Source organism: Lagopus leucura, unplaced genomic scaffold (genome assembly GCF_019238085.1).
Source record: "Lagopus leucura isolate 7727_CA_CO unplaced genomic scaffold, USGS_WTPT01 Super-Scaffold_100002, whole genome shotgun sequence".
Classification (NCBI taxonomy): domain Eukaryota; kingdom Metazoa; phylum Chordata; class Aves; order Galliformes; family Phasianidae; genus Lagopus; species Lagopus leucura.
The window spans coordinates 65,847,226-65,919,314 of NW_024962263.1; the positions used below are offsets into that span (position 1 = coordinate 65,847,226).

Below are 72,089 nucleotides of genomic sequence, written 5' to 3' on the forward strand. Positions count from 1 at the left end.
AATTTAGTGTATTTATTCAGTGTAAAGCTGGTTCTCAAGACAGTGAAGCACACTGTTGATGGGTTTTCAATGATGTCCATACTTATAACACTGATCACACAGTGTTTTTCAGAAGTGGGCTCAGTGTAATGTCCTGTAGAAGATGCAACACCTCATTCATTACTTTGCTGTAGTCTTTTCAAGATCCAAAATAAATGCTACCACTGTCTTTTAACTATTTTATGTAAAATTTCATAATTATGTAAAATTTGTAAGTCATCTCAGCCCCAAGACTCTTGTTTCCTTTATCTATATGTCAGTGCTTGAAACTTGCTGAGAAAAGGGCAAATGAGTTCAGGAAAGGAACCTGAGTCTAGAAAATTCTTAGTGATTATTAAGATGACCAGCAGCACCTTGTAGATTTTTAAAAAGGGAGATGTTACTTGTATTCCTTGTGCAAGGAGTGTGTAAGTATTTTACATTTCAGCATAAAGTAAAAATAGATTAGCTTAAACCACTGATGAAATCCTGTTTTTAGTTCTGTTTTAGTTCATTGACTGCCCGAGCCTGGGGCCTTTTGGACAACACCCAAGCTTCTCAGGTAGGCCTGATACACTACATGTATCTAATTCTTCCAAAGAAGTAAAAATATCCATAGCTAGCCCCAGGTTGCATTTCTCGTGTGCTATACAGTAAGACAATAGTACGTTCTGAAAGTATACAACTCATATTGCTGGACTGCAGGTTGAGGGAGGTGATTTTGCTCCTCTACTCTGCTCTCATGAGATCCCTCCTGGAGAACTGTGCCCAGTTCCAGGGCTCTCAATACAAGAAGGACATGGAGTTATTGGAGCAAGTCCAGAGGAGGGCCACAAAGATGATCAGAGGGCTGGAGCACCTCCCTTATCAGGAGGCTGTGAGAGCTGGGGCTTTTCAGCCTTGAGAAGAGAAGGTTCCAGGGAGACATTAGGGCAGACTTCCATAGGGAAGGGACCTACAGGAAAGCTGAGGAGCGACTTTTTATAAGGGCATGTAGTGACAGGACAAGGGGAAATGGTTTTAAACTGGGGGGGGGGTAGATTTAGTGTATGTATTAGAAAGAAATTCTTTACTATGAGGGTGGTGAGACACTGGAACAGGTTGCCCAGCGAGGCTGCGGATGACCTCTGTCTGGAAGCATTCAAGGACAGGCTGGATGGGGCTTTGAGCAACCCAGTTTAGAGTGAGGTGTTCCTGCCTATAGCAAGGGAGTTGGAACTAAAGGTCCCTTCCAACCCAAATCACTGGTTCTATGATTCTGATTCTATGATTCTATGACCGTTGATAGGAAGTGACTACATAGGCTGAGTCTTTTTAATTTGGACATATACTCTGCAGTGCCATCTACAGTATTTTAGTGAAGACTGAACCACTTAATTGGAAATCTTGCATTTTACTCCATAAAGGAAGGATAAAGTAGAAAGTGAGTACATATCAATATTGAACAAATTTTACAAAGTTGATTAATAAATTAGCTGGAGATTTACTAGATTATTATTTTATTTCCAAATGTTCTTCCCCAATGATTTAAATATATTTTAAAAGACAGGATTTTAGTTTCTTAACATCTCAACATAATCAGCAAAGTCAAAATCCCATGATACTAGAGGGAAAAAAAGGATTTATTACATTTTGTAGGCATATGGAATCATCATGGAAATTACAAGCTAATCTGTTATGTCTTTTAAAATAGACCTATCCAGGTTGTCTTCCTTTGCCTCCTGACTTCAGTCCTTACCATACCTGTGTTACTTTTTCACAGTTTTCACCATGTCTGTTAGAACTAGAAATGAAAAATAATACATAAAAGTAAATTTCAACAAATCATGGCAGGAGTCGTGATTTGAAGGAGATGATTTCTCTTAAAAGACTGTCATCAAAATCATGAAAATTGTCAGTGCACTTCTGAATGTTGAAAAAAAGATAACTGTTTAGGTTACAAAGTAACATTCAACTGTTTTGATTGAAATCTGACCTCGTGTTATATCCTTTTTTTTTTTTTTTTTCCATATACTGTGTAGATAATTTTTCAGGCATATTTTCATGATTCGCTAATTGTAAACATTGTAGTCATGACACATTCTTTTTTTTTTACATTCTTTTTTTTTCTCTTTCTGAAGTCCTACTCTGTAAATACAATCCAAGCTATTCTCCATATAGTGTGTATTCAGATGAAAAAGTTTTAATAATTAAAGTAGTTTAATTAGATCTCTAAAAATCAGTTGTGAACAAAATAAGCAGTTGTGGCCATTATGAATTAAGTCATTTTTTTTTTATCTTTACTACTAATGTAATGCTCTACTGACAACAGAGCTTTGAAATGAAATCAGTTTGAAAATATGTTTTTAAAATTATTTAATCAGTAATGTGTAGAACATAACCATTACATATTCACTTACCTGCTTACTATTTTGGAAAAAGTTTCACAAAAGCATGTATGCAAGAACTTGTTTTCCATGTAATTACTCAAATAAAAAAACAATAGAAAAATAGTTGCATGTGGAAATGAGCCCATACTTGTTGTGGGGTTTGTTGTTTACTGCTCTCTAAATATTGTTAGACACGACATTATTTGCAAGGTTTGAGTGAGAAGAATTTTTCCTGTCTCTGTTGTACATACTACCAAAATAGTGAGAAGACAGGGTCCCTCTGCAAGGTCATAGAAATTATAATATTCTTCAGTGATGATACACGAAAACTTGAAATTAGAACTTGCACTATCGTGCAACTTCAATACAACAGATAAAGTGAACATTTTGTATGGTACATACATCAGCACATAACTCCATCCGTTTACATCAGACAGAAAATTCCTGAACATACTGATGTGTATAAGCACACTCACAGAATGTACAAGGGCCTGGATACAAAAGTCTGTCTCTATTAGGGAAACTTTGAACAGAACTGGGTTTACTACATATCACCCACTAAGAGAGAGGCTGGCGTACAGCTCTACAAAGAACTGAGATGAAGGATCAACTAGGATTGAATAGGCAAAACTTGCTGTTATTTTTGTGCTAAGTCACAAGTGATAAAAATAATAATATATGTAAAATTTATATGTACTGTACTAACCAAAGTCCTCAAGTGAAATAAAATATTTGATACAGATATTTGTCACTATTTTAAACTATATATTAGCAAACTCATCACCTTCTTTTCATTGTTTTATATCTGGTTTATGGTTCAATGAACTCAAAGTGATTTAAATAAGGCTAAAACATAGTACAACCTTTTAAATTTGTATTTGAGCGTTGGGGGGAAAAAAACCAACAAAAACAGGGCTTGCACTTTTTTGTTTTTGTCTTTTTATTTTATCTGTCTCTTTCATGAGCCTTAAAATGATGAGAGCGGTGTTTTTCTTGCATGGTCTCACTGAGACAGCCAAAACCACATAATAGTGGAAACCACACAAAAAAGCCTATTCTTGCAAAAAATAAAAATAAAAAAAATAATAAAATATTCTGCTTGTCCACAATGTTTTTCCTTAGCCTGTTATTTCAGGGAAGGGGTGGGAACAAGGATGTTGTTCTTTGGGTTATGTGTGGGTAGTGATTACTATTGCAAAAACTTACAGCTGGACAGCTTAGCTGACAGAAAGAGGGAACAGACAACTGCAAGGGGACAAAAAGACAGGGAAACAACACAAAACCTCTTTATTTTTTTAAAGAATCAGGAACAATAGCCAGTTAGGCTGTCAGCAAGTATATAGCCTGGGAAAAATGCCATGTACCCACATCTTGAATGCAGGGTGGGCACAGCCTCTAGCTAAATGGGTCTGTGTGCTGTGAGACTCTGCCACATGACATGAATAATATTCAGGAGGCCTTAACTGTTCTGTTCTCAATCTTTAAGTTACATTCAAAAGCAGAATGACCTCTGAAGTCAAAAAACAATTCCTGAAAAGCAAATAAACTCTATGATGGAATTTCTTTATCACATTTGCATGTGAATGAATGCTGCTGCTCTTTTTCATGTCACTGCTTATCATTCTATTAGCTCCCTAATGTACCTAGCTGTCCAGCTGCAGATGGCTCTGAAAATATTGGTTTTCAGAAAAATGTTTTGATGTGACTATTTTATTCAAGATTTAAAACCCGTAAAAAAAATACTTAGACCTTTATTCAGGAACACCAGGTGAAAGCTCTAAGTAAGGCTGGACTTACCCGAAGCGCTTCTATCCCTATAGAAATGGAGAGTGGGAGTACTGCTTGGAGTGCATTTGGAAGATAGATCATAAGCACAAATGTCAAAAAAGGCAGCTAGGCAAGCAACAACAACTGCATTCCATCAGAGCACATCAGAGACAGGCCATCCATAATTAGAGAATATTCAAGGAATTATGAGGAATAAAATAAGACCATGTAAGTAGAAAGACTTTGCTGCTTCACTTTGCTCTCTATATTGTCTCCTATCTAGATGGACTGAATGCTGGCTCCCATTACTGTGGCAACTAAAATACAGATGGGCCTTCAACTCGTCATAAGTTTGATCTCGCCAAACAAGAAACATGACATATTTCCATCAAGGAACTCTGGTTTTGATGTTATGCTACAACTCTACCAAGCTCAGTTTATGGTCTTTCTGTGTCTGGTGCAAATTAGTTTTTTGTTTTGTTTTGTTTTTTCCCATGTTTGAAATGCATAATTCCTATCCTATATGTATTCATTTTCATTAAATTTACTCGTTATCTCTTCAGAAAAACAACAGCTGGACTGTGATTCCTTACTGCTCAAGTCATACTGTCCCTAAAGCATTTACTAAGAATCTAGAGCTGGCAGCAATAAACTAAGAATAATCGAAGTACTGGATTATCTCTGAAGCAGTGAAATAAGTTTAACCTCTGTAAAAAAGTAAGAATATATAAAACATTAGCATTATACCTAGAGGTGACTACCTAAAACTAAGAAGAGGGAAAATGCAAAATAAGAGACAGGTGAAAGGACCAGGAAGGGCTAATTTAATAAGCAAGTAGAAATTACTTATCAAACTTCTCAATAACCAAGATTTGTGTGTTCTATGTTAAAAACCCTTTATTCTGAGGCTGTTGGCAGGAAAATATAAAAAACAAAACAAAACAAAAAAACCCAAACACATTATTGAACTAGCCTTGAGCAAGCTGGACTGAGTTTGAGGAGAAAATTTCATACTCTGATTTCAGATCTGAATTAGCTGAACTTAAGCTGGCAAAACTGGAACAAAGGAATCTTAAACAGTAAATTATCAGTCACAGGCACAATAACATAGAATGGTAGAAGAAAATATGGCTGGAAGGGACTATGGGATATTATCTGGTCCAACCTCCTGCCTCAGGGTAAGATCAAGAATACATACGTCTTAACAGAAGTTTGGTTAACATGCTGAGAGGTCTCCAGTGAAGCTCAGCGATGCATTTCCCCAGGAAATCTATCTCAAAGCCTCACAGTCTTCAATGTTAAAAGATGTTAGTCCTCTCTATAACATGCTGCTTTCCTTAGCATCTTTGTTTAAAATTTTGAGTTATATAAATAATAAGATCATAACCGTACACTTAAGAAAATCTTAGCACAGGCGATTTGGGAATGATGCTGGTGATGATGAGCTTCTGAACAAGAAGACTAATTTTTGCATAAATGCAATTATTATTAATTCAAATGTTTTAAAACAATTCATCATAAATTGTTAGAAATTACACATTACTAGAATGGTTTGTGTTGATTGCAAAATGTAAATATAGGATGCGGGAAAGATTCTGCATATCATCTGTGGGGTGAGCAGTCTGAGTCCGTGTTATAAGTCGCTGTAGGAGTTGAATCCTGACTGTAGGATTCAACAGTAGGACACTAACGCATAAGAATCTTGCCTAGAATTGTATGTACATAGTTAATTTCATGGACAGCACTAGTGTTGAACTGATGGTATAGAACTGATAAAAAACCTATTTAATCTATTTAAAAGAATAACCTTTCAGCTCAAATTTAAGTACACTGTTCCTTTTTCACTATATTTACTATGATAGATACAAATGTAATCAGTATTCTTAAAACAAGAAATTTATTTTCTAAAAATCTCAGAAATTTGTGTTTTACCTTTTTGAGTAAACATACAAATACGAAATATTTGTGAAGAATTAATCAGAAACACAAAGTCATTCTGGCAATCAACACAGAACTTACATGTTCCAAAATTTTGCCACGATCCACCATAGCAGGAAATATTAGCTTACTCTCCTGCTCTGCTACATGGGAAATTTAAATAAAGAAATGATAGAGATATAATTAAAATCTTGCAATTTAAGTATATCCCATGAATTATTAAAATCTTGCTCCTTCATATCTTGCTGTAATTATTCTGCTATTCTCCTCCAGTTCTTGCAATTATTCTTCACAGGGCCAGGCTGACACCTAAAAGGGCCATCTGCAAACCTCAGATAAGGGCTGTGGCTCACAAGCAGCTCAAGGGTGGATGGGAGAGGGGAAGGCTGGATCTCCAGGTCTCAGAACATCTTGGCACTCTGAAGTGCCTCCTGGTAACATGCAGGAGAGCAGATAGATTTCATTATTTGGGCTTAATATATGGGCGTGTATCCTAATCAAATTCAGAAAAATGAAAACTTCCTGAGAAATAGGAGATGCCAATGTTGAAATGTGATAAATGCCTCAGTCTTGGACCTTGTTAACTTCTACCCACTTGTAAAAGTGCTTTGCTTGCTTTTAGGAATAAAACAAGAGCTGTAATCTGTGGAAAATTTTCAATTCTTCCGTAGAAAGCCATGGAAATTCAAAAGTGCTCCTCAATCTGATGGTAATGTCGGGGCTACATGCAGTCTCAGCATCTGGAGTCAAGAGCACTGGGGGCTCCCCATGGAGGCCATGTGTCAGAGTCTGACTGCCTGTCTCATCCCACTGCCCCAGCCAGGAGCCAGGCAACTGGGGCATAGTGGCAGCCCCAGCCCTGGGCATCAGGCATCTCCCTGCAGACAGGGACAGGCTGAGGCCAATGGATGGCCCTGGTTTGGCAGGGCCCAAGGCAAGGCAAGGCAGAGCTGTGGAGAGCTGGAGACCGCCCTGCTGCGGCTTTGCTGGTTGGGGCTGCCAGCTCCAGGGCTGATGGAGTCCTGGGCCCTGAGCAGGGTGGGGGATCCCACGGGTTTGGCAGGGAAGGCTGGCAGCACCTTCATTAGTTTTGTCCTTTCATCTCTCATATGGGAGAAAAACTTGCCCCATTGCCAGTTCTCTAAACACTCCATGGTTTGTAACATCAGCTGCAGTGTCAGTAAGAAAATGTTCAAAATACAAAATAACATAAAAGCCGGGCTCAGCCTCAAGTGTTTTCAATTTTACAGGACACTTGGATTTCCTCAGAGCACAGTTCTTTCTAGGGAAGCTCAGCATTAAATGTGTTACTAACAGTAATTGTAGCAGCACTAATGCTGAATTTTAAGCATGTTAAGTAGCCTCAATAAGTTCAGTAAGGTCAGTGTCTTGATAAATGTGCACTAAACATCAAAGCGCTTAGGAGAGCAATGTCATCAAAAAAGCATGTGCTCCATGAAGGGAGGACTGTCCCTTAACACTAAGATCCTGCTTTGTGTTAGTCCTACTGGAGACCACAGTAAGACTTTGACTCCTTTCTTTCACAGCATTCAGCTTTGCTTTAATAAGACAAAGCATTCACACCTGCCAGCTCTGAGCATGTACTTCATTTTCCTTCATCAGAAATGTGAAGAAGTTTTGGGTAAGACTGGTAACTCAGAATATTCATAAGTTTTGAATTTCTCTCTGGAAAAGCTTTTATCTCCTTGCCACTTCTTAAATTAGACAGCAAAGCTAGGAGCTTAACACATGAGAAAGAGTAACTATTCCCCTACCTACTTACTCAGATCTGATCTGAGAGAAGGGACTTTCACTGGCAGGACCTGTGGAGAGAGCAGAAGAGCTGTTAGGTTTTATCTGCAGCAAATTACTTTTCTGTCTGGGGAGCAAAGAAGAGCTGGGGAGAGAGCTGTACTTTGAGTCTCTCCAGACTAAAACTTGATAACAATATCTTATGTTCATTTTGAGAAGAAGTGCTGACAAGAGACGTTCATGTACAGAGAATAATGGCAATCTTTGTGTAATATTACAGACTTAAAAAAAAATAATAAAAAAAACCCTTATTTTGTGATTGGACTAACATACTTTGCCTGTGTAAACTGTATCATTTCTAGGATGTTATTACTGGTTTAGCTTCGTAGCCAAAACTTTTAAACACTGCCTAATATAAGACATATGAATCTTTTGCTGTGGTATATTTTACTGGTTGCTTATAATTCTTTCTTGTAGCTCTTTCTAAAAGTTTCAGGACAGCCCTCTAATATTTTTCTGTGACAGATTTAGTAATGGGAGTGGTACATGGAATGTGTTTAAGTCTACATGGACATTTCTACATATAAACAGCTGACGAAGCAGAAGTATTCAGAGGTATACAGTGTTGTGGAGAAAAGAGAAGAATAGAAGAGAGGAAAGGAGATGAAAATGGACTTGATAATCTAGTCCATTGAGTCAGGGCAAAAAGATATAGCTCTCCCATGATTACATAAGAAAAAAATAATGCTTTTACAGCTCAGAACATTAATAAGCAAGAATATAAAACAGAAGCAAAAGTCAGAACCCAGAATATTTTTAACTGTATGGCACTGATGTTTTAGTTACATAAAACATTCTAAAAGATAGATGCATTCATTCTCTTAATTTGTTCTGATATTATACAAAGTTTTTGTTCAGTATCTTCTTTTACAGTTTCCTGCAACTGAAAATGCTACTATCCTAAGTTTTCTTTGTTGTTTCTTTTGAACAACTTCTTAATTATTTAAAATAACACACATCTGGAATTTATAAACAAAAATCCAGCAGAAATCTGTGTGTGCAGCCCTTGATAACCTCTAACAAAAATCTGGGTTGTTTAATTCTTCTCTCTTCTCCCAAACTGAAGTTTAATAGAAAAGGATACTCAAAGTTGAAACAGAAGTACTATTCATATTAACTGTTCTTGAAACAGTGCATCAGCTGTGCTGAAATGTTCCACATCATCATATAAATAGTACCACTGCAGTTTTAATTTAACTGGCTTTCTTATTCAAACTTTCACCAGTTCTAGTTTCCAATTTTCTGTTCCCCCTTAACGTACTCTGCAAATTCCATATAACTTTTTAGGGTTTGACACAAAATTCTGGAAGAATAAGTAAAACGAATCACTACTTCTAAGCAAACACTTCTTGGTTGAAGCAGTCAGCTTAAATGTGAGGTCCTATTTTACTTTTTTACTCTATGTAAAATAATTTAAATTTTTACTTACCTACTGAGGGAGCATTCAAGATTCAAAGCATTTGCAGTGTAGCTCCTTCCATTTTTACTTGTGAGTCTATTTCACTTAGCATGAAATACTGAAGTAGAGATGGAAGTTTAACTTTAGATGTCTTTAAAAAAAATTCTTCCCTTTGGCTTTAGGAATATTTATTGTTGTCTGTGAAGTGAGGTAGTTTCAATAAAGGCATGTAGGAGAACACATAGGATAGTGTGAGACTATTCCACAACCAGAGCACTTGTTGGTAAGACCTGAGTGTGTAGGTCCTTAGTGTCTTCCTCAGACATAGAAGACAGTAGAGATGACTTGTCTGGTGAAGCAGTCCTAGCCATCATAATGCCTTTTAAAAACCATTCAGATGTGGGACTCACAGACATGATTTCTCTGAGGAATAGCCCCGATCAAGTCGAGAGTTTGTGGGTAAAAATCAAGGATCAGTCCAGCAAAGGGCATTTAGTTGTTGGGTCTGCTACAGGCCACCTGACCAGGAGGAGGCTATTGATGAGGCCTTCTTGCTTCAGCTGTGGGAGGCATCGCACTCGTGGGCTCTTGTCCTGATAGGGATTTCAACCACCTGGATATCTGCTGGGATAGTGATGTGGTGGATGGTGGACAATCCAGGAGATTCCTGGAGTCTGTTGAGGACAACTTCCTGGTCCAGGTAGTAGATGGACCAACCCGAGGTGAAGCTTTACTGGACCTGGTGCTCAGTAATGCAGAGGAGAGCATTAGAGAGATTAAGATTGGAGGCAGCCTGGGCTGTAGTGACCATGCCTTGGTGGAGTTTGTGATCTTGAAGAATGCAGGCCTAGCAAAAAGCTTGGAGAAGAGAAGGCTCTGGGGAGACTTCATTGTGGCTTTCCAGTATTTCAAGGAAACATATAAACAGGAGGAGGAACAGCTGTTTAAAAGGGTGGACTGTGATAGGACAAGGGGGAATGGTTTTAAATTAAGATGGGGGAGGTTTAGGTTAGGTATTAGAAGGAAGTTTTTCACACAGAGGGTGGTGAAGCATTGGAACAGGTTGCCCAAGGAGGTTGTGGATGCCCCATCCCTAGAGGCATTCAAGGTCAGGCTGGATGTGACTCTGGGCAGCCTGGTCTAGTGGTTGGTGATCCTGCATATAGCAGGGGGGTTGAAACTCGATGATCATTGTCATCCTTTTCAACCCAGGCTATTCTATGACTCTATGATTCTATGATTTAGCAGTGGGTTGTTAGAGCTAGGGTAGTATGGTCAGGTTGTGGTTGGACTTAATGATCTTTAAAGCTTTTCTGAGCCCAGCAATTCTATGATTCTGTGATTCTCCTCTGAAATCCTGAATGAGGTTTTTCACAAGCAACCTCAAGCAAATACAAGAATCTGTTTCCTGCTCACTAGGATATTTCTTTTTTAGGGAGAGGGAGATCAAGCCTCTTGTTTTTCTTTGGCATTTCCTACTAACTGGTAGAAGTATTAGCAAGCTGTTTTTTATGGATCCTCAGCTTTTATGAATTCGTGACTTAAGATTTAACTTTGTGCATGTATAGATCTGTTTTACTTGGTTTATCGGGATGTCTCCCTTGAAACAGCAGAGCACAAGAAAATGCGATGTAGTATCGCATTATTTTTAAATCTTTCACGGCAGCAGTACTCATACCTTTCATTCATATTTGCACAGCCTGGGATGGACTCCAACAGCTCAATGCTCTAGCATAATTTGGCCGACAAAAATAAATTGCAGGAGCTGTGCTCCAAGGGACACCTCCTGCCCAGAAAACCATCGCCATAGATTCAGTTCTGTAACAGCTGCATAGCTGTTTTTCCCTGCAATTTCCAAGACAGCAGTCTTCCGGGAGTCTCACCATTACACACCTCAGGGGAAAACCCCACATTAATGCAATGCATTAATTAATGCACATGCAATTAATTATATAATAAAATTATGGTTTGTTACACAGAAATAAGTAGGATTGTGTTCCATTAATATATAGTGTAAGTAATAATCAGGTGCATCACACTGCTCATGAGCTGAAATGTGTGACGTCAATGTATTTAGACTCAGTTATTTTGAACTGTTTCTTCAGGCACAGTCACTAAGTGCTCTTTGACCAAATATTTGTTCTACTGAAACTCAAACCTGCTTTGAAACACTTTCTGCTGATTTATTTCTGCTAATTTTTCAAACATTAGCTGCCAAATGAAATTAAACACGCTAAAAGCTACAAAAGACTTCAAAGAAGACAAATCTTAAATAATATGCAGTTTTAGATTCTCCTTAAGTTTAACTACTTTCTAACTTTTTTTTTAGTCATACTTTGCCCATATTTAATTGACCATTCCCTTTCTTCCGCGTATTTTCATGTTATTTTCCTATTGCTTTTATAAATGCTCCATGCACTCTCTTAGTTATCTAATCAGCACTAACAAAGAATTCTTCTTTGAACTGCATTGTTGGTTCAAGATTTTGAATCACCTTACTAAAAATGTGCTAAAATCTTGACAGTTACAGATCAACCTCAATGTTCAGTTCTCCACCCCTCCCAACCCTGGCCTATAAAATTGCATGAGAGAGGATGTAGACACATCTTCCTGTTTCATACCATCTCTACTCTGAACTATCTGGAATAACCTATTATCTTATTTCTCCCAGTAAAATCTATATATTATACAAAATGTCAATATACTGTGTCAACGGTTTATGGGCTGGTCCGGCCCAGTTCCGTGACCAGCAGGGCGGAGGGATCTGCGGATCCGCGCTTCTGGGAAAGGGGAAGCAGGGGACCCCAAAATACTTGAAAACAACAGCACTGATCTGAGGTGGAACAAATGATTTTACTAAATATAGTATCAGTAAAATACAATGAGAGAGAGAGAGAGAAAGAGATAGAGTCTGTTTGAATTGTATAGACCTCACCACAATGCTGGGGTGAGAAGTGCAGTCCAGTTGAGAGACTGAAGTGCAGACGGCGAAGTGCAGATGGCGAAGCGCAGGCAGCGAAGCGCAGATAGCGAAGCGCAGACAGCGAAGAGCAGGCGAAGAAGAAGGATCAGGTGACCTTGCTTGGAGTTATATCCCCTTGCTGACCGCAAAGTCTCCTGGGGAAATGTAGTTCTTCTCCGACAGACGAACATTCGGCAGATATCAAACCCCACCCCCAATGCATTACATGATGTCATGGTGTGGAATACTGATGACCAAAAATCATAAAACCATGACATACTGTCAGAAAGAGAGGTGGAAATCACAGACTTCTAAACTGTTACCTGTATTCGTGCCATTTCAACAATTCTTTTCTGAAATATGCACAGCCAACTACATTCTAACATCATATATGTGCATCTATTTATTTCTAGGTAACCAACACTTAAACATACATACAGAACATTGAGCGGTTTAATCGATGGATCAATATTAATTCCTGTGATTTCTGTGCTCAGAAGACAGGAAAAAAATTATTCTGTGGTATAGTTATTATTATATTCTAATGACTAACATTTGTGTATAACTGAGAGGCACGTGCAAGATTGGAAATAGAATGAACACAAAACAACAAATAAAATGAGTCAACCAAGCGCATCTTATTTTGTGCAACTGTACATTTATTGGTTCTACCATACACTCTGCAGCTGACCAGATGTGTTGCTGTCTAACATACAAAACAAAATTTAAAGTATACAAATATTCATTAACAAATAAATGAGCGATTATAGGCTTATTTTGATATATGAATTAGATAAAAGCAATTTTAAAAGAATGTTGCACTCATGATTTTAAGTACATCACAAAGAAAAGTTACAAAATGTAATGGTTGAATTTCTCCATTAAAAATAAAATTCTTTTTAAAAATTGGAGCTGTTAGATATTTCATAAAGAAATACATATACTCAAAATTCAGAAATTGGATTTATGATGCTGTGCATACATTTTGAAGGCACTCTTCACTGAAGCAAGCCATAATAAAGATGCCCTGTATAAGTTGTTTTATTTCTTTGATGATCTGCTGTAGTTTTGTGCATTCAAAGTCAGTGGGTCTGCTGTTCTTTGTTTAGACACTAAAACTGTTTTTAACCAGGAAAAATCCAGAGCCAATTGCCTATCAGTACTTTTGAAAATCCAAGACTGTATGCTATTACCTAATTTATTATTATTTTTACAATTCATGTTATTGCTTTGATTTAAAGCCACTCCTCTTTATAGTTCAGATTGAGACAAAGCTTCATATTTGTCCAGTCCTTTATAACTCACTTGTTTTTGAGTCACTCATTATATTTCAATTATATTTTAGCCCCTAAAGTATTTTTGAGGTATCTCTGAGTCTGATGAGTCCTTTTGATCATTTGATAAATAATCTTCTAGTACTGGGATAAGAAGTACAAAAAACGCATGAGAAAAAAATAATTTTTTTCTTGGCAGTAAGAGCATCCGAAAATATCTGAAGGTTTTCAGTGTCTCATTCATGCAGTGTAGCAAAATTAAATTGTTTTTAAAGGTTGGACATGACTTTGCCCTTGAAGCTCACAATCTACCTGCTTTTTAGTGTGCTTTGAGCTGAACTATTTTGTGTTACATTCAGTAAAAAGACCCCAGGTTCCTAATGTGTTTCTCCTTACGTGTTACTTGTAAGTCACATGTTTTTTTCTCCCTCTGTTTTCCTTATTAATGTATTTAAAATGTTATTCTCAGCAATAGAATATTCAGGATCTCATAAATATCCTTTTCCCAGTGCTAAGAATCCAAATATGTGTGATTTTATTTAAATACTGGAAAGAGTACAGCTTCTAACTAGTACAATATAAAAGGGATTAGGTAGGGTATTCCATGAAATCCTAGCCTATATTTAGTGTTTGCCTATGCATTCAAGCTGCATTAACTGCCATGATAGGCTTTGCTCCTTTTAATAATTAACTAGCAAAAGAAATTTGTATCTCTAAAATATTTGACTGTACTTCCCAGTAGGATTATTTGGGTAAGTACTTAGACTTCTGTATCAGACACAACAAAGTATAATAAAACCTTGATGTACTTTGATGGGTCATTAGTATATCCTGAAATTGTTGCATTGGGATTTTTGACATGATATATTATGACATAAGGATACTATTACGGAGATTCTCTACATGATGTATTGTAATACATCCCAAAGCCATTGCAATATTGCAATATATCTAGCAGTCCAGAGCATTATGAAGCTTCTGTTAAACCACATCAAGTCAAAAGCCTGAATTTGGATACCTTTCTTAGTACTCGTCAAACACATGCCACTGATGATGTAGTCTTCCAATCATACAGTGGCACATGATGTCAAATCATCTCACAGCATTTCTTTCAGTCAGTCCAATCGTGGAGTAAGAAACTATTAACTCTGAGGTAGGAGGAAGATTCTGAAATTGAAATAGTCAAAAATTGCCTGTCTCACCCCCATGAAATTGTACTTTATTCTGAATGACCGAGCTGCTGACTCTATCACTAAGTGAGGAAGGAAATATGAGGATGACAATTACAAGTCTGTGAACTGCATCTGTTACCAGCTTGAAGGCTATGTTGTTTTAAAAAGATCAAAATCTTTTATCGCAGAGGGTGCTGTTCATGAGTCTGGTGGAGGGCAGAAGTGTTTGTTCAATGAAACTGGTTCAGGAATTTGATTCAACTGGAAACTAACTCTGAAAAAAAATGTATATGTATTAGTTTTGGGCCAGGTCTGCTCACTGAACCACATGAGTACCATTACCAACAAGAAGAAGAGAACTGATGTGCAGCAATCTTGACTTCATGTGAATTAAGTTCCCGTGGATTCAAATCCTGAAAGTATTTATTTGCACAGCCTGAAATATTGGGATTATCTATATGAATTCAGGACCCTTCAGTTGTGATAATTCAGCCTTTGGATCATAACTGAGTCACATTCTTCTCTGAACTCTAATTCTTGCAATGATTCTTAGGTCACTGGCTGCACTGCTGTCTGCCATATTTGTCTGGTCTGGCCTTTATAACTCAGTAAGGAAAACTTTCGGGGAGCTTCTGTTGAAATTAAGTGAAAAGCATTTTTTTGATTTATCAGAAGAGAGTCAGATGGAAGTATTTGTTCAGAGATATTTTGACAAAGCAAAAAAAAAAAAAAAAAAAAAGAAAAACAAAAACAAAACAAGCCAAAAATAAAAACTCAGTTGAAACCAAAAATACTCGACCATTTTACAGAGTATGGAATCTACATACTTGTCTCCATATGAACAGATTACAGAAGGTTAGTCTCAGGTAAGAAGGATGTGACTCGTATCATTACATTCAAATCCCAGCTGGGTAATAATATATTTTTTCTGTGTTCTCTGGAATGTACAAACATAATCAACATAATACATTCAGGTGTTCATACGGAAGTGATAGTTATTGTTATACCTTTTCAAAGTCATAAATTCCTTAAAGTAGATGTGAAGCCCTCTTTCTTTCTACTCAGGAGCTAAAGCTAGAAAAGATATTCATGTCATCAGCTTTGGTTACAAAAGTCTGATTAAAAAATCACCCAGAAATGTATAGGCAGTTTGCTCAGGAAGTTGGCACCTGGTGTTGATGAATCTATAAATACACTACTTTGCAAAACAGCAGGTTAGACATCAAGCAGATTCCTAATGAAAGTGAAATGATTTGACTGAGCTCTTTAATACGTGCTCCAATAGTGGGTAAACATAGTCTAGTGTCTCCCTACTTGTTCACTTCATAGTGTCTGAGCCCTTGTGGAAGAATCACTCAATGCACTTAAATTTAAAATATTGACCTAAGCACCATCTTTGTAAATAGGATTCCTGAATTGAGAGGCAGTTTTTATGTGCTAGCATTAAAAATAAAATAAAACAATTTTTAAATGAAATGCATCAGCTCTAGCTAAAAACAAATTAAATTCAAGGCAAGACTTCAATTTTAGTGGGCTGATTCTCATTCCAGTTTTACAACGAAGTCGTTCCCTTGATTTACTCCAATGTGAGATTAGTTTGGGGTCTGTTTTCTGCAGTGTGGTCTTGCTTTATTCTTTTAATATTCATGACAAGCAAAAGCTGGAATTTAATTTACCTGAGTGAATTATTGCATTATAACTAAGAAACATGCTGAAATGACTTAAAGAGATTGTGAACTAGCATTTCTGTGAGTAGGGGGTCCTATTAATTTTGAAAACAAAAGGCTGTGGGATCTATTAAAAATGAATTACCACTTCATTTTCACTACTGGAATATTAATGTATCTGCACACATTTTCTTTTTTTCTTTGGAAGCATAAAGAAAAAGATCACATTACAGTGGAAAAATTGTGTTTACCTTCTATATACAGTTAAGGCAAATAGGGTTAATCTATGAATAAAGGAGATTCATTCAGAAAAAGGCTGTTAAAAAGGCAGGAATGGGATGAGACAGTAGACTAAGCATATAGGAATAAAGGGCTTGAAAACAAAGGTGAGTGAATAGGCTGAATTTGTATTATGGGTAAATAGAGGCATTTGGATGAGGTGTACATCACCTGGATCATCCAAAAATGATATTTCAGTATCTGTGACTTCTGTGTTCTGTGCTGTTTTGGAGATGATGAAAGTCAAGGTAGTCATCAAGAAGAAATTGACAGTAGTTGAAATTATGAAAATAATTAAAAAGATGAAAAACTTGATGGAAGCTTAGTAAAAAAAAGAAACTTCAAACTCTTAAAATAGAACAATATAGGAGATGTATACTTCAAGTATCAGTAGCCTCCTTATGAGCTTAAATCACAGGAAAAGGAGAAAAAAGAAAAAAAAAAGAAAGATTTTTTCTTTCAGGTTTCCTTTGACCTTCAGCATGTCTGAATAGCTGTGCCAAAGTCAAGAGAGTTACATGAATTTAACTCCGTATAGCTTAAATGCACAAAATTAAGTTCTTCCTAACACATTTCAGCCCTCAAGGGGACGTGTTATAAGGGATGCTGATGTGCACGAAGATTAAAAAAGAGGTAACCAAAGCTACTGGGGAAAGACCATCTTTAGAAAGATTACAAAATTGTTTAACTTCCAAAAGAAGTTACGTAGTGAGCAGATAATGGTAAGTAGAAACTACACATAAAATCCTGGTTGGGCAGAGTAGAACGGAAAAAGCAGAGTTGTGACAAGCAATTCTAATTGAGCATAAGACATTCGGGAATTATTTGTCTTTGTTCCAGTGATAGTATCTTAGCTATACAAACTGAGCACCTGGCATAGTTAAGTGTACCAAATTAAACAACTGTGACATGTGTCTGACAGTGTCTTAAAATGTGTAAGCAATTGTCTGCCTACTGTAATCTATAGCTAGAGTTCTTTATGTTCACCAAAAGAAAAAGAAATAATGATAAAAAGTTTATTTGTTTTCGTTCAGCTTTACCTTGCACTCTGGTTTAGCTGCCTGAGAACACCTTCCCTCCTGCTACTGTTTATTCCAACTCAGTTGGGGCTTGGCTTAATATAGTACCTTAATGATTCAAAGACAGATTTCTTGCCACTATTAAGGAAATCCAGCTTGAATCAACTGTATACTTGCTGTGATGTATAGAATACACTGAAAAGCTGTGGGAAATTAGAATGAAATAAATCTTTTACTGACATTTTCCTTCATTCAGAAACAGACACTGGACAATTTGTTTCAATACTTCTTACAGCCCTATAGGAATACTGAGGATGAGTCACAACATTCTTAATTTATACACGAGACAAGAGGCCTTCTCTTATGACACTGATTAGTATGGTATCTTTACTACTGATGTGTCTTAGCAGTGATATATTAACATTTCAGTGTTCCATTTTCAGCACTTCAGAATGTATAGAAGGCCTTATTATGCAGTAAAGATGTATGTACACATCGCCTGAACTTCTGGCAGAGAAAATGGAGAGTCTTGTTTCTAGATCAGGTATTTTTTTAAACCTTCAGAGCAAAGGTTCTGAAACTAATCAGGCTGAACTGAAATTGCTGAGAGGAAAAATCATCAAGACCAAAAGGATGATTTAAAAGAAAAGGATGCACAATAATTAGATGCATGGATGCCTGCCTACAGACTAGTTAATCACAAGATGTGTAGTTTCATGAAGAAAATATATCTTCCCTTTATTTTTCATGCTGTCCTAACCTACAAATGTCATCCAAAAGCCATCTGTACACTTGTTTTATGAGTAATGTCATATGAGTGTGACAAAAGCCTAATAAGCCTTTGTGGACTCTCTTGCTTCATCTTGAGTAAAGTATAAAATCAGTTTATATAAGCCTGGTTTATATCTTTTAGGTGGAATTTTCTTACTTCCAAACAGAAGTTCAACAACATAAATTGAACAGACAATATATGTTTTATAGTGTGAGAAATAAACTTTTAAAAATATGCTTTGAATATAAGAAATTAAAGAGTAAAGAATAAATTCAAAGAAATGTTTTGGGGACATAGTGGACAGCATAGTGGACAGCATTTCAGTACCTACAAAGAGTAGGGAGCCTACAAAGAGGAGGAGAATCAACTCTTTGAAGGGGTAGATAACTGCAGGGGAAATGGTTTTAAGTTGAGGGAAGGGAAGGGAGATTGGATGTCAGGAGGAAGTTCTTTACAGAGAGAGTGGTGAGGTGCTGGAACAGGCTGCCCAGAAAGGTTGTGGATGCCCCGTCCCTGGAGGTGTTCAAGGCTAGAATGGATGAGGCCCTGAGCAGCCTGGTCTAGTATTAAACTGGGAGGTTGTTGGCCCTGCATGTGGCAGGGGGGATTGGAAATTCATGATACTTGAGGCCCTTTCCAACCCTGGCCATTCTGTGATTCTGTGATTCTATGATTCTGTGACAGTATCATAACTAGGCAGAGTTACATGAAAAATAATCAAACAAACAACATAATTACTGAATACCAGATGTTGCATGTAAACTTCGATGAAAAGAGAAAAATGAAATGAATGCAGAGAGAAGAACAGAATCATTGTTACTAAAGATAATTCAAGGCAATACAAAGAGCTCAAAACTGACAACCAGAATCTTTGGCTAATTCTAACGTAATAATAGCATTTCCAAATCTTGAGTGTTCTATGGTCCTTTTGTCAGTTTTTTTGTGCTAAAATCAGTAAGACAGTAAGTAAGAAAATATTGACAAAGCTAAATAATTCACTCATTTTAGCACTTCCCTTTCATGGAGGATAACAATTTGATAGCAGAAGTGGAAAGTTGGTAGGACTAATTAAAAAAAAGGTGAAATCCAAAACTGCAGCTCAAAAACAGTAATTGTTACCAAGCCTGCATCACTACCTCTTCTGTTTGCACTATCAGTTCCATACTGCAGCCAAATTTGTCATCTTCTATATGGTGCTTTTCATTAAGACACAAAATTCACCCAGAATAATTGTCCCTGAATTTACCACAAAGGATACTAGCTAGTAATGTTTGTCTTAGTTTGAATTCTAGGATTCTATGTGGAATTGACATTTTGTTCCTTACCCTCTTCATCACTCTTTGTATAATACTATAAATCCTGTGCATTGTTCTCTCAAAAGTCACTAAATTTCACCAATTAAAATGCAAATGTCTCCTATCTGTACTGGAAATTGCAAATGTGTAGTGATTTATGACTACCAACATACACCTGAAAATTACCTGATCTATATGAAACTGTACTGTAATCAGGTCCTAGGCAATGAAAATACAAAGAAAATGAGTATCTAATTAGGGGTCATAATCATAAAGTACGGCTATATTCATCCATCCTGTACTGATTATCACAAATTCTGCAACAACCTTCCAGAAATGTGCACTAACATCTCTGAGACTAAGTAAATACAGCTGATCTGCAGGTATAAGCCGATGTCATCAGAGTGTATGTTGACTGCTATATTGGAATTAGATTGCAATTATGGTACTTAGATTCAATTTGTGCCTAACATGGGAGAATTCCTTTGTCTTCTAGTTATCTGATTTGCTGAAAAGGATGTCAAAGCCAAAAAGAAGGCAATGCAAACAAAAGACAAGAAGAAAAGGAACAATGATGTATCTCAGTGCATTAGTATCTGTCATTTCAAAAAACGTGTGAGCCATTATTTCTAAATGAAATTATTAGTTGTAGTAATTGATTGAAGACTCAATAGAAATAGTAAGGTGACTGAACCTTTCTTTGTTTTTGGCTCAAAGCTTGCTTTCAGAGGCATTTCTTAAGATAAGACTCTGACTTATCTAGGAGATGAGTGGTGAGTGTTGCATGTAGCAGTCAGCATCACTGTGTGGAGAATTTTAAGTTTGAAAGCTTTCCTTTGAAGCTGTTTGCTTTTGAAAGAGAGTGGTCAGGACTGTTTACTGGTGGAAGATCTGGCCTATGACCAAATAACTCCAGCTTGCTATAGGAGACTGGGGAATGATACCACTGTATTCTGTGAAGCCAAGATGCAAGTTGGTGCCTCCATGCTCTCTCTTATCTGTTGGCAAGGCCCTGAAGATGGGAACAAAAGGAATTCCTGCTGAGATCCAAAAGCCAGAAGCTGTCACTCCAAAGAGAGCTGACTCGACCTATAAATAAGTTTGTACTGCCATTGGAAAGTTAGTCACAGTCATCGTCAACAAACAACACTACTACTGAAGATCAATGACTGAACTACAAACCACGCTGGACCCATGGTGGTGCCTATCTCCCTCTCGCTTCATACAAAGACTCCTTGCTTTTATTTCCTATCTTTTTTATCTCCCGTCTTCCCTTCTCTATCTCCCTAAATGACAATGACTTGTGATAAATTGATCAGGCTAACATTTGACCCGTTGTCTTAATCTTACTGTCGGGTATACATATATTAAAAGAACCTTCTCTCCCTCCTATAAATTGGAATGAGACATAAGGGTCCCGCCCTCTTAACTCTTCAGATCGGTAGAGAATAGCTTGCAACTTCCCAGTCTTTAAATAGTTAGGATTATATATCAGAGTGTATGTTGTACTAATTCATTAGCAATTAGCTTACCTTTTCTGTCTGTTAAAAACACGGTATATGATGTATAATCTTCCATAACATTGAAAAGATAACTCTTTATTTGTACATCTACATTTCTCTTACTGGTTTCATAAAAGAAAAAAGATTTTCCACCCCTCATTCTTCTCATTAACAAGTTAATCCACTGTTGTGTGTTAGAAATCTTTTGAATATTCCATTATCCTGTTACTAGCTTCTCAACTGCCAAAACATCTCTGATGAAAAAGATGCTCACTGGTAGCTCAAAGCATCTCATTAATCTGTTCCATAAGTCAACTTGAGAGCAGAAAGGCAGCAAGGCTGCCAGAACAGTTATTTCCTTATAGCACCATACAAATCCAAAAATCCCACCAATGTCAATCACACAGTCCAACATAGAGTAATTGTAATGAAATCTTGTCACAGGATCAAAACCCACACTTCACCTCAACATTTATTTTTGATATCTTGCTATTTATCTAGCAGCAGGAGACTATATGCAGTGACAGTGAAAGTGATTTCATTGATGTCATATCTGAAGATGCATCATTTCCAGTTTCACACCCATGTGTATTAATCTCAAAGAAGATAACATACAAGAAGAAAATAAAATTTATCTGAAGAAGTCAAAAGGCAAATCAAGATGGGGCACAACCACAATTGTTTTGGTATGTTGTACAGCACAAACACTAGTTCTAATATCTAAGCAAATTAAGAGCATTGACTTCATTCATCTAATTGTTCCTGATAATTATTTAACTCCACTATTGGAAGTATTAACCAATGGTATATAAAAATGACTTGATTGGATTTTTAATGCTTACTACATAACAGGGAAAAAGTCACTACCCATAAGAAGCGTGTATGTTTCAAATCTGCTGGAAAAACTAAAAAATTTCTGATAGTGCTGGAAAAACTTCCTTTGATTTGCTCTAGGAAATAGATGCTGTTAAACCAGTAATGGTTGTTTTCATGCAGAATCTACTAGGTAAAATTCTTCTGCTCTTTAAAGTCACCAGAGAAAGAAACTAAGGTGAATGCATTATAAAGTGTTTGCAATCCAAGCAGAGTCTGAAAAAGTAAAAAAAAAAAAGAATAAAATTCAAATGAACTGAATGGAAGGACTGTTATGGTCTTTGCTTTACTTGTGCAGCATATGAGCTTCCGTTTCATTCAGTCCTTTGAGGGTTTTTGCTTTTATTTTCTTATCTACCATGGATAAAATGTACAACAATTTTCTTTTATCAATCATCTAATCAATTCTTCTTGTCTTTCTGTTTCCTTGAATATATTGCAACAAATAAGCCATTGCTTTTATTAATATTTTAATATAACAATAGAAAAATTTGCTTGCAATTCACTTTACATTTCTATCATGTAATTTATCTGTCAAAAGAAAGCAGTGAAATTGTTTTGCACCTATGTGAATTAAACAGAAAGTTTATATCACTAGTGAATTTCTTGTCAGTCGTGGTAATGTACCTTAATATATTAATGAATCTCTTATTCCTGTAGATTCACAGGAAACTACTCTACTACAGGTTGGAATATTTGATACTTGTTGTCATGTTTTACTGCCACTCTCTGAAATGTATTGAATGGAAAATCTTCTATCAATTGAATAGAAAGAAGAGATTAAAGAAAAAAAATGATTAAGAGATAAAAGAGATAATGTATTAAAATAGATATTTTAGTAGTTATTTTTATTTAGACTTTTCATTTGAAAAAAAAAAAAAAAAGACTCAAATCAACATAAGCATAGTTAATTTAAAAATACTACACTAATTTTCAGGCATTACCATAATTAATTCCCAGTGTGACATAGGATCAGCAAACCAAGCCACTCAGAAGTGAATCTGAACTTCTAACTGAGGGGCAACTTACTGTTTTCTTCTCACCTTTCAATGAAACTGATATTTCTTTGGAGCATGTAAACAATCATTTTGTGTTTGGAAATATATACATATGTGTGTAAGTCATACATATATGTGTAAGTCATGTGCTTTATATAAATTGTACATGTATGCCGCTGTGTATATAGCATACTTAAATTCTTTCTTATTAGCATAAAAGCCTTGTTTACTATGAATTTTCTTTTTTTTTTTTTTTTTCCCCACTTTCCTCCAGGAATAAAACTTTGCATTATTATTGGTTTTGGAAGGAGTTAGGTATTGATTTCAAAACAAGAGATAGGCAGAAGGGGTAGATGAATGGGGTAGATGGGGTAGATGAAAATTCATTTGAATTTACTTAAATGAGAGAATCAAAAGCCTAAAGGCTAGAATCAGCTGTAATCTTAGCTTTTTTAGACTGAACTGTGGTAAAGGAGAGAATGTATTACAAATTGTGTAGGTGGACTCCTCTTGTTAACACCTCCTAGAGATGTGCCTGGCTTAGGAAATGGGAAAATCAAATGGATTACCCTAAACAACATAGATTTTTAAAAGTAACACCGTTTCCAACCTCATCTAGATACCTACCTACTAGTTCAAATCTTGAAGCTCAGGTACAATTATGTTAATTAAATTACCAAGCAAGTAATGTCTTCTGCACTGAGGTCACATTCTGAAGAACCTCAAAGGGGTTCTTTTGCACTTCAAATTCCTCTAATTTAATATTTTCTGGAGAAGAGAAAAGAAGGCTTTGATGGACAGGCTGTTCAGCTGTGGAGTTTTCTTCACTTAAAGACAACTATCACTTTAAGAATAATACAAATATGTAGACAAAATTATGAAGCCCAGTTGAATGTGAAAAGTATTTCAAAGCCCCAGGCACTGAATTTTAAATGGAATAATGATCTGTTTACAAACAAATTGTGCTATTTTTACATTCCATACATGTGGAATAGGATTTGAGAAAAGTAATTCACATTTGAATGCATGACAAAAGAATCATTCAAAGCTGTTTTAGAGCTTGCTGCATCAACATAATTATATTTTTTCAGTCATACTAAAAATGTTAACAACTTCAAAACAGTACATGCAGCTTTCTACAAACTTTCCAGTTATATCCAATTAGCCACAAGCAATGATTTTCACTGCAATACTTATTAAAATTGTTCTTGTAAGTATACTCATTTCACTAGAAATTCCACATCCTCTTTCACTGGGGTAGCCTTCATTCTAACATACAAACTGTTGTGACTATTGATTAAGTCCTATTTTCATAATAGGATTAAAACAAAGGCCTTGTATTACTTTCCATGCATTTCTTTTCCAAAAATTGATCATTCTAAGATAACGAAAAATTATCAATCTTGCAAGGAAAGATAAGGCAGTTTGTTTGTTTTTCCCTGAAAAAGATTGAAGTAGCACAATGGAACTAGAAAACTAATAGGAAATTGAAAACTCACTCACTTAAAACTGAGTATTGTTCAATCTTTTGTTTTCAAGATAGAACAGATTTTCCCACAGCTTTTTTTTAATGACTGCATTTTGTCAATTTAACCATGTTCTGTGAGACTTTTTTTTGTAATGACTAATTTGTTAATATTTGGAATCATCTGAAATAAGCATCTCATTCAATGGAAGTTTAAACTCTAGGGATAGATCCATTTTGAAATAGTACCACATTTCAAAATATAGCTATATAACTGAAACACATAGACATTGCAATGTTCAGGAACACGTGCACAGCTTGCGTTTACAGTGCAATTTTAACTGTAATTTTAACTGTACATTTACAGTTTAATTTTAAATGAAAATATTCCATCTTTGCAAATCAGTTTGGTACCTTGCTTGATAAAGAGAAACTCTGGAGAGATGTTACAGAAACTACCACTGAAAGCAGCATATCTTAAGAGAGCTGGAAATATTCTTAGAAGCTAAATTCATTTTGATTCAGTGTATGCCTACCAGTCTCATATTGTATCATACTAAATGTGTTACTCTTAGAAGAGTTCAAGGTCTCTTGACCTTTGAAAACTTTTAGGGAAAACAGTGTAATGGGCATTGATTCATAATTGACAAATACTTTGGGGAAGGCATTATTTCTTTGCATTATTGCAGTGTTCTTAGAGTATATTTTATGAAAATGTAGTAAAACTAAGTTGTGCATTATTCACATACAAACTCATAAAGAAATATTCCTAAAAAGAGCTAACCACGGAAATCCTTTACCAGAAGACACCAAAAGGTTGGTTACAGATGACTTTTGACAGATGGTTATGAAATATCTTTTTTTTATTAGTTACACCATATCTTTTAGATGGAGAATACAAAAAAAAAAACAAAAAAAAAAAAAAAAAAAAAAAAAAACCAAACCTGTGTAATCTGTGGTTATAGCAGTAGTTGTCTGTAGTATTTCTTACTATTGAAGAACAGTAGAATAAAACTTGCTTATGCTGTTTGTAATGGATAGTAACTTTTAAGAATTGAGATTAACATTACCAATTCTAGAGTGCAGCATTTCTCAAATAAAATGCCGGAGAAACACACAGATGCTGAAGAAAACAGTATCAAAAGTGACTGTAAATCTCTTCACTGCCTGCATGCCTGAGCCTTCTGATGAGTGCTGTACTCCGTAGAATATTCTGGGACCAGTTTGATTGGATTTTGTTCCATCTTTTGACAAGGTAAAAAGTGAAATAAACCTGTTTATACTGAGGAACTAAAACCATGAAGAAAAAAGTTGTCTTTTAATACGAGACTTACTCATTGCAAAGTCTTGGAAAGGTACAGCAATCTTGTTTTTTTGTATTAATAAATTGAATGTTGTGCGGTCTTCATGTTACCATTTCTAATTCTCACAGAAAGGGAATTGCCACATCTATCTATCTGACTATCTATCATCTATCCATTTATCTATTCACCTACTTATTAAACTGAGTGTTGGGAATAGAAGGTAGTGGTCAACTTTTTTCAAAGCTGCAGACAGTAGGTCAGTCTGCTTTGGTTGTCCTACGGACATGTATTCTGTCTAATGTAGTTTACAGCATCCTGAGTTATATCTAACATCCTCTTCATTCCAGTTTGTGTGTAGTCACATAACTGGCAGCACAAATTAAAAAGACCAAGATTTTCATACTAAGGGTTGCTTAGTTTTAAAACGTGCAATACTAATTCTTATTTATATAGATCTCAAAAAGACAATGTGAATTCTGTTGAAAAATCTTTCCAAAATAATGACCTTTAAATAAGCTACCAGGCCACAGTTGATGTCCTCTGTTGATGAGGCCTTGAGGGCTTTTCTTGATAGGATTCCACTTCAAAGCAGTCAGAAGGCAGTCAGAATTGCAAACAAAGAGAGCTTACACTGTTTTAGCTTACTGTGCAATCTGGCTTTAAATTGCACAGCTCTTTATTGAACTTTTACTAAATTTCTGCTCCAGTTACTTAAAGCATAGTAGTCATCACATCAGAAGTCTGAAGAGCACTAACAAATGTTCTGTATAAAAAAAAAAAATTGTAGGCAGTTACCACAGAATAGCAGTTAGTTAGATACTGTGCCAATCAAACAAATGTCAATATTGTATCAAATGGCAATACAAATTTGTCAAGATTAGCAGTTGAAAAATTTTATTTTAGAAAAAAAGAGACTAATAAGACATCAAAGCCTGTCAATAAATGAGTAAATCCATTGCTTACAATTATCTTACCATAATGTTTAAAATGTTAAAATGGAGAAAGATTGTATAATATAAATTTAAAGGAACATAGGATAAATTCAGAGAAGCACAATATAGTCTCATGTTAATAGGCTAAGTTTGCCAAATGTTTTTAGTCATGCTGAAATCAGTCAGAGACCCGAACTTGCCATACCTCAAATCAACTGAAAAAACACTGGAAATAGAAAGTAGAAAGGACTTTCACAGTTCCTAATCATTGTAATTCACCCATGCTCACTATTCAACAGCAGTGCAAAACAACACTTCCTTAAAAATCAAAGTTTCTATGACAATATTGGAGAAAAAAAAATAACAGATCAGCATGAACATCCAAAGGAGAAGTGAATTAAATATAGAACTATCATAAATGTAGAATTTGAAAGTCATCATTTTTACCAATCTCAACATATTTCTTAAGAAACAGCAGGAGAAGAAGTCATGTTTTCATCACTGAACCAACAAACGGTTAACAAGATATTTCCCATATAACTGATAATGACAGTTCAAGTATGGTTCAGAATTTTTCTAGGCATTTGCTAACTAGCATTTTAATTTTAGTCTTTATGTCATTAGCTGAGCGAAGCAAGATGAATTTAAATGTGAATTTCTATCTAATTTCTTCAAAAAGCTGAGTCCCACTGCAATGCATGTATCTCACGAAATTAATTTACCAAAGCTGGCCAGCAAACCTTTGAATGCAAAGATGAAATTCTGCTCTTTTTCTGAGTTCTACAAAGACTTAGTCTGAAACTCTTCCAATTTAGTTGTATGAGTCCATTGACAAGAACTATCCTAATACAATGTTATATCACCATGTTTTGTTCTTAATACATCTGTTAGTACCGAAATATCTTAAGATACAATATTCAGAGTTTTTCCACTTAGTCTGAGTTTCTACTAGTGAAGTCAGAATAGAATATCCTGCATTTTAATGTATGGTCATAAAAAATGTCATTGTTTTTTTACTTATATATTTAGGTTCTTTTAGCAGCTGCTTTAAACTGTAAAACATCACCTCTATATGCACATCAGAGGTTGCCAATCTTTATTTTATAGATATGCTTGTTACTATGAGATTTAAGTACAGATTTAATACACTTCATTCAAATTAAAAAAGCCTTTCTGTTCCCAGAAGTATTTAGTCAGCTGTGTAAATTTAAACAAGATAGCTTCAGATAAGATTTTATTTATGTAAGACTACACTCTCTGCTCCAGTGATCTTTCAAAATCCACAAAATTTAGGTATTACAGTATGAATTTCCAGTACAGCAGAATGAATTTCCACTGGCAGCAATAACCAGCATTGTCTTCTGTTCTAAAATTGTTCCTTTTCTCTAACATATCCCTACACAACAATGCATGCCTACAATGAAAAAAAAAAGGTTAAAATATCAGAGTCAAGTACTGCATAGCACATATTTATTTCTGCAAAAGAGCAGCAAAACTCACAGTGCTCACTATGCTCTTACACAGACACTAAAATGTAATGGGGAATGTCCCTCTAATGGCGAGCCTCTACCACTGTCTTTGTAAATCCACTACTCGCATCTGTGAGTCTAACAAGCCCTTTAAAAAAATGAATCCACACTATATCCAGTCCAGCAAGACAGCCTTGGAATTTAAAATGTTGTAAATTGACTGCTCCATTTTAAGTGTAATCTCAAAGTCTACAATTATGTGTCTGAAGTGTACTGTCAGATTTTATATTCTAATTTGAATTAAAAACAGACAAAAAAAAAAAACCACAAATAAACACAAAAACACAGTAGTTAGGTGTTTGCTCTAGTACCATGCTAAATAACTCATAACTACTTTGGATATTTACTGATATATTATTTTAAATAGACTACCCTCTGACATTTATTTAAGAACTTGAAAATGTGATCAAAATTGGTATCCCTAAACAGACTGAATGATGATGAGAAAAAGAAGAAATGGTTATTTTACGTGTAGAGGGGAAAAATAACATTACATAAAACATTAAAAAAAATACCCTTTTCTTTATCAGTTTTTAAATAAAATGTTTCTTTTTCTAATGCTCAAAGCCTTTTAGTGTATTATTTAAATGATGCTTATTCTTAGCCTAAATAAATTCCAATATGTATTTATTTTATAGAAAAAAATTACAAAAGTCTTCAGAAAAGATAGAATAAATTTTAATTTGAAAGTTCCCTTTAACACAGACGTCTTTTTTCCAAGTCTTCATAGCATTCATCTGTCTACATATATAACAAAGATATTATTTCCACCTTTGCACTTATGTTATAAATAGACATAATAAATTCCACGTATTTTGAGAAATTGATAAAGTTCCCATTTCAAAGTAGAATATTACACCATTTCCTAATATAAAACTTCTGGACCATGCATACTCACTCTATTGAATAAGTACCCCCATCTGTCACTCCAGTACCACCATGCAGCCTTGAAGATTTTCTTTTGCCATTTTCCCTGCAGTTCAGAATTTGCCAGCATATCTATCTATCTATCTCTATATAAAATAAATATATATATTCCACACATTAAATCATTTTTCCATTTGACAAATTAATGCAATAAGCAATGGTCTCTGCTCCAAAGCAGAGCATCTGCAGTAATCTGTGCTGGGCCCATGCCAAGTCAGTTTGTTTCTGACTTAAACTTCCAATGAATAGTGCAGTCCAGTCCCTTTCTATTTATTTAGTGATAGAAAAACTTTGTAAACTGCTGCTCAGCCAACATTAGGTTACTTGGAGAAAAAAAAAATAATAATAATTAGTTGATGTTCTGGTAAAAATTCAAGTGTAGTTGTAAAGGTCAAATCTAATCTGTTGCTCAGTCTGCCTAATCAGATCTGTCTTTGATCAAACCATTTGCAAGCAAAACATTGAAACTGAGAGTGCCTCCTGCAGTTGCTTCTCTTCTTCACTCAAGACTTCCTTATATACCTCCAAGTTGAAGCACTTCCAGAAATCTGGCCATTTTCCCATTTCTTCATTGCCAGGTTAAGTTTCCATTTCAGTCCCCTTTTCAAAACTGTGAGCTAGCTGTTGTCCCAACTGTGTTTCTTAAGCCAGCCAGAATCTCTAACATTACGTTATGACTCTTGGTCACAAAATCAGGATCTTGACTGCTGAAATTATTGAGCTCTGAATTTGGGAGTGAACAGTGACATAATATGATACTTATTTAATAATAAAACATCAGTCTCTGTGGATCTTGAGGTATGAATGTCTATCTAGGTTGAAAACTGCTGTTTGAAATGTGGTGATTTGAAAGCTTTAATGCAGGTTGTTTTTTTTTTTTTTTACTGTCTCCATTTGATTATAAAAGAACTCCCTGTTATACTCAGTAAAGATTTAATCTCAAAAAATGAGGAACGTATCCACAGATAAGGTCTCGAACAAAAACATTTATTAATCAGTAAGACATCACAAGCATGGTTTATGAAGGGCATTTGTCCTTTCACAATATAAAGTAATATAAAAAAAAGAAAATGAATGTAAGACAGTTGTTGAAGACTAAGTAATATTATCTATTTTACAGAATTGGCAGAATTTAGATAATTTTTTAATTGGTTGATTATCTACCTAAGTCATTTATTCATTAGCTTCTCCACTAACCTCTATTCCCTGGTTTTTGGGGAGGGGGAAAAATTCTCTCTCTCTTTCTCTCTCTCTCTCTCTCTCTCTCTCTTTTTTTTTTTTTAATAAAATATGATGCTTTGTTTCCTCGGAAACAATATGCATTAATGTTCTCTATTTCCTCTTTTGTTACTACTTTCTGCATACAGTGAGTATCCCACATATCTCTGCAGTGGAATGTATCAGACAGGCAAGAAAAGACTACAAAATGGAAAATTAGAACCTTTGTTAATGATATAAAACATTTTTAAAAGAGGAACACAATGGAAATCATGGATATATTTAATGTTTCATGTAAGCTTCACATTTAGGAAAGTGTTCTGGAGAGAAAAAGTGCGTGTTCAGGGACAGGGTGGGTGTAGGGGGGAAACTGCAAATACCTGTATTTAATAGGTCACTGGATTTCATATGACATTGCTGTTCCACTCTGACACAGCTGAAGTAGCTTTTCTGTTACAGTTGGCAATAAAAGAAAATTGCAACCCGCAAAGAACAATATGCATGTAATTGAAACTACAGACGTGTGAGCAATCTGAAAATAAGTTCTGCTGACTAAGATTTTTTTTTTTTTTTTTTTCCTGAACAGGCTAGGGACCATCTGGGAGGCTTTTTTATGAATTAGTAGATGTCTTTTTTGGGGGATTTGTCTCCTTTCTTTTCAGGAGGTTGATACATAAGGGTGGATTATTGTCCCCGAATTGAGATATTTAACTTTGAATCTTTTAAGTCTGAGCTGGTACATTTAAAATAAGAGGCAAGAAAACGGTGGTTGGAGAAGGCAATTTATCTCATCCAAATATTTATCTAAGATGAGCCAAGAGAGGAATTGTTGATGTCTTTATTTCTCTCCTTTCATTAGGAAGGAAACCAGGATGAGTTCAGATTTAGTTATTTATAATTTTAGGTACATACTGAAAAATATAAACATAAGTGAGGTGATACCCTTTAGGCTAGAATGTATTTTTTTATATACCCTATTTATAAATTCTGCTTACATATGTGTCATACTGTATATGATACTTACAAGACAGCTCTGAAAGCAATGCCTCCTGTTTTATTATGTTGGCAGATGTTGATCGTATAGTAGTGGAGGTTGAACCTTTCCACCAATATTCTGTTACATTTTTGTTACCGTATGACAGATGGCAGCAGGGGGACAGTCTGACAGAATGGCATCTCACATGGAAGTGCATATGAAGCAAAGGTGTATCACTGAATTACTCCATGTGGAAATAAACAGCACCCACTGAAATTCATCAGTGCTTGCTGAACATTATCGGAGATCAAACAGCGCATGTGAGTGTTTCAGCAGTGGCAACAGCGACAAGAGGCAGTGCATGTTCTGGATGGTCATACACAGCTATTACACCACAAAATGAAGGGCATCATAATCAGCTCATCCATGCAAATCGGCAGATTATGAACAAGGAACTAAATCCAGAACTGAATATTGGTATCAGTGCATTCAAAATGATAAAATAATGCAAAGTTTGCACCAGGTGGGCCCCTTGAATGCTCACACAGGAAAAGAAAGAAGATCATATGAAAGTTTGTTAAGACCTATCAAACCAATATGAGGTTGAAGGTGATAGTTTGCGGTATAGCATCATTACTGGTAGCAAGATGTGATGTCACAACTACAAGCCGGAATCCATGAACTGGTGACACATGAATCCTCCACTGAAGAAAAAGTTCAAGACAGGTTTCAAGCAGGTAAAGTGATGTGCATTGTTTTTTCGGAGAGGAAATGGATGATTCTTCTGAATTTTGTGGAATTCAAACAAACCATCAGCTCAGATTGCTATGCTGTGATGCTGACTAAGCTAAAACCTCGAACTTCCACAGTCACATCAGGGAAGACAATCTTTCTCTTCCAGCACAATAAGACCAGTGCCCACACCAGTTTGAAGACCATGAAGCACATTTCCAATCTGGGCTGAACTTTCCTACCACACTCACGAAATAGACTGGAATTGGTGCCTTCTGACTTCCATCTTTTTGTGCTAGTGAAAGATGTACTGCATGGGCAACATTTTCTAAGTAACGATACCATGATAGCAGCTCTGAAACAGTGGATAACCTCTGCAGGTGCAGACTTTTACAAAAGCGGCACGCAGGATCTTGTTCATCACTGGCAAAAATGTGTAGCTAATGGTAGTCACTGTGTTGAAAAGTTGTGTTTTGTAATGGAGAATTTGCTCTATCAGACAGTGTTAGGTGGAGACCAGAAACACTCAGTGTAATACAGACAGTCTGAATACTTAGCAATTATGGAGGCTACATTTTGGCAACATATCTTATGTTTGTATTGTTATTTGCATTTAAGTTGCATTTAAGATTATAAAAGAAAGCTATGACATCAGTGCTTTTTTTTTTTTTTTTTTTTTTTTTTTTTTTTTTTTTTTTTTTTTTTCCCCCCTTCTTTTTTAGAAAAGTATTTGCACACAAGGTGAGAAAAAGGATTTCTCACCTTGTTGCATTCTTGGAATGGAACCTTGAGGTTCCATTTTTTTCTATCCCTGAAAGGGTTTCAACTCTCATCAATTCTGTACAAGTATTTTTTATTTTCCTACTAAGTATAGCTACGATGCTTCACAGGCTACAGTGCCAGACTTGCAGGACTAGACAAAGTGAGAGCATGTTCTATTTCCAAGGCATTTTTGTTTTTGATATTAATGATCATCCTAACATGGAATGAATAAGCACTCCTTATTATACCTCACAGAGAGTGCCATGTGTGTGAGTCTATACACTGCAATGATGCTTCAGGTCAGGCAGCCACCATCACCCCACCACGTGTTTCAGTGGCACTCAAGCTCGTGAGATGTTTTCTCTGTCCACCTGTGCATATTTTATCACTGACCCTGACAGAGCAAATCAGCCTGTTGTGTTTCATCCCCTCCACATAAAGCAGACATCAGTTTTGCTTTCCTGGAAAGGCTCTGTACTGTGTTGGAAAGACTTAGTTCAGTCATCAGAATGTATCTAATCTCTGAGGAGATCTGTTAGAAGCTCTGTAGTTTGAGTCAGCATTTGTGCTGCTAGACCTTTTGTCTTGCTCCAATTTATACGAGGGAGATGAGGTTCTTTTAATATCTGTATACCCGGCGTGAGATTAAGAAACAACGGTTTGTATATGTGTGAGAATCCTTCTTAGTTTAGACATTAGACATTATTCTTAGTTTAGACATTAGACATTTATTTAATGGCGTAGTCGTGCAGGATACCCGCTGTGAGAGTGTTGTCCTTCCAGATATAGTTTGAAACCTTTTTTTTTTCTGTGTGCACCTCCTGGAGTTGCAAGGAGCGATAGTTTTGAAAATTTAGACGTGAGTCCTTCTCCAGGAAGACCGCTCCATATTCTGAAACTTTACCTTTTATGTGTGTACCTCTCGGGGACGTATTTTGAATACCTGCATTTTGTTTAATACGCGTGTGCCTCCTCGGGAAGACCTCTCTGGTTTTTGGTAACTGAAGTGCGAAACTTGAACCTTTTTTTTTTTTTTTTTTTTTTTTGTGTGTGTGTGTGTGTGTGCCTGCGTGCACGCGCCTCTTGGGGAAGTGAGGAAGTGATATTTTGTTACTTAAACGTGTGTGCCTCTCCAAGAAAGTTTATTTACTCTATTGAAACCTAGAAAGTGTTGCTTTAGCTTCGCATTTTTTGTGCTCCCCCAAAGAGAGGAGAAGTGATTGGATCATTTGCATTTGTTTAGATGTGGTGTATCTCCCTGGGAGGAGCGGTGAGGAGTAACTGAGCTTTTGAATACGTGTACCTTTTCCTCCCTTAGTGTTGGTCTTTCATTGTATTGAAAAAATGAGCGACAGCATTGCCAACATGAAAAGTGAAGATGTATTATTTGATCTTTTAGAAAAACATGGTGCTCGACCCTCTTTATCAGGTATGGATTGGGCACGACAGAACTGGTATAACTTGCAGAGTGTTTCGGACCGTATTAGTATCCTGCAAAAGAATGCTCGTACCCGAGCTGGAAAAGGAAAGTCGTTTATTTGTGCCGTACTCGGGGCTACTTTAAAAGCAGCCGTGGAGTTCCGAGATGAAAAGCATTCGGCAGAAACCCAAATTATACAAGCACTGCAGGAATCGGTTAAAGTAACACAAGAATTGGTGAAAACTCTGCAGAATCAAATAGTGAACCTTGAGGAACAATTAGAAAGAGAGAAATGTAATTCGGCTTTGTTGCAAATGGCTTTTAAGGAACTGCTAACGTGTAAGCATGCCAGCCATACCGTCACCCATAGTTTGCCTCGAGAAAAAACTTTTCCTCAGGTGGAACTACCAGGAATGAGGGAAAGGCTAGATAAATTAGAAACTCCAATAGCCCCATTGCGTCCTTTGATAAAAACTGAATACACATTCGATAACAGTGAGGATCTAGATCCTCAAATGAATGTTAAGGAAATTCCCTTCTCAGCCACTGAGCTAGCAAAATTGAAGAAAGATTTTAGCCGCTCTCCAAAGGAATCTGAAACAGAGTATGTATGGAGGGTTAGCCTCACTGGTGGAGACCAGATTCTGCTAACAGAAAAAGAGGCGGAAGGTTATTGGGGACCAGGAGTATTTTTAACTACTGGCAACAGTCGTGCTCCCTGGTCCTTAACACGAAGGGCTGCCTATTGGGCAGGTGGTGTCAACCCTTTAGAAAGAGGAGACCCTCTTGCCATTACTGGAACAACTGATCAGTTAGTAGAGAGTGTTCAAAAGGCTGCTTGTCTCCAAATGATGTATGATAGGAAGCTGCAGTCACACCATGAATCACCTATGATGATGCCTGTTGTTCCTGAGAGAATGACTGCTTTAATTAGGGGGCTTCCAGAGTCGTTAAAACCTATAGGTATTCAACTGCAAGGAAAAATAGAGGCTATGTCTCAGGGAGAGAGAATCCAGCCAGTGTTAGAAGGAACTGTAACCCCTAACCATCTGCAGTCAGGAAACAAAGCGTGGACGTGGGGAGAGGTTGCCCAAGAGTTAATTAACTATGGAAGGAAATATGGGCCAGTGGTTTCTTCCTCCACTAAATATGAGCCAAGGGAAGTACGACTTGCAGCAGTCAGCCTTGCCCCCCGGCCTCCTAGCTCAAAGATCAGTGGGACTGGAAGGGTCTCACTGTCAGTAAAAACAGGTAGGTGAAATATTGATCATAAGCGTAATTGTCTCTGGACACTGGGCTGGCAAAAGGGTGTTCCACGAGATTTGATGAATGGGTTACCCACTGTCAGGTTAGAGAAATTAGTTAACTGGTGGCCGGAACAAAAGATCCAGAATCTTGAGGAAAGCAAAACCCCAGGTCCTAGGGTCTCTCCCAGGGAACCTGAACGGCTATCCAAGCCATTAGAAAACTGACGTCTTCGCCCCTCCCAAGTGAGCGGGGTGGGGGCGGTGAAGGGTGGATGCATGAGAAAGCTCACAACAAAGGGAAACAAAGATCGTCGATTTAACACCTTCTGCCAAAGGCCTCACCACTCTTGCCAGTTATCCCTGCCAGTCACAATCCAGTGGCTGATAAGCCAGGGAAACACTGTTACCTCCCTGGCCAGACTGTGTCGATTGATTTAGCTAACCTGAGGCCAGTTCCCCTAACCTTAACAGGATCCCTTAACAAATATCTTTGGAAGGCTAAAGACACCCCGAAAAAGGAATATGAAATCAACACTTGCTGGATTGTTCCCTCATATTTTTTAACCCTATTAACAAAGCCCAAAAAGGGCAAGTCGGTGTCTTGTTTTATTTCACAGAAGATCCCCGTGGGACCTTGACAGAACACAAAAAGGCTAATAGCTGATTTTAACCATTTGTGTTTTGTGACAGAAATACTGAAGATTTGATCATGCTAGAACACTGAATGTACCTCTTGATTACATTTTTTGGTTGCAATAGTGTTATGTTTTGTGTTGTTATGGGTATGGGTGGTGATTGGTATCAGTCCTTGGATCTGTTAAACTTCACAACTGAGTTCAGGGTTTTTTACAGGTCATCCTGGCTTACTGGTACTCCCTGCACAGTGATACCATTTCTTTTGACCCCTTTTTTCACCCCTTTTTTACCAAACTGATTATGATTTGCATGTAACTCCTCCACAGTGTTTCCAAATTCCTAACAAACTGGGAAATTAATCAAGGTACCCATCTAATATCTGTTAGATGTGGTCACAAAAGAAATCTATCAGAAAGCCTTTTGCACTGATGCTTTTCAGTGTCACACCATTCTAGGAGTTCCATCCAAAACATGGTTGTTGGAAAGCGTCTAAGTTATAATAAGAGATGTGTGTGTTTCTGGGATTACCCCTCTTTGATGGTTTGTACTGTGGGGGTATCCTGCACACACTGTCCTGTGAAAAGTTCTGTGGACTGTAACAATACTTGAACTTGCCAAACTAATATTTTTATCTCTCAGCATTTGAATTGCTTTGGAAATGCTCAAGTGTAAAGTTCTCGAGACACTAAATCATCTTAGTAAACATTACATGGCAAGTCCACATATTGTCAAATTAGAATAGATACACTTTTAGTGAATTAACTGAAGTGTAATATTGTATGGCTATTCATAAACACCACAACCTCTACTGAAGAATTCCCATCTGGATCCTGGCTTACACTGGGAGTTCCTGGGTGGGGAAAGCAGCTGACACAAATACCTAAGTTTGTTTTACTTATTTGTTTATTAATATTGGTTATTGTTAAATGTGTGGTCATTGCCAAATGTATGGATGTCTCTGTTCACTTTCTACCTTTAATTCATCATGTAACATTCATGTCACCACTCCTGAGGTATCACCGAGTGGTGTCTGTGGCAAACTGAATGATTCTGATTGTTGTCTAAAGATTGATGATAATGGTGAAGTTGTTAAACAAATTGCCCAGGGTATACGGAAAATAGCTCATGTTCCTGTTCAGACCTGGAAGGGCCTAGACGTTGATTTCTTTTCCTGGCTTCCAGGTGTCCCATGGGTCAAACGTATCCTATTTTATCTACTGTGTGTTGTTGCAACTCTTACATTTGTACCTTGTATGATTCCATGTTTCATTCAACTGATACAACGTGTTGTATCTTCCATGTATTTTGTAACCACTTCAACTGATGATGGACAAGTCCAACAGATCAGGGCAACATTTGTAACCAAGCACAAGAAATCTTTTGTAGTAATTGTGTAACGATTATCTTCCCCTTCTCCCCCTCCTCCTTCCCCCTCTGCTTCTTTGCTGTATTTTTTATTTTCTCCCTTTTCTTTTCCTCACCACCGTGGAGGGTCACTTATACTTTATTTCAAGCAATCTTTGAGCCACGGGGTGGTGTGAGAATCCTTCTTAGTTTTTTTTTGGCTCAAAGCTTGCTTCCTCAGGTTTTTCTTGTGATAAGACTCTGAGTGACTTGTCAAGGAGGCAGCTGATGGGTGCTAACTGTGTGACAATCGATATCGCTTTGGGAACATTTGCAAGCCCCTTCCCCCAGAGCTGCTTGTTCTGTAGAAGAGCGGAAGAGAGTGCTCAGCAGTGTTCACTGGCGGGAGATCTGGCTTGTGGCCAAACCGTTCCAGCTAAGTATGGAAGGCTGGGGGATGATACCATTGTATCTTGCGAAGGCAAGATGCAAGTTGGTGCCTCCCTGCTTCCTCTTATCTGCTGGCAAGGCCAGAAAGATAAGAACAAAGGAGGTTCCTGCTGAGATCCCAGAGCCAGAAGCTGCCACCGCAAGGAGAACTGACTCAACCACCTCTTTGGATTTGAGCTGTCACTCCAAAAAGAGCTGACTCAACCACTTTGAAGCATTGAAAAAGGGCCATCATCACCATGGTCGTCGTCTTTGGCAACAGGACAACTCTGCCTGACGACCCACCGCTACTGAGGATCAAAGACGGAACTACGAACCTCGCTGGATCCATGGTGGTGACTATCTCCCTCTTGCTGCCTATAAAGACTCCTTGCTTCTTCTTTTCTATCTTTTCTATCGCCCTCCTTCCCTTCCCCCATTACCCTAATCATAATAGTGTCCGTTCTCCCCTTCCCCATTTCCCCTAATTAAGATTTGTAATAAACTGGTCGGACCAACATTTGAACCGTTGCTTCTTAATCTCACGCCGGGTATATAGATAATAAAAGAACCTCCTCTCCCTCCTATAAATTGGAGCGAGACAATATGTTAGTCCAACCAGTTTATTACAAATCCTAATCAAGGAGATGAGGAAGGGAAGGAGGGCGATAGAAAAGATAGGAAAAAAGCAAGAATTGCGTAAAGTGGGGATAGTCACCACCAGGATCCAGCAGCGGTCCCGTTGCACGGCATTTGAAGGTCCGAGGCAGAAGCAGCGGGGGAAGAGGGGGGGGGTTGGAGCAGCAGCGTGGCCAGCATCAAGCAGGTAGCGGAGGCAGTCGCGGAGCCAATCCGGGAGGAAGCAGCAGCGCTCAGGCAGCAGGCCCAGGAGAGTTCGTCAGCATGCAGGCATCACTATACGGGGACAACTAATCACTTCGCGAGGAATCTGTTGTCAGAAATCCTATCCTCATGGTTTTCTGTTCCCCTTTTATCCTACTTGTTGTCCTGCCTATGTGACAAGGATGGGCCTCGAGCAAGAGTCATTGAGTACCCCCTGAGATGGCCATCATCCTGAGATAAGTCCACACAAAGGAGCACTTCACAGCTATTTAGCTGCAGCTCATCTCTCCTTGCCCCTAGCCTTGTCCATCTGTGTCCCCCAGACAAATGATTTCACATCCCTTGCCCGGGACTTGCCTGGACTTGCACAAGTCCATCTGTGCCCCCAGCAAACTTTGAGACACTGATATTAACAGAATAATACTATCTTACACCTTTGTAAAATGAACACAGAGAAACTGAGTAGAAACACTAGCTGTTTTGTGCATCAGCAGCACTTCTGAGAATGTTTGAGGAGGGGGATTATCGTTAAAGGATAAAGACTATTTGTTTGTGTGGCAAATACAAGAAGGATAATCCAGTCAGACTGTGAAATAACAGATAAAATAATGGATGCTAACAGAAAGATTATTTAGAAACAATATTCTGCTTTTAAGAGTACAAGTTTGCACTACTGTAGTGTAAAATTTGAATCAATGAAGAACAGCAAATCACATTCCAGTATAGGAGGTTAGAATAGGAATGAATGTATACATGTTTGATGCTTTTATAACTGATCAGTTTTGTATTCAGACTGTATGAAAGCATACCATAAGCTAAAAATACTTTGGGTTTTTATAAGACTTGTTTTCATAATAGACTATGAAAATTTCCATTTTTAAACACTCGTGAAGAAATAAAATAAAATAAAATAAAATAAAATAAAATATTTTTTCCTTCTTGCAATGACCACTGAAAATAAATAATTAGCAAGAGAATTTGTTACTGATGTTTCCTTGTATTTTAAATGGCATTACTCAACAATAACTCTCCTGTACCATAGTTGATTAGTACTGTTGTAGTGAATATCATATAATGCAAAAAGAGTTATCAAGTCCAGTATCTAGAAGGTACGACTTTTTAATTTTCAAGGAAATTCTCAATTTTATGTTGAAAATATGGGACAAAAATTCTTCATTTTCCAGGTTCTTTTTAGTATTGAATAAATAATAATACTCCATTTTTGAGAGTTTTCACTTAAATGACTGGTTTTCCTTTAAATGCTGAAGCTTTAATTACAATTATCTCAGAGATTATAAATTTCCTAGGGATCTTGAGTCAGAATCTGGACCTTATTGAAGTTGACATGAAATATTTGCATAATGAAATTTACTTCTTGCTCATAAAATAAATATAGGATATATATAGATATAGAGAATGAGTAAAGATGAAGTTCACAGAATCACAGAATCACAGAATGGACAGGGTTGGAAGGGGTCTCAAGGATCGTGAATCTCCAACCCCCCTGCCACATGCAGGGCCACCAACCTCCACGTTTAATGCTAAACCAGGCTGCCCAGGGCCCCATCCAACCTGGCCGTGAACACCTCCAGGGACGGGGCATCCACAACCTCTCTGGGCAGCCTGTTCCAGCACCTCACCACTCTCTCTGTAAAGAACTTCCTCCTGACATCCAACCTAAATCTCCCTTCCCTCAATTTAAAACCATTTCCCCTTGTCCTGCAGTTATCAACCCTTTCAAAGAGTAGATTCCCCTCCTCTTTGTAGGCTCCCTTTAGGTAATGAAAGGCTGCAATGAGGTCACTCCTCAGCTTACTTTTTTCCAGGCTGAACAAGCCCAGCTCCCTCCACCTGTCTTCATAGGGGAGGTGCTCCAGTCTCCTATCATCTTTGTGGCTCTCCTCTGGACCCTCTCCAACAGCTCTCTGTCTTTCTTGTATAAGTACTTTCTTGTACTTTCTTGTTTCTTGTACTTTCTTGTACTGTCTTTCTTGTCCAGGGCTCCAGACCTGGACACAGTTCTCCAGATGGGGCCTCACAAGAGCAGAGCAGAGGGGGACAATCACCTCCCTGTCCCTGCTGGCCACCCCTCTTCTGATGGAGCCCAGGATACCATTTGCTTTCCGAGCTGCAAGGGCACACTGCTGGCTCATGGTAAGCTTTTCATCTATCAAGACCCCCAGGTCCTTCTCCACAGGGCTGCTCTCAAGGACTGCTCCTTCCAGTCTGTACGGATGCCTGGGATTCCTCTGGCCCAAGTGCAAAACCTTGCACTTTGCTGTGTCGAAATTCATTAGGTTCACTTGGGCACATCTTTCAAGTCGGATGAGATTCCTCTGAATGACATCGCTTTAAGATGTTCCAAAGCTCCTCCAAGAAATGTGAGGATCACATGTCTGTGGAGAACAAAGAGCTGCTAGGAACAGTGATTAAGAAATTAGTTCTTTTTCTATTTTAATCTCTGCCATAATTTGATGGGCAGCTGTAATTACAGTTGCATTCATAATCGGCCCTGCAAAGTGGCAGAACTTTTTAAAATGTTCACATAGTTAAGATATTTTAGCCTTGTCTCAACCTGCTCCCTCTCTAACTCCCTTGTTACAGAGTAACTCTCAGTTCAGCTCCTGGTTTTCACATGTTCCAGATGTGTCACAGCTGGGATTTTGTGGTTGCCTTTACATTAGTCTTTTCTATATATTTAGGGAAAAGCAGAAGTCAGCCTACTCCCAGCTGCTTTGTTCTTCCAAACAGTGGCCATGTCCTATGCCTGTGAAATAATAATTGTAGCAGAGAACACTATAGATAGAAAAAGAAGAAATGGAAATTATTTCTTGTTCCTTTCTAATAGTAATAACAGAGTTTTAGAGAAATTTTGCTCCAGCTACTTTACTACAAAGGAAAAATAGTTTCAACTATCTGGGAGGCATAAAATCACAGGGGCTAGAAATGGAAAATTAAGATGGAAATATGTATTAGTTCATCCATTTCTCTCTTATGTCAGCACAATCATTTTCCTCTATATTACTCTGACTAGGACTTTGTCCAGTTAAAAATAATTAAGTTTTCACCCTCTTTCTAGGCTGACTGTTCTGAAGATAAATTAAGCTGAAAGTCAGTGGTCATATTGCAGGATTTTTTTGCTCCGATTGCTCTTCCTCTCCTTCCTAGGTTTACACTTAATTATTATGGCAAACATCTTCTGATAGGAGCATTGGATTTCTATCTGAAGTCTCTTTTTATCTTCAGCATGGCTCTGGACATAGTTTTCATAGGTGGCTCTTCTGTTGCTCTAATAACTTCATTTTAAGCCTCTGCAACTGTATGCACTTTATTTGCTTTGCATAATTTTGTAGCATGTCAGTCTATGTTGCAAATCTGCAGACTTTGCCATATGTAGGACACTTATTTTTGAGATGCCAAGTGCCATAACTCCCACAGTTCTTCGCCTTCATTTACAGTCTACTAGCTTTGGTAGGATTTTTATTTTAAATTAGATGATCTTTCTAGGAGCAGATTTTTTATTTATTTATTTATTTTTAAGTGATAACCACACCATCTGCCTTTCATTTCCTTCCCACTTTTTATTTCTAACTTAGCAGTTTCTGCAAAGTTGCTGATATTTTTCTTTGTAGTTTATGTGGAACCCAATCTCACTGCAGTCATTACCTGAGAACAGATCTTTAGTAATAAAACTAATATTTTCTCAGAGTGCAGGTATATAATTCTGCAAATGAGAAATGGTATATTCAACTTCTGAGAAATACACTTTGTGTGAGTTTGTGCATTAGAAAGAGAAAGAAAGAAACAGATTTTCCATTCTGACAACCACCAGTACTTTTTGCCCATTTTCTTCTGTATAGACACAGAATCACAGAACTGTAGGGGTAGGAAGTTCTACTAGTCCAAACCCCTGCTGAAGAAGGTTCCCTACAGTATGCTACACAGGAAAGCATCCAGGCAAATTTTGAATATCTCCAGCCAAAGAGAGTCCACAGCCTCTCTGTGCAACTTGTTTCAGTGCTCTTTAACTTCCAAGGTAAAGATGTTTTCACTGTGTTTATGTGGAACTTCATACATTCCAGTTTGTGCTTGTTGCCTTCTATTCTGTCAGTGGGAATAACTGCAAAGAGCCTGGCTCCGTTCTTTCGATTCCCACCCACTAGATATTTATATGCATTCATAAGATCCCATTTCAGTCTTCTCCAGGCTGAACAGGTCTTGCTGAATGTCAGCACAGCCTTCTGGTGTGTTAGCCAATCCTCCCAGCTTTGTACCATCAGCAAAATTGCTGAGTGTGCTCTATCCCTTTACTCAGCTCATGATGTATGTTCAGAACTTTTTCTGGGAAGAGTGATTCTGTTTTGAATTCATGGTGACTGAAGAGATCACAGATTATGTTGAGTATGTATGTACCTCCCTCTGAAAGAAATTTAAAGTAATTAACCTGATAGTTTAATGACAAATAAGAAAAGGGAAGTTTTATGATAGATGCTACAATAGAAAAAACATTGTGATAAGATCATCCAGAAATGATTACCCACTAGAAAAAGAAAATGTAAGCATACTTACATACTGCAAGTAAAGATTTGAAAAAAAATGTAGACAAGGAATGAGAATCATGCAAATAACTGAGAACTATTCCACTAGACATTAACAGAGAACCTTTATGTTGCGTACATTATAATGGAATTCAAATCATATACAAAGTGTTTAAATGGTAATGGAATAATAATAAATAAAAATAAATGAAAAAATCTGACACAATTCAGAAATGATGAGATAGTCAAGAAAGAGTGTTTTCTTTGCTCTTGACAAAAAGATAAGCAACAAGAACAGTCACAAGCTTCTGACTCACAATAAAAATAATGACAGAATGTTTTGTTTGTTATAGTAAAGATTAACCTCATGGCTATATCTGTCATGTGATGTTGGAATTTTCCAGCATCATGAAGTTGAATGTCTCCAAACAAAGACACTGTGACTGTCTTCAGAGAAGCTGAGAACACTTTCTGGATGAAGTTAGTCATCAAAGGAGTTACGCACAGTATTGGGAACAAAATGTTGATTTGAGGTAAGTTCTAAGATGTTGCAATGCCATTGCATAATCACATATGGATTTGTGGAGCCAAAAGGCTTCTAAGAAGCTTTCTTACACATGGCCTGCTTTGACAGTTTTCCGTTCTGGAAGGTTCGGCCTTTCTTAAGGATTGCTTTTGCAGAAACAACACAAACAAACCAAGAACAGAAACTTTTTGGTAGCAAAACTGACAGCTGAAAACTATCACATACATTCACTTACAGTAGAAAATTGCTCATTTTCAACATTTTCTATGAATGTGAATTTCCTGGATGTGACAGTATAAGGGATCATTCTCATTTGGAGTTTCAGTTTACACTACACTTATTTTAGATGCCTCAAACATTCTGCAAATAGAAATATGCTATACAAAGATGGAAATGTTGATTTATGATCTAAAATTTTGGCAACATTATGGGTCATCATGAAATATTCATAGGCCATCTTTTTTATTTTTTTTTTTTTCATTATTATTTTTATTTCATGTTCTCAGAAATACTATTCTAGTCTGATGTGATGTGGTAGAACCTATCTTCTTTATAACTACATGGTCAACAAATGGGCCTCTTCATCTGCTACTCATGTATTCAGATCAGTCTACAGATACCTGAAAATTTAGGTTTGAATGGATTCTTCTGCATGCTTATATTACACTGAAAAAAGTGTAGGAGATGTTTTGAAAAAGTCAGTTAAATAATCAGAGGTCTGAGGCAGAAAGAGGGATACTAAATGCTGCAGACACACCATGGATCGGTAGTGTTTGAGCACACATATTTTGAACTCACTAAAATTAAGCATTAATCACTTTCAACACGAGTTTTAGTGTACATTTTAGTCTTTCACACGGCACAGAATAAAGTTCAGAAAATGGTCTAGGCTCCCACAGTAAAATTATCAGATAAATTACTTCAGTCATTATACTTCGTTTTAAGGCTGCCAAAGTAATTTGAGCAGTAACTGTTCTTTGTTTGAAAGACATAAATATTAAATTATCTTCAGAAATTGAAAAGTAAAAGTACATGAGTTACAAGAAGCCTAAGAAAAAGTAAAATCATATGATCACATACAGTAAAATAAATTTACTTTATAAATACCATATGTGTGAGTTCTGTTGACCCTAACTTTTGCAGAGTTAGCATAAAAGCTACAGGGCCACAATTATCTATTTATAACTACACAGACTGGCATCTACACTATCTAGGACTGCAAAAATCAGTGGTAACATGCCAAATTTCAGAACATTGCTTCCTTTGTTCTCTTATCCAAGAAATATTATTCAACTATTTTTTCAAATTAAATTATTGCTTACATCTTTTGATTACCAATCAAATCCCTTCTATTACTGCAGTCCTAATAATTTTGTTTTAATGATTGATAGCTGACAGAATTCAAAATGTAACTGTACAAACATGAGAGTGCATACATGGTAATGGTTACTGAAAAGTTAAATAAATATAAATATTTTTCTGCTCTAAGACATGGTTTCTATTTTGGTACACATTGGGAAATATGATTTGGTGCAACTGCATGAATATCCTATATTTCTAAATAGCATTACAAATTAGTTCAGACATGCTGAGAACGGGAATGCTCCCCCAGAACTGTAGAACTAAAAGAGACTTCCCGTATCACTTACTGTACTACTCTCTGTCCAATGTGGCTCCTATTTTTTTCCAGAGGCCCTAGAGGTAAAACATGAAATTATAAGTTACACTGTTCTGTCATGATGTCTTTTATACATGAGTTTACAAATTCAGTTGTAAATGTTCCTGTTCTGATACAAGAAGCATGGCAAATATGCCATCTCTGCAAGGAAATTCACAGTCTTCTAAAGCACAGGAAACCCAGCACAGAAATTATAATAATTAAAGGAAAAAATAGAAGAAAAGTGCTTTCAGATATTTTGTATTTAATAAAGTCAGGAGAAAACAAGTTTTTATATAAGGTCTTTTTTTTTAGTCTTCTTTCAAATGTGTGACCAAAGCAAGTGGGTTCAGTTTCTTCAAATAAACAAATGTCTACTGTATCAGGTAGGTACACACATGAGCAGCAAACTGCACAAGCTAAAACAGTACAGAGAAATGTGTAGACGAAATAATTTTCACTTAGTATATATTATCTCTTCAGTTTGAGCATTCATGAACTAGTCACAACTTTGATAAGGAATTTTTTGTGTCAGCTACAGTTGATGTTCTGGATTTAAATGAATGTGTTTTCATCGGTTCACTGATAATCTTGTTGTAAATTTGATCAATAAATCAGGACTTGGAGAAGTCCATCTAAGGTCATTCATGTCAGTGTGGATAATTTACTATAAATGTGTTCAACAGTGTAAAGTCTTACTATGATTATTTTTAGCATAGTTTTGTCCCGAGCTAACAGGTTTGGGAAAAAATAAACCTCTTCTTTGTATCATTACTTCCAATTACATTGCATTTACTAATGTGTTTTCATTTTCCTTGAAAAAAGCTTTTACTGATCAAGTTACACATTATGAATATGGCATATATAAAATATATTGCTTTAATTTTAGCTTCTCATGCTCCAGAATGCAAGTGGACACGCACATTCCAAACTTCCCTGTTTTTGTAGGGAAAAAAAAAAACACAACAGTAAATACAAACAAAAACACTCTGGAGGTGTTCAAGGCCAGGTTAGATGGAACCCTGAGTAATCTGATCCAGTGAGTGTCACCTTTACCCATGGCAGGGGATTGGAACTAGATGATTTTTAAGGTCCTTTCCAACCCAAGCATATGAATATGAATAACAATTAATTTTATATATGGATGAGGTACTTGGCTGTTCGAGAAAGCAAGGAAAGCATGTCTTCAAGTAATGCTCTTTTCCATAAGCATACACTATTATTTTAATAAACAAAGAAAGCTAACAAGATTACATTTGAAAAGAATTAACATTTAGAGTATAAAGGAAAAGGAGGTTATACATTTCCTTCTTTTTCATGAACTAAAAAAAAAAAAAAAAACCGGGAAGACAGAAAAAAAAAAATCACTACATTTATAATCAACGAAAGCTGATCTGCAGAAGCTAAAACTTGAGTGGCAGCTTACAGACTTGGATTTCAATATCTTGGCTCTCAGTATTTCTCCAGACTTTCTCATATGCTCAATACGCATACTTTCCCTCTGCTAATACTGTGCCAGTTCAGCATGCCATCTTTCTTATTCTTTTTTTTTTTTTTTTTTTTTTTTTTCCCCACAGGAACCCTAGGACCAGTTGGAACAGCAAGTCAGTAGTTGCACCAAAATCTGAATCTTTAAGAACCCTTACTAGCTTTTAGAAAAATCTGAATCTTTAAGAACCCTTACTAGCTTTTAGAAAAACACAATCTCATCTCAATATATTGAATTGCCATATCAGTGGTTCTATTGACTACGTTGGCATCGTATTTCAAAACTTACCTGAGACGATCTGCATCAGATGATAATCACAGTGTAGTTAGGAAGACGAGGGGGATGATTGTCCCTCTGTACTTATCACTGGTGAGAATGCACCTTGAATACTGCGTTCAGTTTTGGGAAAGGCATCGAGGCCCTGGAGCATGTCCAAAGAAGGGCAATGAAGCTGTGAAGGGTCTGGAGCACAAGTCCTATGGGGAGTGGCTGAGAGAACTGGGATTGTTCAGTCTGGAGAAGAGAAGGCTCAGAGGAGACCTTACCAATTTCTACAACTACCGGAATGGAGGCTGTAATGAGCTGAGGGTTGGCCTTTTCTCCCAAGTAAATACAACAGGATGTGAGGGAATGGTCTCAAGTTGTGCCAGTTTGGATGTTATTAAAATTTTTTTCTCTGAAAAAGTGGTAGTGAATTGGAACAGGTTGCCCGGGGAGGTTGCTGATTCACCATCCCTGAAAGTGTTCAAAAAATGTGTAGATATGATACTGATGGACAATGTTCAGTGAGCATGGTGGTGATGGTTTGGTGGTTGGACTGGATCAACTTAGAGGTCTTTTCCAACCTTAATGATCCTATGATTCTGTGATTCTATAAGAACTAATAAGTATGGTCATCGTTTTGAAAATCTCATATCTGTCTTAGAGATTGTATTGCCTGTTTCCTGTCCAGCCCACACATATCCAATTTGTCATAACGTGAACCAGTAGATATTTTGAAAATGTGCAATCTATTTATTTCCCAAGCATAAATATAATGACATTAGCTTGAAAACAGCAGGAAAATATTAGCATGGGCCTCATTTGATATAAACCAGTCTACAAATTCCATACATAACAGATAGAATCTAAGTTATGGACTGAGATTAATAGACATTTTATGCACATTTTACCAGGGTGATCCATGGAATAGGAGACTGATATCTGATTATAAATCAGGTGAGAAGTGTAGGAGAGGTTAATGAGGATGTACTGGATAGCATTGGACCATAGCATGATATAAATGTTATGGAGTAAGTTATAGAAAATCTACTGCCTTTGTCTGGAATAGAGTTAATTTTCTTCACAGCATCCAGTATGGTGCTATATTTTGTATTTATGATGATGAAATAGGTGTTGATAAGACACCCATCGTTTCTAAGCAGCTGTTACAATGAGTTAAGATCTTTTCTAATTCTCATGCTGTCCTGCCAGTGAGAAAGCCGGGGAAGTGCAAGGAGCTAGGAGGAAGCAGCTAGGAAACTGACAAAATGGTCAAAGGGAGATCACATACCTTATGGAATCATGCTCAGCTATAAAATCTGTGGGAAAGAAGAAGGAGGGGATGCTTGGAATGACAGTGTTCGTCTTTCCGAGTAATCATTTACACACCATGGGCACTGCTTTCCTTGAAATGGCTGAACAGCTGCCTGCTGATCCAAAGCAGGGGATGAATTTCTTATTTTACTTTGCTTGTGTACACAGCTTTTGCTTTTTGTCTTAAATCGTTTTTATCTCAACCTACAGGTTTTCTCACTTTTACCTTCCTGATTCACCCATTCTTCTGTGGCGAGAGTAAGTGAGTGGCTGTGTATTGGGATTACACAGCACTGCCTACTGGGGTTGAAAAACAGTAGTGTTTAATTACTTTTCTTTTCAGTGTTTGCATTATTTTCAGAGTAAGACCTTTCACCTAACTCTTCATTTCACTAGCTGAGTTTTAACTTTTTTTTTTTTTTTTTTTTTTTTAAGACTCAAGCTGTTTCTGCAATCCACATCTTTAATGCAAAGAACCAGTATGCTTCAAGCTATTCACATGGTACTCTGGGCTTACACACCAGATACTCACCTGGCAATCACAAGTGAAGGGTACATCCCATATCTTTCCTGTGCTAGGAATATAGGCTCTAATCTTTAACATACTTACTTGACTGATTCCTATGTTGTTTTTTTTTTGTTGTTTGTTTTGTTTTTGTTTTTGTTTTTTAGGATAATTTTGAAAATCTTGTTTTACAACAAGAGCAAATCAATTTAAAATCAAAATATAAATATTTGCATTTATATACTTCAGTATCACTAACCACACTCAAAAGATGCAGAGAAATTAGAAATTCCACTGTATAGATATATATCATAAAAGCCTTAATCTTCTCATATGCCTTAAATGTGGGATAGCCATTATGATGAACTAATTCACTGTGAAGGCTTTTGTCAGAATTCAGTAACATTTTTCTTTTAGACCACTAGTCTTAAAGTTCATCATCAAATGCACACTCATCTCTTCCATTCGTTTTTTCTTCAAACAATGTTTCAGTAAAAACAAACAAACAAACAAAAAAAAAAACAACAGCAATAATAAAAAACACCCAGAAACAACAGTAAAACAACCAAAATGAAACGAAATAACTCCCCTCCAAAAAAACTGTTTTAATTATTGCGCCCCTGAATAGCAAAGATGTGTATTTCTCTGTGCACTGAAAGTCAATGAACCAAAGAGAATCTCCCTGGGGCAAAGACAGCACATAAGCAACATCCAAGCGAGGGCAATTGCACACATTTCTAAATATTAGTGTCTAGCATGGAAACTGCTCAGTTGTTCATCCTCTGCAAGAGAAATGTTGTTTAAGACTTTAGTTCTGAATGTTGAAAACAGATATATGAAGAGGTATTGTTTAATTCCCCTGCATGAATGTAGCCCAAGATCATTTATGGGACAGGTCTTCAGCAGCCAAGATCATTAAAAGTAAGTAGGCATGGTAATGACAGCCTTTAGTGTTTGCCTGTGTTTAACTGCATAGTGATATATTCACAGAAGACAGTGAGTCATCATGATTTCTAGTCTATCAAGCTGCACTACTGCTCTTAGTTGAATACCATATTATGGGAGATTGTTATGGGAAGATTTCCATTTATTTTTAGGAGGATTTTTAGTGATTTAATGCATTTAATATTGAGATGCCTTAGAAAAGTAATTGGGAGATCTCTAACTAAATTATTAAATTATTATTATATATATATAATTAAATTAAATTTGGGAAACACAAAACACTCTTCATGGGATATGCTTAGAAGTTTTTTTTCCAGGTTACTAGGCTTAACAAGAACATATAAGAAAACAGGTCATTTTTACATCATATCTAAGTGAAACATTCTTATCTTTTAAAACCACTTTTCACTCCTACTCATTTCTACGTTTTGCTGTGCTGCTAAGTATATAAATTCCGTCATCCCAGTTATTGTTTTTTCTTTCTCATGTATAAATTATTTCTGGGCTTTGGAAATAAGGGAGACTGCTACAAGACAAGCAAACGGAGCTGGCGTATGGCTTGGGGCAATTCATCTGCATTTTTTTCTGATAATATAAATCCCTATTTACATCAAATGAGGAAAGGTCAGCTGAGCAGCTAATGAAGTCTGCCTCACTGTAGTCAGTATTCATTGAAGACACAGCTAGAACTGCTATCTATCTTCTGCATAACTCACTTCATCAACTTGCTAATATTTTCAATGACAAAGAGGTTGAAGAAAAAACTTTTAACCAACCATTTTGCTTCTTCTGAATTTATCTTTTCACTTGCATTTCTGCACTGCTTTTATTTAATTGTTAGTTTTCATTTTCCTATCATGAACCTTGTTTTTCTGACTTTTCTGTCAAAATGACTGTAATCTTTAATTATCCTCGCATCCAAAGTAGGCAATACTTCTCACAGTGATCATCTGCCAAAAATGAAGCATATTCCATAAGAATTAGTCCCAGAAGTGTTCCTTCAGAAATTTTATGTATCCTAGTTGCCTAATGGGAAAATGTCTGGTTTCCTCCTAATAGACTTTTCTGCATGTTAGTTGTGCGGGAGATAGAAACACAAACTAAGGCTTTCTTAGGCAAACTGCTCTATGAATGACATTAACTCATTTTATTGTCTCATAAATGAATACATCTCAGGCACCATAAGGAAAGACACATTCTAAGTAAAAAGATGGCAACTGGGACACTGGATTTACTCAAAAGCAGTAACATGCAACACTGCCTCACTTCTATTCTGCTTTATTGACCGCAGCTGAAGGTTACTCAGAGAACTCAGTCTACTGCTATAAAGGGATCTCATTATGCAAATTGCATTGGACTAAATTCATTTTTTCTCAATAGAAGTGTTGCTGATGTAGTTAATGAACATATTGTTCTTCATCATGTCAAAAAGCTTGTTCCTCAATCTGCACAAAGCCAAAGAATAGAAAAGGGCTCAGTCTCCTCTTGCATTCTGGTAAATATGGATGCAGATAGATACTGTGGGTTTATAAATCTTCTGTATAAAATGATGGTGTTGAAGCCTGGCTGGTCAAAAAAATACCAAGATTTTTTCAAAAAGTAATCTCACAAAGTAGGCATGTAGTGTCTAATTAGATGGACCATATCTCAAAATACCATGAGTTCACAACAATAAAATATTGCTATTTATTAGCAACAGCTTTCCTTAAACTAAAATGAAGATACGTAATATTTTGAGAATTAATTTATAGATCAGAGAATGAGATGAGCCAATTTTGTTTTTTAATTCCTATCAATTCTGAAAGTATTTGAAAGTGCTTTCAAAGTGAATTAGTCTCTAAGTAAAAGTTACTGTAAGAGTTCCTAAAATAATACATAACATATACTCTGTTACGCCCAGTGAATGTGTGCTATGACATTTTTTTTTCTTTATTTTACATTAATTTTACATGATTTGTTGACTAGGCAGATCTTTTAAACAGAACTTCTTGATCAAAAGGAGGGACAAATCAAGGAAAATGGACACAAAGTGCCTTTAATGAAGTTTAATCTATTGCCACTGGCCTATTATTTCAAATCAGTTTAATTAAACTGATTAATTAAACTGACTAATTAAACAAATATTTTCTTGCATTTTGCATATATCCTAGATTAAATCTTAATTTTATGTGACAAGGCTCAGAGAGAAGCAGCAACTTTTTAATGACACCTTCCATTCCGAATAATGCTTTAAAGTTGATCTTTAAGACAGTAAGAATTAAAATTAATAATGATAGGCTATGACTTAGTATCTAACTACATAGGATAGATTTTTAAAATTGTGCTGTTTTTGGTTTTTTTTGCCATTTTCATTATATAAGATCTTTCTAAATCAAGAACAATATCATGTTTTAAAGGATTCATGTATCAATATTAAAAAAGAGTAAGCATTTATATATGATAACTTGTGATCGATCTTCAAAGGATTTTTTTAGTTTCAAACATACTGACACATGTTTTGAATTACATTATATTTCTTTAAAAATACTTGCAATAACTCCATTAGGCTTTCACTTTCAGTTTTACAGCTGCTCTGAATCTTTACACTGACATCTACTAAAAGAGAACTGAATTCCTAAAAAGTCACTTTATGCAAAGCAATATCACTGCAAGATTTCACAGCAGAAATAGAGACATAAATAACTTTTCTGAAAAGGAAGAAAACAAATCCATATATGGATTTAGGTTCCCAGCTCTTTTAACAGTCCCCGGTTGTGTTGATGTATTTTCTTAATATCAGACAACAAATGAAAAATCAAGTGAGAAACCTATTCTCATGTTATTTCTCAGCTTAAGAGTATACGGACTTGGGATTAAATCTTTCTCTTTTTATATAATTAACACTTTACAACCTTCTCTCTCAAAATTATCCCCTAAATATTGAAGTATTTTCATGCTAAGTTGAAGAATATTCCTAAAAGTATGCTACACAAAGCCTGCTACACAAAGCAATGATAGTCACAACGGAATCGAAATCAGGAATTATTGTTAATAAGAGGGTTAATATTTAATATAGAGTTATATTTAATATAGTTAATTAAATTCATCCAGATGTATATAAATTTTATGATTTTATTGCATGAGCTGGTACTGACAATAAGCTGTGTTCTCCCTGATTTTGAGATGGAATTATAGTCTCCCTAGAGTTCAGCTAAAAGTTAAATGGCCATCGGTCTCTAATGAATATCTACATGATCACATACAGCACACTGATGAATAAGTAATTATTTTACAGTTCTAGGTGCCTCTGGTTGGCAAACGTATGATTCAAAAGCTGATTATGACAGGGAAGAATAGAAATAAAATATTGAATTTTCTTTTCAGGAATTCTTTTTCAGCATCTTAAATATTTCACCTGAAAATATTTATCTTCCTCTTTTTTTTTTTTTTTCCAGGAATATATCTTCTTTTTTCCTACTTTCAGATTCTCTGAAAATTGTATCACTTGTTGAGTCACAAATATAATGTCTTTTAGATATTACTCAACTTTTATTCATCAATAATTGTTTAAATTAGATCTTGAGTACGTTATTAAAGTGAAGGCGCTGTAGTAAAGTAATGTTGGAAGCCCTGAGTAACTGAAGAGGTGGCCAGCACACTGCTCACACTGCTATCTGCATTGTGAAGGCGACTTTCCTCTCTTCCCTGTCAGCAATGCACACTGAGTTAATCAGAAGATGGTGGGTGCATAGGTAACTATCACCAGATATTTTTTTAGATGAAAGGGTAGAGTATCTCAACAAGCAGAGTTTCTAGTAAAATTTTTCTTCTTTTTCTTTTTTTTTTTTTTTCCTTTTCTATCCTGATGCATAAAGATCAGTGATCCTCATTACTCAGTGGAAGGACACGATAAAAAAGGACTTAACTCAACTTAACTCAACTTAAGGACATATATTCAAAAGGCAGTGGAAAAACATTTGGCCTACTCATTCAGCTGAAGATTATTTTTGCCACATTTGTCAAGTCTAAACCACCATCCAAGCAGGTATCTGCACTCAGTAGTAAGAGCATGCATAGGTTTGTTGACACATTACCAGCTACTCAAGTTGTCGTGTCCTTTCAGGCTTTGAACAGCAGCCAGGACTCTTTCATATGGCAGCAGGGAATCAGCATCCTAAAAGAGACACAGAATATTTCCTCCTGCTTCCTAGCGATTTGCTGAAGGAGCTGATCCTGGATTCCTGAGAGCTCTTCTCACAGCACTGAAAGCAGAAAGTTGAAGACTTTCCAGTTGCCTGACCTCTGAGGGAAAGGGCCATGCCAAGGCAAGTCTGTGTTTACATTTTCCCATCAGGGGAGGAGTGACAAGGCTGGTAACAGTGTTAGAAGCATTAATTCTGCAAGTGTGAGAGAGACGTCTGGTTTGTGTTATGTTCATCACTATAGACAGCTCTAGTTTTCCTTCCTCTTTTTTCCCCCGAGAAAAGAGTTGTTTGCTGCTGAGCAATGTCAGAGGAACAAATGCAGCTGAGTAGGATGAGGGCTGTGCGTATGAGAAGGACTGACATAGTGATGAGTATTTCACAGCACAGGCCAAACCTTGGAGTTCAGCTGAAACAAAGTCAGTTCCAGGTCCCAACATGACTTTGAAGGTTACATTTTGCAATCAGAAGTGAGTGACCTCTTTGTAAATGCATGGCTAATATAGTTTGATCCTACCTGTGGATCCATGCTCTAAACTTCAGAATGTTTTATTAAGAAGTGCTATGCTCGGGGCTGTCACTGGAAAGCTCCTGGCATGTCAGGCACTTGGGGTGGACCTCATCAATGTTCAGAGTTTTTTCTACTTCTCCTCAAAATGCCAGATGAAGTGTGATGAAAGAGGATTCTAAGACACTGCAGCACAATGGCAGCCACTATAGTACCTGCTGTGAACAAGAGGAAAACCATTAATATAATAAAGGTTTTAAGGTGGTCCTAAAAAGGTTGTGAGGTTGATACTTCTCTATGAAGTATAAACTTCTGGCTTATAAAAAAAATGTAAGCATGCAGTTTACCTTGAGAGATAACTCTCTACAGCAGAACTCCATCTCAGCCTCTCTTCAACAATGATCAACGATTGTCAGAATTTTTTTGAGATTTATATTTATGGTTGATTTTTGTCTTGATCAAGGTTACTAAGAGCCAGCTGTTGTTCTTCCTAATAATTGCTGTGATTACATTAGTTATTTCATTTCATTTTTGTTCTTTTAGAGTTGTTCACATCCCAGTAATCTGAGGCTACTGCAGCTTCCGTTGTCTGCTACAACTTCCAAATTAAGCATCAGAATATTTTTGAGATAATTGTTCATTCCAGAACATTATATTTGCTTCTGAAATGCACATTATTCTACTTTCCTTTTATGTGACACTTTTTTTTTTTTTTATTATTATTATTTTTTTTTTTAAATGCTTGTGGCCAAAAACCTTATTTGTGTCTGTAATCAATGTGACTAATTGAAAATACTCTGCTTCTTGCTTACTTGGAAGCCACGTTTAGATGCACCTTATGCAACTCTAATTAAGTAGAGATCCCTTTTAGCCTTAATATTTTCTTTGCAATGTGTAAAAAAGATTTAGTTAAATTGCCTGATGGGTTGAAACTAGATCTAATTCCATGGGTTATTTTTGTTTGTTTGTTTGTTTGTTTGTTTTGTAATGAGAATCATTAAATGGAAGAAAGAAGTACTAAGGTTGTCAGTGCTCTGTGGGAAATCTCCTGAAAAAGTCTTTCAGAGTCAAGAGTTTTATGATTCCATGTATCACTACATGGGCCATCTGAATGGGAATCTGTTAACTGAAGCTCACATGACCATCTGTTTGAAAGTATGGCAGTCCGTAAGTAGCTCAGCTTTTCTGCACTGAGGATTTATTATTCATTATTCACATTTATTAACAGCTAGTAAGATGATTCAGATCATGCAAACCTCAAGGACATCGTCAGAACTTTCCTGTAAAAATGCAATACTGTGAACAAAAAAAAGCTGTGAGACTTTAGATAGCAGAAATGTATTGAAAGTAAATTAAAAAAAAAAAAAAAAAAACAACCACAAAACAATGCTATAATAAGTGAAAACTGGTAAATTAAGCTAAACAGTTGTACAGAGATATTTAGTTCATCTGTTTCCACACAACAAAATTTTCTGTGGTGATTTATCTGTGTTTCCACAAATCTGCAGCTCCAGTTGTAAGATCTACTTTTAGTTTTAGCCAAAATATCATATTAAGTGGAAAACAGAAGGAAATATTTTCTTTTGGATCATGTCTGCAGCTGTCTTGGCAGTAAGAGTATGCCTGCAAAAAGAAACTTTTGTATATAGTTTATAACAACATCTTCTCCTTGGACTGAAACATCAGCATGACCTTTAAAGTGTCAGGTTCTGCTATGTTTTTTTTCCCAGAGTACTATTTATCCTAGCTCCAAAACTGAGCTCAGTGTGGTTGCCAGTGGCTACAATGGAGATAAAGCTGTGTTTTTTCAGATCAGGTATTTTAAGCTAGAGTTAGTCAATCCTAAATCCTAGCTGATATTCCCTTTGACTTTGACTATGACCTTTGACATTTTGGCTATGCCCTGAAGTTTACTAGCAATCGTGAATGCTCTACAGTTCCTGGAAATCATACTGTGTACATCTGAGTGCCTAAACAGACCTTCAGAAACTTAGCATAAGCACCCATTGTTGAAAAATTTGAAATTTGTTTTGATCCAAGATTTTTGTTTGCTTTTTTTTTATTATTTACAAGAAGTTGGAAGGTTTTATCACAAAGCAGTTATCATTGTTTTGTTTCGTATACTTTAACTCTAGAAACTGAATAATCAATCGTTATAATAAGCCTTCTTTCCACATTTATCACTCACAAGATAAAAATTATTTTTGGTCTTTGAAGCTTTCTAACCTTCCTTCATCTAAAATCTTTAACATAATAGAAGGAAGTAAAAAAAATGAGATTTAATGTAATGTCTAATAAAATAAATAAATTAAATTTGGATTCTGTTCCGAACATGCATGCTGCCATAGGGTAAATGTTTTCATGCTGTTGGTTGGTTAGTGTGGAAGGAGGGAACAAAGAGAAGAAAGGACATTTTAATGATGTTTATAGAAGCTTTGAGTCCATAACTGTTTTTTGCAAAGCAGTTGCTGAGCGTGGTGGCTCACTGAAGCTGTAAGAAAATTCCAGCTCTAAAAGTGTTTTCCCTATTCTACGTTGTGCTACTGCATACGAGGATGAAGAGAAGCTCTTTTTAAAATTACCATTGCTGACAGCAGTGTCTACTCTAGTTGTTATTCTACCTGCATCTTCCCTGCCCAATTCTCACAGCATCTGTGAGAAGAAGCCCCGTGAACCTAAATAAAAACACACCTGTAACATGCCTTCTCACAGGTACTACTCCAACCACAATCAGCTTTAGCTATTCATCATAGTAGAAGTACAAGCCTGATTTCTCACCTTTTCCATCAATTTGCCCAATCCCTCAAAATGACAATTCAGTTACTAATTCCTTTCCTCTTGCCTGTGTTAACAGAGAAATGTTCTGATAGTGAGCAATAAATGTTTTGATTTTTTGCTGTCCTCTGACTTCGTGCTAGGTGTTGGCATTTACCTGTTTTGATAGTCCTGACATCAAGTTTGAATGAAGCTCAGACTGATATCAAAGATCTGACTGCTCGTGAAATGCTGAGATGTCAGGGAATGCTGAATACTGTGAAATGAGATAGAGGTGAGGCATTTATATAAAGGGCAGGTCATATTTGACTATTGTAATTTGCAGCTCTAATGGGCAACTCCAAGAATAATGCATAGAAGACACATGAGCTGGCAGCTTAAGAGGTCAGTGAAACAGCCAGCAAATTTCAGAAAAGAGTCTTTCTCTATCCTACTTTCCATTCCCACCTGAGAAGGAACTGAGCTAGATGGGATCTCCCTCCTTTCTTTAAACCAGTGTTCAGGATCATGGCATCTGCCTTGTAGGAATACAATGTTTTAAAGTATTAAAATTAAGCTTTTTTAAATAGTCACTCAGAGTATTTAATTCGTCTTTATGAAACAGAATAAATCACCTAAACTGTTCGTCTTGAGCTGGAAATACAAACAAAGCTGTTCACTTTAGTAATTTCATTAAATTCATCTAAATTAAATTTAGAAATCATCAAACTCCCAAGATCTAAAATGTACAGTTCCTCTTATTTGTCAAAGTAGACGAGCAAAATGCCTTTTTCTTGTGCACACCTCCACACGCTCAAGTCTTCCAAGTGTACAGAGGAAGGATGATGGGTTTCATTTGTCTATTTGGCAATCACTAGATGTGCAGGGAAGGGTGGGAATTTTAGATCTTTTTTTTTTTTTTTTTTGTGCTTTCTCTTTCTGCTTTTGCTGACATCCAATCCCAGCAATAGCTATGTTTTCCACAGGATAAACTGACTAAGAAAAATTTCCCAAATCCTCACCCACAAAGTAAATTATTCATTTCTTGGTAATCATTCTGGCTATTTTTCTGAGCATTCAGACTTGAACTTCTTGTTAACTTAGTTTTTGCAACAACTTTTTTTGGCTTTCTTTTTCAGCTACTTTACAAAATCATACTGGAGCTTTCTTACAGTTACAGCCTGTGAGAGGTGAAATTAAAAATTATGTTTTTGTTCTTTCTTACAATTTTATTTTCTTTGCCAAATTGGCTGTAAAAATATGTACTATTTACACCTCCTTGTCTTTGTCTAAATTGCTCAACTGAATTGCACTTATTTAGACACATGGAATTCAGTCATTAAATAAGCTCAGTACATGGCCTTGTGAAACACATGATTTCCCAGGTACCTGGCAAATTTTGGAATGGTAATTTACAAATGTTTTTGGCTAGGATGTTTTCTTAAATACAGAAGTACCTTTTAGCAATGTCTTGATTGATATGCCAAAGTTGTTCTCAATTTTCTAAGGGTTCCTTAGGTAGCTCTTCCAGGGAGTGAAATAGTATACTACAATCCATGGCTTTTATTAAAACCAAGGCTGAGAAACAAAGAAGCAGAAATGGTTTCCTGTCAGTTTACTACCATTCCATCACTACTTCCAACATCCCTCACTCTACGTAAAGAATATGATATTGAAAATTTTTCAAAACTTTTTCGGACTACTTCTTTCTTTCTCACTTTGCATAAGAATTAAATGCCTTTTCAAAGAGATCAAGTCATGGAAGTTAAATGCAAGATCTGCAAAGAAAAATGTTGGTCTTGAACTTTGTATATTTTAATCTCTCTTGTGTATGTGACATTTGGAAGCAGTACTCAGAGAAACCACAGAGTTCACGATCTGGAAACGTAATTCTCTTTTACTGTAAAATCCTCCATGTTCTAACTGAGAGAAAACTAAATGAGGTGAACTGTAGTTCAATCTAGATTTCTTCTTAATAGCATGTACACAAAAAATCTAAAATGCTGTCTGACATAAAATGAAGAAATCATGCAATAATGATACTGTGATCATCATATCTATATCATTTCAGACATATAGATTAGGCATTCTTCTCAAGATATCAAGTGGAAAAGATAGCTGAATAGGCCTTTCTATCTTTCCTGATTCACTGTTTCATGATCTGACACAGCCTAGCCATGTCCGTCATCATGACATGACAGGTTAGTCTACCAGATGGCAAGGAGGCAAGGAGTTAATACTAAAGTATTAATAGCTTAATTCTTTTTCTAAATATCTCACCTCACCTCTGCTTAGACCTTTTTTTTGTCATCATAAACTCACTGATATCAGGAAAGACTTGCTATACCTTGTGAAGTGAGTGATGATTCCTATTTATTTGAAGAGCATGTTGGAGACAGATGATGAAAAATACCACATTTCCAGACCTGAAAAAATGGATGAACATTACTTTAGCTCTTCCCTGTGGAAATGTTGATATTTAAAGAGTTCTCCGTGTAATAAATGTTGGAGATAGGAAAATCCCTTAGTAGATCATCAAAGCCTTTAAAATTGAAAAAGAAACCCCTTTTTAATCGATTGTTCTGTGGCCAATCACATAACGAAAGCTATTTGTGCCTCTCTCTCTCTCCCTCCCTTCTCCTTTCTTCCAGGAATAACTGAATCAAGACAAAAGACCTTGTCAGAATGGAAGGGCAAAACCCCTGGGTATCTTGTCAGAACCAGATAAAGAGATATGTTGCAGAATCCTAGTTTACCAAAATGGATCGAAAGTGTCTTCTTGATGTTAAACTCCAGTTTAGTTTTTGCCATTGATATAACTGAACAAAGAAGGTGATATTTTAGTTAGTGAATGTAAGGCAATGATATCTGAGCTGCCATAGTCCTTCTCTATAAATAGCATAACTGACTACTGGCTCTCAGATGACTCCAAATAATACTTGCAAATCAAAGTTGACTTCTAACGGTGAGTTGTGGTTGCCAGATATATGTGGACTGGCCAGTCATTTCATTTCCTCTTTTCAATGGAATTTTCTCTATTATACACTCATTTTTTTCATCCATTCATTTTCTGTTGAGATCTCTCATTGTCTGTTGTTTTTGTTGTTGTTGTTGTTGTTGCTGTTGGTATTTCCACATTTTGTGGGATACTGGCTGTTTTGGCTATTATTATAATATAGGCAGTAAATTCACTATTTACATATAAGGGTTCTGTTTAAGTACAAGTAAAACGACTGAACATTGCATAGTATGCATTTTTAAAGGAGCAGAAAAAACAAGACATTAATATTACTGCTGACAAATTTGTATGTAGACTCCTAGTGAAAAACATTGCTGTGACAGCAGTGAGTGTTTTGCTAAAAGCCCCAAATTGTTTTGCTAATGCTTTTGCTATCCACAAGGGATCTCATATGCCAGACAGCAATAGTTCCCCCTGTTGCTCTTCTTAATTATGGCTTCTCATATGAATATGCCCCCTAATCAGAAAAGCTTTTAGTCAGATTAGATTAGATGCTGATTATAACCAGAGTGACTGCAAGAAGTTTCATGAAAGTTTTTCTTCTTTGTGCTTGTAATGTAATTTATATGCTTTATGCCTGTACTGAATCTGGGCTCAGACCTGCTGTGTCCATGGGGCTCTGAGTTCCTGGGCATCCTGTCTCTTCCGCATCAAAAGTTTTCAATTTAAAGACTACTAAGATTACTTGGATTAAGATGAAAAATATTTAAATATCAATGAAGATTCTTCGTCTCAGTGAAAGAAAAACTAGGCTCCCTAGAAAAATTGGTCAGGAGAGTGTTAAATTATCAATGAGAGAATAAAAAAAAAGTTTTAAAAATAATAACCTCTTATATAAGGACCAGGAGATCAAGAAGAAAATGAATCAAAGCACTTTAGGAAGAGCAAAATAAAAATCATGTAATAAAGAATATTATATTGTTAGTTAACTTTTAGGTGATTTTTACTTTGCGATTTCACCGACATTTTGTTGAAAAATTAGAACTGTGAAATCACTTGTTACAATGTATTTAAGGACCAAAGAGATATATTATGTTAAAAAAAATAGTACCATTTACTTGTACTTGTAAATGATGGGAAATTTTTCACTGGAACACAATTGTCCAAACCCCCAAATGTTTAGAACAATCCCTGATGTGGTTTTGGCCTGCACAAACCAGCACTTTTCCTTACAGTTCCCTGACACAGTACGGATGTTAATGATGGACCGGGACCACTCCAAATAAGTGATTTGTATGTAGTCATCCTGTTCGGAGGATAAGAAAAATTAATAGTTCTAATTCTCTTCCCTGTGCCCTGCCAAGCTTCATTTTTAAAGGGGAATGAGGAAAAGAAAGTAAGTTGATGTGACTGTAAAAATGTATATATATATAATAAAAGTAAAAAATTGAGAAGAGAAACAAAAGGAGAAGACAAAAGACAAAGAGAACATAAAAGATTTTTAAAGTGCAAGAACAGGAACCACAAACTAGTGCTAGTATATTACTCAGTAGAAATTGTGCAGAACGGAAAGTATTTAATCAGAGAAATAAGCAAAGTTAAGTAAATCATTATTAGATATATCAGGGGATATATTAGATATAGATACAGGGGATATGTTAGATATATCAGGGGAAACGGACAGATAGTGCTTTTTGGCAAACTGAAATTATGAATTTTCCATTCCAATTTAAAAATCTGAAAAAGAACTACAAGAGTTGAGTGTATTTAACTCCTAAGTGTATGAGGAGCTGGCAGTCTGGATCTAAGAGCTTTTGGAAGTTATCAGACATTGTCCAGAGGAAGTTCAACAGAATCAGAAATCTTTAGGATATAGAACAAAGGTAAAGTATACAAAACAAGGAGAGAGAATCATCTGAATAATGATCATCTGTGAAGATGGCTATGCTTGGAATGAGTCACACCATAAGTCCATTCTTGCTCTAGGATATGCCGTCTGTTTTGAAGTAAATATAAGGGCTGAATCATGGCATTTTATCAGTTGGCTTTGGACATCAAAAGAGGCTGAAGCACTGCAGTACTAAATATTTTTAAGAAATATGTTTAGCTGTATTTTAAACTTTGTTAAAACAGAAAAGAACTTGCAGCTGTTAAAATATGTAGGTATTGGGCAGCATGGCATTGCGAATTGGCATGTCATGTAGAGATGATCTGTAACTTCATCTGTAGGACTTCTCTGTAGATTCATGGAATGAAAAAAAAGGCATATGAGGAAAAAAATTATCTTGCATATCTGACTTTTTTTCTTAATTCTATTCTTAGTACAAGCATTTGCTTTTGACCATTGTAATAATCAGGATACTGAGATAGATACATGGTCGGTCCAGCCCAAAATAGTTGTTCTTATGCTCTTACTATAGTGGACCTTTCTGACTTGAATTATTGAGGATGTTGACAGAGATTAAATATATTCCATTACACATAATTGTTGTCCTTTTTAGGCTTGAGCAGCAAAAGTACTGCCAGCTACTCAGGAAATTACCTAGTTCTTTTAATAGACATATCTTTAATTGTATATTGATGCCAGATTAACAAGAGAATAATTTATGTAATTTAGATGTCACACCTTTGTTTCAATTGAAGTGCTTTAGTCTGGTTAACTACTGGGGGCTCCATTGAGGTGAACAAAATGTAGCACAAGTATGTTTCAATTAACGTAGATTTCATCAAGGCTTTAATAATTTACTCCTTTCTAGGAGGCTCTTCCCTGATCTTAAGATTGTGAGCTATTGTAGTTTTACGTACAATCTATTATATATAAGTATTATAAAGCTTGATAAATCTGAAGCTGCCTCTTGCAAAATGGCATTTTTCCAGTGGCAGAGATTACTGTAGAAGACATTTTGAGATTTTCTGTAAATTAGTTGCAAATCATCTTGATGTTTAGAGTGCTGGTTGTACAGATAGTGACAGATTCTGACAAGGCAGAAAGTGGTATGGCATTATCAGTAGTCATGGAAATGTTCTCAAAAAAAGGAGTGCTGCAGTACTTTAATGTAAAAAGTGCCACTGAGACTCTCTTAATCTGTTCACAGATGGCTTCTAAACAGAACGAGGTGAAAACAGCTGAAAAAAGCTATTCACTAAGAAGTATGCACACACACTCTTCAGAAAGTATGCTCAGGTATTTCGTTAGCCAAGCAGCAGACATTTTGAAAAGAAAACAGAGAAGCAATGTTTCTGAACTGACTGATAGAAAATTCCCAGAGAAAATATGTGATTAATTTGAGCAGAGGTTTGAGTTAGGATGGAGTCCAAGGAGGGGATCCAAATTAGGGTAAACCATCTGGTCCTCTTTGCTCAACATTCCTGCATCCAGAGGACAACATTGCAATCTTAAGCTATAGCCCTATATGTACTTAGGAAGCACTTGCATTTTCTATGGGAGAGGTCACTGTATGACTAATCAATTATTCATTTAGTAATTACATAAAGAAAGACAAAAAATCAACAACAAAACACGAAGCTGAGCTTTCGTTCTGATGATAGTTTGGTGAGCAGATGATAAGGCTACAGGAAGCTCCCTGGATGAGAAAATTTGGTTACTCTATGGAGACCCAATTAGTGTTCATGCCCTTTGTACTGCCCTACTTCTGCAGCCTACTCAGGGCACTGCCGGCAGCCAGAGTCCATCTGCTTGGCACCTCTTTTTGTCCTTGACACTGTCATTTACACCTATGAAGAGAACATCTTCCCCACTGACTGACCAGCTGATACTGTCATCCCTGCTATCTGCCCTTACTGACTGAGGAAGAAACAAAGTGTTATGACACATTTTGGGTGGCAGAGCCTAAAAAAGATGCCTGCATGCTAATGAATATTGAGCTGCTGTTCCTAAAGGAATTAAAATATACAATACCTGTCATTTCATTCTGGAATATCTTCTTTCATCAGATTAAATTAAGAATAAAAACTCCTTACATGTATGAGTGCACAAATGCTATTTTCTTATGATAATATTAACTCCAAAATTGAAAACAAACAAACAAACAAACAAAAAAACTGGAAGAAAGAAAGATTAAATTCAGCAATAGGATATTCCTATAGAGCAAGTCTCTACCTCTGGTAACCTCTCACATTTATCAGTGTTGAGGGTATACTTCAAAAGTAATTGTGCCCCCTGATTCTTGTTCTAAGAAGCAATATTTTGAAAACTGTTCTCTAATTGCACCTCATTTCATTCAACAACAATTGTGTCAACATTTATTCCTGAACTCACTATTTATGTCCTTTATTATCATCCCTCTAAGCATTTTGTACCTCAGGAAAACACAGGAAAAGCATGTGCTGGTCAATGGCTGGGTGTCTGGATGAAGAACAATGATGAGAGGTGTTCCCCAGGGGTCATGCTGGGACCTATACTTTTAATGTCTTTATCAATGACATTGACAGTAGGGTGGAGCACACCCTCAGCAAGTTTGCTGATGTGGTGTGGTCAGCACATCTGAAGAATGAGATGCCATCCAGAAAGACCTGGACAATCTCAAGCAGTGGAGACCAGGTAAACCTCATGAGGTTCATCAAATCCAAATGCAAGATCTTGCACCTGAGTTGTGGCAACATCCACTACCAATAAATACAATTTGGGGGATGAAAGGATTGAGCTCCTCATGTACAAGGACAGGCTAAGAGAGCTGGGGCTGTTCAGCCTGGAGAAGAGAAGACTGTGAGGTGACCTGATAGAGGCCTGTCAGTATCTAAAGGGGAGGTACCGGAAAGAGGAGAACAGACACTAGCAGGGTCTGTGGTGACACAACAAGGGGAAATGGCTTTAAGCTCAAAGAGCATAGATTTCAGTTAATTATAAGGAAAAAATCTTTTACAGTGAGAATGGTGAGGCACTGGATCAGGTTGGCTGGAGACATGGTTGATTCCCAGTCCCTGGAGACTTTCAAAGTGAGGCTGGATATGGCTCTGGGCAACCTGATCTAGCTGTGGTGACCCTGTTCATTGCAGGGGAGTTGGTTGGACTAGATAGCCTTCAGAGATCCCTTCCAACTCTAAAGATTCTATGTTTCTATGTCAGGATTTTAAGAAAAAAAATAAGTGTCCGTTGAAAAAGTCAGCATACAGATTTCTTATCTCTGTTGTCTGTTGCCTTCAGCAATCCATTTGACACATTTCATAGCATAAATGTACTTGAAGAGATTCTTTAGTTTTGTGTCATAGCATTCAAAATACTTTTTTTTTTTTTTTTTTAGCACAGATGATTTCTAACTTATTGGAACCAACCCTTAATTTTGTTAAATGCTTCATAAGTTACATATCAGAAGGAACAGCTGTTATATCAATATATAATTAACTTAATTGTTTCTGCATTCTTAAGCTAAAGCATAACATTTAAACAAGAGGAAAGAAAAGTGAGAAAGGTGAGTTCATATAGTCTAAAAGCTGTCTTCTTACAACTGTCACTTTTAGAAAGTGATCCCAAAATGCTGAACAAAAACCATTAGAATTCCGTTTTTTTATTGCTTGTGTCCTGAAATGTGTTAAGTTCTTAATTAATTAATTCTTGCCCATACCCACCTTCCCACTTTCAGGAAGTCATGCCTGTCCACTTCTGTCTTTCAGTCCCCTCCCTGCAGGAGGACTTGTAAATCAGATCAGTGATTTAATTTGAGATCCCAAGTTAAATCAAGTATTTCTGGAGGTCAATTTTTGGGTTAGATGACTCATTTTGTTTGTGGCATGACCCAACACAGGCAGTTGTATCATGCAGGCAGCAAATCAATGAATTGCAGCAAAGAAGTTGGAAACAAGCCGTAGAGAATGAGAAAAGGACTCAGTATAATTTTTATTTCTAATGGAAATAGATTATGGAATGGCTTCTTTGCTCCAGGATACCTTGGAACGCAAGCGTCCCAGCAGTGCAGGTAGGACATGCTATATCCACTATCAGGACAAGAATTCCTGGTTCTCAGCAACACAGCATTATTTCCTTCTTGTATACATAGGTTTAGCTTTCACAGAGCTATCATAGATCCATTAAAATACGTTGTTGGGCTTTTTTCCACTGTTTGTTTCGTTTATTGTTGGGTGTTTTTTTTTATTTTATTTTATTTTATTTTTTTGTTTTTTATTTTTTGTTTTCTTCAGAATTTAAAATAAAATTAACTGATGTGATGGTTTAACTTGTTCAGAATAAGAAGCTTTGTTCCACCTTTAGAAAAGCAGCACTGAAGCTTTCATTCATCTGCTTTTCATCCAGTGTTCTTTTCAGGCCTGCTTTCTGCTTCCTGCCACACAATGCAAAATTATTGTGAAGTCATGTAAAGTAATGACAACTATATTAAGAACACGTCAATTTGGAAAAAAAAAAAAAACAAAAAAAAAAACAAAAAAAAAAACATTTTTCTGTGTGTAGGCAAAAACAGGAACACAAGTCTGTGTGAATGATAAAGGCCACACACACAAACACACTGAGCAAGTGCCACATAATCTCTGGAAATTATTTTAAAAGAGCCACAGCTGGAGACAGTCACACATAAATGTAATTCTCAGAGTGCAACTGAGGCTTTTTCTTGCTCTCCAACCTCATACGCAGTTTTTCAGCCAGATTGTTAAAACAAAGATCTTACAGGACACTATGGTAAAAGATGTATACTTCAGGATATCAGCATTGGTATCATAATCCGTCAAGGCTTCATACATGTACTTCACAGAGGAATCTTCAGAAGCAGATGCAAATAAATCAGGAGATTAATGTATCTAATTTAAATCTCTGCTTGGTAAAGACCATTTTTTCTTTATATCAAAGACTCTAAGGAAACAATATTGAAAGTAGAAACAATCATTACCTTACTAAAGATAGGCCTTGTTCCAGGACAGTGCGTAAGCACAAAGTTAATTTTAAATATGCGGTTAGCCACCAGAGTATTTTATGTATGTCTGAAGATCTTGTTAGGTTGTGGCCAGCGAACCAAACTTGAGCACTGAGAATCTTCCAAGATATTTTGTCTGGGCATCCGACACTGGGGAATGCAGCAGTAACACAGGCTTCTGCTTGTCTGTGTTTAGCTTGAAAACATGGTTGTAATGTCTGATCTCAGGCCAACAAAAGTTGATGGGAATTTTATACTTTGAAGTAGACTTCTTATGGAGAAGCTCTTATATTTCTTGTACAGCTGTGATCCAATAAAATGGTCAAGGAATGTAGGACATTATGAAGAAAATTAAAAAAAAAAAAAAAAAAGAATGAGAACTACTGAGAGAAAAAAGATCTGAGAGTTTGGGAAAATTACTTTCAAGTTAAAATATTGTTCCACATATCCAAAGTTTGTAGCTGTTTGCGACTCTATTAAAGATAGTTAGGATGTAAACTAATCACAACTGATATTGAGTTGTAATTAGGACCAATCAAATCAGATACTTAATAGTATTAGCCAGAAAATATGAACTGCTAATTCTCCTGTAGTAAGGTATATCTTCACATCAAAAATGACTGCTTTTGAATTTTTAAGAGGGAAAAAGTCATGAGAAAAAATTGAAAAATGCTTTTTTGAAAGGGAAAAAATGTCAGAAAATTTCCTGTTAATATTTCATGTTGTTATAGTATTTGTTACATGCTCCACCACACAGAAATATAACTCAAGGCTCAAAACACTTTCTTATATAATGCTATACAATGAGTCTTTAAAATAAGAACCAATCTGTTTGAATAAGAGATACCAGATGTGCATTCACTAAGATGAAAGAAAGACTTTTCTCTCATCAGTGCATAGAAGATTTGTGTCTGTAATTCCAGCTAAACAATGGAGAAGAAATATTCATATACAGAAGGTGGGATGTGACATGGTCTAATGGATAAATGTAATGCTGAAATCCAACAATTTCTGTTCTCATCCCAGTGTTGCTGTAATGTTTCAAGACTTTTATCTTTCACTCCTGTACCTCGGTCTTCTCAGCTGTAAATCTTATGCACTTCAATTATTTTATAGTGAACTCTAATTAGGTCTCAATGTATAAAATGTGTACAACTGAGAGCTAAAAAGTAGTTTTTTATTCTTATAATCAGCTGAGATTCAGAATCCCAAAGAAGGAACATATACGGAGTGTGCTAAGAGCATATAGGGATCCTGATATACATCCATCAGATGTCAGACAACGATATAGCATACAATTTGCTTAATTCCCATCTGTGCAATAGTAACTCTCTATGAAATATGAGATTAGATCAGCTTGTGTGGAAAGCAGGACTAAATCCATCTCACTTCACAGAGAGTTAAATCTAACCTAAGCACTTTCTAACCCTTAGGACTCTAAGGCTCCTTCCTTTTAAAAACTCCTTAGTTTCTCATGGAATAAGACAGCTTCCACTGAGAGTTTTGCATTTGACTTCAGTGAGACAAGGATTTCATCCCAGCACCTATGTCCCTGCTGAAAACAAGACTTTAGATGGAAAGTCACCTATGTCCTTTTAATATCTGGGTGTGTAGTACTTGCAAAAAATTCCCCAGCAACAAAATGAGATACAAGCTGAAACTTTTATCTTCATAGAATCATAGAATCATGGAATCATAAAATGGCTTGGGTTGGGAGAGACCCCAAGGATCATCAAGTTGCAACCTCTCTGCCACAGGCAGGGCCACCAAACTCCACATCTGGTACTAGATTAGGTTGCCCAGGGCCCCATCCAATATGGCCTTGAACACCTTAAGGGATGGAGGGTGCAAGCACCTCATCTCTCTCTGTGTGAAGAACTTCCCCCTGACATCCATCCTCTTGCATTTAAATTAAAGGGAAAACTGGCATTTTATAATCATTTACATTTCAGAATATAAAAGGCATGTCACAGTATATGCCAGATCAATATCCTTGATTTGGATATTTTGACAAGTAATTCCCCCCCAGCACACATACGCACACTTTTTGCTTCAGCTTCCCCCCACCTCTCCTACCACATTTTTGAATTTGAAATTAAAAGCATAAATTATACGTAGTAGCTTGGAGCTAAAAAAATGATTCTGTCTCTGAATGTTCTTTTAGAACCACAGCCAGCCAAAACTAATTCAGCACAGTCTCACTGAAGTGCTTGGAGCAGTCTGTCTAAACAGCACAGGCCTTCTTAATTTACCAAACGTTCACACTGCCTCCAATTAGGATGAAAGTGACTCTACCATTGAAGAAAAAAGTAACTTGACTCTTTCAAGAAGCAGTTGAGAGTGTCTGAAAACTTGCATATACCAGGCTTTCAGACACAGGTCAGCTTGATGCCTATGACCCTCTGGAAGGCCTAACAAAATGCCAAGGGGAACAGCAAATCTTCCCTGTTTGTATAGCTGCTGGATATCATACTCTGCATCTGCCCTTGTGGAGACCTACATTTTATTACATATCAAAGTCACAAGCCAGATCATTTCAATGGGCTGACTCCTGCAATCCATTTTGGGTCATTTCACTCAGCAAGCCAGAACATATCCGTACTCTCTCATGCTTTGCTTGAGAGTCTTTAAAAAAAGTCACAAAGATTTCATAAAAATGAGGAAATCTTCCTGTGTGCAGCCATGAAAACATAGTTAACAGTTAGAGTTTTGTGCCTGAATCCGTTTCACATTTCTAGTGAAAATCTGCAGGTACAGAATTTCAATTTTAGATCCAGAGTGCTGGAACATGGTATTAATGCATAGGCAGGAGGTACTGGAATGATGACTGCTAGTGCTTATCAGTTACAGTTGTGGGCATAATAATGCACTGGATGAGTCGTATATAGAATATAGAATATATTACTAATATATATAGAATACAGAATTATGGCCCGCAGAATAAATTGACTGCTCAAGAAGGAAAAAGCAAGGCTGTGTTTTCCAGCCTTTGTGTCCTTGACTTTGGAATTCTAATATTATTTTAAATAAGTACATAGTTCATTCTGAAAGTAATGCATCCTATTTATTTCCATGGAAACTACTACAACAGATACAAAAAGCACAATAAAACTCATTGATAGAAAAAAATATCAACTACAAAACACTATTTTTCAACACAGTCAACAGTATCAGCTGTATGTTTTAGCAATGTTGAAAAAGAGTCTGCATGCTATGCTCAGAAAAATCTGCATGGCCATCCAGATTATGGCTTACCTTTCAAATTGCTGTCACCACTGCAAAAATGCATCACCCACCATCTCTCTGTGCCAGCATCCACTGTTTGGTCCCTGCTCAGGAAATATTGATGAGTGTCAGTGGGTGCTATATTTCTGCATGGAGTAATTCAATGACATACCTTTGCTTCATATGCAATTCCATGTGAGATGCAATTTTGTTAGACTGCCCCTCTGCTACCATCTGTCACATGATAACAAAATATAATGGAATATTGACAGGAAGGTTCTGACTGCTAGGCCACCAACATCTGCCTCTGATGTTGTGGGTCAAATATAAACAATAAATAATAAAATAGGAGGCATTATTTTTGGAGCAGCCCTCGTGTTTTGTCTATATAATTTGTGTAAACGAAGATTATTCTTTTGTTTGGAATAAAGAAAAAAACTGTGGCATATTGTTATTTTTCAACCTGTGTAAATAAATTTGTCATGAACAACCACTTCATATTTGTTATCTATCTGATTAATGGCTTCTTGGGTGACAGTATATAAAAATCAAAATAAAAACATTGTTTTCTTAAATTATGTATATTCAACAACAAGATTAAAAAATGCTTTGACATGGCCCACTTATTATTAAGCATGTGAAATGAAATGTATTTAGGAAGCAGAAGAAAATGGTTTTTTTTGTTTGTTTTTTTGTTTGTTTTTTTGCATCTTCAGAAGGATTTAGCTTAAGAGTGAGATAAAAACTAACTGATATTTATTTAATCTGATTTGGTTTCCCTGCTACTAAATCTAATTTTATATAATTGGAGAAGTAAGAGTAAGTAAATCTCAAAGATTTAAAAACTAAAATAATCCTAAAAGAACATGAAATATGTATGAGTAATCACATTTCTCTTGAATTATATGGCTTTTAAGAATATTGGTGGACTTAAAGATAAGTATCTGAAGAATGAGGCTCCTTATTCTCTCAAGAGTTTTTTGACAGACTCGTTTTATTATTCAACTTCCCTTTAAGATACCTAAACATTTGAAGCAAATTACATCTATCTAGTAGTTGCAAAAATAGATATTTTATAGTGCTAATAATGCATAAAAATAATGATGGGTAATTATTTTGTATTTCATTCTTGTACTTACAAGGAATTCCATCTACAAATATCTCGTCATCAAATGCATCTATTTCCTCTCTCATATCTTCCCATGGAAGTATTAGCTTGGAATGAAAAATGGAGAAAGGAAAGGATGTAATTTAAATCTTCACAAGGGACTCAATTTAAAATATGGAAAGTTTAAGAATCAATAGTATTAAAATAGTTATTGAATTTAAATATTAATAGGATGGGAGGAATTGATGGACTGGAACCAGAGCTACTTAAAGTGGAGCACATCATATAGCTAAACCATTAGCTCAAGATAGGAAATCTAATCTTCTTACAACTAATACATCTACAAATTGGAATTATA

The 72,089-nt window shown here is 36.3% G+C and overlaps 1 protein-coding gene across 1 annotated transcript; it reads left to right on the top strand.

The window, feature by feature from the left end:
- The first annotated feature begins 34,305 nt into the window (after positions 1-34,305).
- LOC122178935 lies at positions 34,306-35,853 on the top strand. The gene is given in 1 exon segment (XM_042869493.1): positions 34,306-35,853. A coding segment is annotated over 1 exon segment (1,548 nt).
- Positions 35,854-72,089: the final 36,236 nt, after the last annotated feature.